Below are 60,948 nucleotides of genomic sequence, written 5' to 3'. Positions count from 1 at the left end.
GAGTCAGGTACATCTTTTACTCTTTATCTCTGAGCATTTAATGGTATTGTATTGATTATCCTTGAACCGATTATGAAACTGGCATGATACATTTACCTGACATAATAAATTGTTACATTTGATTTCATTCTGACTTGCTCTGATATTGTTTTCCCAAGTAGATTAAACGGATTCGTATGTTACTGCAAAGGTTGCGTCAGATTAGTGAAGACTAATATTTGGCACTAATTCAAGTGTGCTTGGTTATGTAAAGACAAGAAGTGAATTTCCGTTTAGGACATCAAAATGCTGCTTGACCAACCTAAATCTGGGTGTGTCTTACCTCTGTTTTAATTTAATGTTACTTTAGAAAAGTGTACGTGGGAAACCACAGCATGACCAATCCAAAGCTATTATAAGACAAGTAATGTTAGTCGATTTATATCTGTTATATCTTTGATTGTGTAAGCATGAATGTGACCGATCTCAGGTATATAGCCAATTACCTCTGTTTAGTGACCGAAGCTGGCGAGTTTGTGATCGTGAGACCCGGATTAAACAGAAGGCGTGAGGACCTCAAAGCGACATAGCTTCATAACATGAATGGGTAAAATTTAAGTAAAGAGTTGAAAAGAATAATCAAATGTGCTGCTAAACTACACTGTAAAAAAAAGTGTAATTTTACAGGTAATTGTCTGTATTTTTTTACAGAATTTTACCGTTTTGTCATTATACAGCAAATATCTGTAAAATAAAAGGCATTTGCTGTAATTTAAAGGTCCATTGTTAAATTTACAGGTAATTGCTTGTATTTTGGTTTTACAGCAATTTTACGTTTTTTAAAAGGAACTTGTCTGTATTTTTACAGAGTTATGTGTAATTTTACAGAAATTATTAAGTAATATTTTACAGATTTTTTCTGTGAAATTAGAAAACAAAGAAAAGAAGGTATAACTGCGGAAATCAGCATCTATTCAATATGTTTTCCTTTCAGATTATTAAGCATGTGGGGCCTAAAGTGAGTTTTTTTTAAGGTTAAATAAAAGTATTTGTACCATAGACTGTGATTTGTACATACAGTACCCTACATAGACTACAGTAGGCCTGAATTATTTTTTATTTCACATTTTATTTTATAGGCCTACTCATTTTGATCATTATCTCATTGTCTTATTCTCCCATAATTTCATGCATATTTTATGAATATTTTTCCAAATCACCGTTGCTTCACATTCAGGGCTTTGTGTGTTTGTTTGTGTGTGTGTGTGTGTGTGTGTGTGTGTGTGTGTGTGTGTGTGTGTGTGTGTGTGTGTTTGAGTGCGCGCGCGCGATGATGACGCAGGTTCAAATTCATTTCCGCTGTTTACTCCCGCCCACAACGGTTAACGTTAGCTGTAGCTGATCAGTCGAGTTTGGGCAAGCGGGAGATTTGAATTCAGTCTACTCTCGTGAAGTGGATTGTGAGATCAACAGTGGTTCAAAGCAATCGTATTCGTCAAGAGGCGAGCATGAGCAGGAGTTCTGTTTTTAGTCCGTCCGTTTGGATTCTTCGGAAATAAACGCCCTTTTCAGTGAGCCTTGTTCGTCACAGCGGACATCATGCCAACCGATCACCGGCTGAGGTAAGAGTCTCATTATACTAAGTTACATGTGAACGATATTTTATATTACATTTGTGTTAAGTTTACAGTTTTCAAGCTAACGTTAGCATTCTTAAATGATGTTCAGTTAACTGGCGAGAGCTGGAGGGCAAAACACTAAAAATGTAGCATGCGTCTTTACATTTTCCATCTGTTGAACCCACACCTCAAAAGACCTAAAACGAGCTTTCGTAGACTTGTTATACATATCATAGTCCGTTTAATTGCATATAAAATCTTCGTTAATACGCGATAGTATCTGTCAGTAAATCACTCTTAAATGGCGGGACATTTTGAAACACTGTCTGGAAGCTGAAAACTCTTCTCTTAAAAATATCCTTGGTTTTAATTATAGTAAAATTATAGTAACCACGTTTTTGGCGGATTTTTATTACTATTTTAAATAACCACAGTTATACTACAAATAGGCCTACCATGTTTGTTTGTTTTTTTGTTTCTTTGTGGTTAAACCATAGTTAATTTTCGTAAGGGTTGACGTGGCTATCAAGACTGTTAAGAAAACGAATTCAGTAAATACTGTAACTTACTTGATACAGGAAAGCACATGAGACTAGAATATGAACAACACAACATGATAAATTGCATATTCTGTCTGCATCTGCTTGCCAACACGTAACGTTAGCTATAGAATGCATACATGTGCATATATTAGGCTTATAAAATAAAAGTTGATAGAATGTTTGTGTTCTGATGAAGAAATGAACTTATCTACATTTGGGATGAACTGGGTTCATCATAGTAGCCTTTTTCATAGGATACTTTTGATCATTGGTTATGAAAATTGCATTGATCCAGATGAACAGACAGTTACACCCCTAACGTTAGGTGTCTCAGCTCAAAACTTCACTGTTAGCCTTTCCTGCTCAGCTTCCAGATCATAGTCAGTTGAGGTTTTGCATTGTCCCAGTGGAACATATTCTGACATGTGTAAATGTAATACTGAGTTGTTAATTTTTATTTTTTATTTTTTTTGTGATGTCAGGTCAAGTGGAAAGCAGAATGATCATGGCAAACAAGGTATGGGAAGAAGTAATTTAAAATATTGTTATGGCTGAGTCATCTGATTCCATATGATTGCACTAAAAGTGGCAGAACATTTAATTTGTTTTATACTGTATTTTCCCATATGAATATTCATTTGATCCTTGTGAGGCCACTGGAGCTGTACAATGTTTGGTTTTACTACAGTAAAACCACGATTGTGTTAGATTCCACCCATCTATTTATTTATTAGTATTATTTTTTTTATTTTTTTTGTAGTGTAACTAGGCTCTGTCATTTAGAAACATGACTTTTCCTATCACTTAATGACACATATCTCTACCTTTAATTCCAGCCAGAGGATCTGACGGTTGCTACAGCATCTCAGCCTACCTGATGGAAAATTCTTGCTGGATGAATGACCTTCACCTTCAACTCAACCTTGCCAAGACAGAACTGCTTATGGTTTCAGCCAAACCATCCTTGCTGTGTGATCCTGCTGATTTGCCTTATACAACACCAGAAAGATCCGGCCCTTCCTATCGGAGCCACACAACTCCTTGTCTAAGCTCTTGTTCTATCCAGACTGGACTATTGTAATGCTCTCCTGGCGGCTCTTCCAGCATCAGTCAAACCTCTGCAACTGATCCAGATGCTTCAGCAAGACCTAAACTCACTGCTTCAGATCTATGTGTCTCCAGAAGCTTGTGTTCTGCAAGTGAACGGCGCCTTGTGGTGCCATCATCCCAAAGAGACACAAAATCACTTTCACTGACCTTTCCCTGGACTGTTCCCTGCTGGTGGGATGACCTGACCAACTCAACACATTTTCAAGAAAATGCTAAAGATCCATCTTTTCATAAACACTTGACCCAATAATACTAAATCTTTGTTTTAATAATAAATAAATAAACTTGTGTACTGTGCTACACTAACTGGGACTTGTCACTGCACTTGTTGCTTCTATTGTTCTCTTAATATAAATATAAAGTCTTTTAATGTGGATATTTTTACATGTTCTAAATGATATACTAAGCCTGTATTTCCTATCATTCACGTATATGGATGTGCAGTGTTTGTTTAATGAGTAATACTGTAAATGTGCAGGTATTCCGTACTTGTACGTTTAGTTAATTTAACAGAAATTGACTGTACATTTGCTATTATTAAGTACTTAATTAGAGATTGGTCAAAGTTGTGAAACTGGATCTGCAAAAAAATAAAAACTGTAAATATACAAACTTTGTATTTGAATTTATGGACTTATTACATTTTTATACATAACTTCATAGTTATTTTACACAGAAAAACTATATATTAAAAGATAATTACTGTAGATAGACAGAGCATTATTATAAAATAACTTTATAAAACCCTAAATTTACAGTTTAACCTTAAAGTTAAATGTTCTTTTTATGTAATTTGACATAATTTATCTGTTTTTCCACGGTTTAATAAGCCATTATTAACAGTAATGTACTGTAATTTAATTAATTTTGACCGTAAGGTCAATTCTGTATTTTTACAGTTTTTGCCTGTAATTTTGTGAAATGGTAATTTGCTGTAATTTAACAGAACCCGTCTGGAAACTTTGCTGCCAGAGATTTACCGTTTTTTTACGGGATTTTTTTTTACAGTGTATTATAAATTACCATTAAAGGCACACTGTGGAGAAATTGTGCTTTTGTCAAACAGCGACCCCTAGAGTCGCTGTGGAATACTTGCACTGTCGTAAATACCCCCCCCCCCCCAACCTCTACTTTAGACTTATTTATGTCTTGATATTTATGTTAGATATTGAAAACTGTTCTCATGATAATCGCAAGAATCAACGTCAACAGCGTCGTCTGATATCCCTCAGGACTACGTGATAAATACACCTCACAACAACTGAGTTCAGCTAGCAAACTAGTTCGTGAGGCAAGCTAGGCAATAAAACATAACGCAAAAAACACGTAAGAGAAACAAGTGTTTGTTAGCAAGTCTGTTAACAGCTCTGATATTCGAAAGCTAGCTAGACATATGTGGAAATTATTGGACTGGTCTAATTATCAGCAATGGATGAATGGAAAGCATGTAAAAAAATGACATACTACAGTACAAGCAAGCGCAACAACATACAACATAGAAGGCAAACAAGTTTACAAATAAGAGATTTATTTACTGGCCACTTCATGCGTTTTCTCAGATCGGATTTCTGATTTATCAAAACGATTCCATTTACACCTGGTCACATAAATGTGTTTTTGCGAAACGGATTTAAATCCGATCTTCAATTCTCGCGCTATATGCAGATTTAATGGAGTGCACGTCACTGAAAGCAACAGATATGTGCTGCATTTTATTGATCATCAGCTAAAATGTCTAAATCAAAGACAGCAATAAGAGAGAGCAGTAACAGCCCTGGTAAGATCATTTCATTTCTTTACTTTTTATGATGATGATTGTGTGATAAGCGTCTGCGACTTACTTTCACTTTGATTTGCGATAGTTTGCACGTTGGCTTGATGAATCGATGCTCAGCTGCGGTGATGCGTGTTCCACTGGCGTTGTCATATCTGGCAATAACATATAGACTATAACACGCTCTCACACGTTTTTTTATTTATTTTTTTAACATTTTTGAGAGGAGTACAATTTACATATGTGGTTCAACAACCAGATGCACACTTGTCCAGTTTCGTCTGGAATGCGGCACAGACCTCCTCCTGAAGTGGTTTGAGCGGTCGGATTCAAATCCATCTCGAATGCGTTTTGGAGGACATTTACACCTGGTCTCTTCACGATCGGATAGCTATCTGATCTGAGAAAACGCATGAAGTGACCAGGTGTAAACAGCCCCCATGACAAAAACATACGCACGAAAGCCGAAAACAAACGCTGGTTGGCCTCTCACGTCCATAGACAGTATATAAATGCTCACGTCCAAATTTGAGGAAGTGGTGGGGGAAGTGACGTATGCCGTAAAGCAGTCGAATTTTGTAGTTCTTTTTGTGCTCGGGTTACTAGCCGAACCCCGAAGTTACGTAGTGCCAGTAAAAGCGATACAGACCCCATCAGGCTATGGCAGACGTGTCATTCAACCTATTGTAAGTCGATGTACCATCACAAGGGTCTTGGAAATATATTATGAAGGTTGAAAAGCTACATAGTGTTCCTTTAACCAATTGGCTTTCTAACCAAATTTGAGGTTGTGATAAAATGGAGTCATATAGGTTTAATTGGAACTAAATTACTTTGCCACGCGGCACAGTGTAGCAGCCCTCGGCTCCTTAATAATGGCAGAGAGTCTCTAACGGGTGCAATCGTTTTATACTTTTAGATTTAGCATGAGCACCATGAAAACTAGAAGTAAACACAAAAAAAATGTTTGTTACTGAACTTTTGGCATGACACAAATTTACAATAAATCTTCATCTTTTTACAGTACATCATCATGAATTTGTATAAATGTGCAATGCACATTAAAAATAATAACACAAATGATAATTTGCTCCCTTAACACATGCAGCTTTCCTGATACAAGATACACAACAAAACAATTTCCAGTAGCAGTCAATAGACATTTTACATCCTTAAAGTCTTATACATGGAGTTAAATAGTACACACCTCGCTCCGCTCACCAAGGGTGCAAAATTTAGATTTGTTGCTTTCAGAAATTAGTCTTGACGGTCTCAGAACTAAAACAGCACATAAAAGTGGACATAAGAAATAAACTTCACAAAATAGCATGAAAACGGAATTACATTAATATTGCAAACTGAACAGGATTCCACAATTAGTGATGTGACATTTGAACCGAGGGGTCGGAGCTTGTGTCGAGAAAAAACGGGCGTGCCAGATGAAGCCACGATTCGAGGCTTGTGTCGTTAACGTGAAAATCACGTGACTAATGACAAACGAGGCCTTGGTTTGTGTGGATACATCATCGGTTCGGTCCGAGTGTCGCTTCTGGATAAAAGGGGGTTCGAAACTCACGCCACCTTGTGGGTGTTGTCAGGAGTAGTAGAAGCAGTTGTAGTAGTGTCAGAGAGTCAGAGCGTTAGATAACTATCATTGTCATTGTCGTTATTGTGTCATATATGTGTTAGGGCTGTATATTATTACATTATCACGTTAGAATAGTTATTGTTATTATTAATTATAGTAGCTATATATTATAGTCTTGTTATATTAATTAGATAAGATTATTTGGATTGCTCTGGAGTTTTGGATCTGGACTGGACTGCTTTTTGATTTGGATTGCCCTTTTGGATTTGTTCCTTTTTCCTGGTAATGGAGTCAGCAAGAAAGAGGAGATCCTCCCCTGTCTGGGCTCAACAGAAGCATCAGTATCCTCATTTATACCAGCTAGCACTGGCATTTTTATGTTCCCCTTTATCATCTGTTCCTGTGAAAGGATCTTTTCCAAGGCTGGAGAGATTTTGTCCGAGAAGAGAAATCGTCTAAACCCAACACACTTGAAATAATTCTGTTTCTCAATAAAAATCTATTTTAATCCTTCCTTCCAGACTATTTCTTTTGCACTTTATTACACTCCCTCCAACATAAGCACTGCACTCAACACAGTGTCACTTTTGTTGTTCATACTGTCACTATCCAAACAATTTATGAATAATTAACTGTGTGTGTGACTCTGCGCAAGTAAATTCAGACAGAGAAAGATACATATTTTATATTATACACAGGTAATGGACAAATGTTTGCTCATTTCTTTTTATTATTGCAAATGAAAGGTTACAAACATTAACAGTGAGTACAAAATAAACAAATATTTTTATTTATAAAAACATTTTATAAAATATATTTTTATATATTATTTCACTGGTTCAGAATGAATTAATTTGTCTGCTATTTCTTTGCACAGTAGCTAGGTGTCACTAGTGAGCAATGCTGAATGAAGCTTCGAGTAATGAACCTTTGGCTGAAGCAAGGGGCTGCGAGGTCTCAGTGGTTCAGGAAGCCTCATTTTGCCATCACTAATCTGAGTTAACTTACATCTGTCCATCAGCTAGTTCGGAGATCAGAGAAAACAGAAGAGAGCAAAAACGTCGATCAGATACATATGTAAACAGTCTCAAACCCCATCACATGAATGACCCGACTCAATGCATCACCTCTAGCGGCCTCCAGTGGCCACTTACACACAGAGACCTTCACTCGGATACCATTCGACCGATTTAGACGGACTTACACGTTCAATAAGCACATTGTCACGCTTGTTCTGTGTTGTTCTTCTGTTGTCACTAGTCACATGTCTGTCTAGTTAAGTTTTCCCACCTGTTGTTATCAGTTCAGTTAAATCACCTGTGTCCTGTTAATTATCATCATCTGTCTCACCTGTTTCTGTTCATCAGTGTTAGTATTTAGTTCCCTTCAGTTCAATCAGTCTTTGTCTGTTCTTGTCTGTGTTAAGTGGTTTTGTGTGTGAATGTAATCCTGCATGTACCTGGGGAATTATCTTTTGTGAGTAAAATTTTATATTGGAATCTTCTGCCTTCATCTTTTTCATCATCTTACACCAAACCATGACACACATATAGGTGTGGTGTTTAGGTGCAATCTGATCCAGAAATGTGAAGTGAAAAGTATCTGAGAGGGAGAAACAAAAGCCTAATCATAAGCAGAGGCGACTTTAATTAAATAGAATTCACTCTGAAAGGTTTGAAATGATACAAAATATTAGAGGGAAAAATCACTGTGACAAGGTGATTGATTACCTGTAAGTCTACCTGACACAGGAATAAATGTTTTTTAATGACGGGCTGTGAAATTCAAATGTTCCTCCAGAGTGTCTGTGAGTCGTCACACATCCTGTGAGGCTGAACGGCTCCAGAACAGGCACTCGTCTCGGTCACAGAACAGTGCACTGATCCCATCCCACCTCGCTCAGGTTTCTGCATCAAACATCAGAGAGTTATACTACTGCTCATGACGTTCCAGAGCTGTTACACCCAAAGCTTAGAACTAGTCCAGTTGCTGGATCGAGAAGTTTGGAGCAGTTTTTTGAGAAAAAGCATCTGTGGGTTTATTATGGGAATTTGCTCAGTTGTTTTGAAGGATAATTCTGGTATTTAACACCTTGAGTCTATTTTTTTAGTTTGTTTTGGATGAACTAGAGTGGTGGACACAGAAATTTTGTCGATGGGTCCTGTCTCGACTTTTTGACTCGTTTAGAATCGCCTTTGAGCGCTTCAGAGTGGCTGACTATAGGCATGCACAGACATGTCCTTAAAACAACCCTTAACGTTCGCTTTCAAAACTGTGCAACTCACTGAGTGGTTAGCGGTGTTCGTTGATGATTAAAAACAAATATATCGGCGCAATGTATGATTTCAATCCATGTTATTTGCCATAGTGGAACTATTTTTTTCAGATACCTCAACTGCTTATAAACTTCCGACCACTTGATGGCGACAACCACTTTGCCGTACAAGGACGCCGTACAGAACTCGGTGTCTAGCGCATAGAGCACAGTTGCTCTCGTTGCTCTGCTCACGCTAGCCTTCTGATGGTGCATTCACACCAGGCGCGAGTGATTTAATGTTAAGTCAATGCAAAGACGCGTTACGCACGTAAAAAATTCCTGCGACGTGAATGAGGCATAGAGCGCGGCGCGGTAGACGCGAATATGCCTCATTCGCGCGTCAAGTGCGTTACACACGAATTATTGTATTAGTGCTTTTTGTGCATTCACGCGTTTGACGCGAATTCGCGTCTGCCGCCCGAGTTGAAAAATCTGAACTTCTGCGTCAATTCGCGCCGCGTTAACCAATCAGGAGTCTGCTTGCTGCTGAGAGACAGAGAACTGAGAAAAAAAGACTTCAACCAAATGTAAACAGCACCCTTTTCCGTTTCCGGTAGCGCACTAATATCAACGAGCAATGAGTCCTCCAACAGAAATCAATGGGATTTTACAAAATGACAAATAAAACACGACAGAAACTGTATTTCGCTACGCTATACTTGTTTTGGAACATCAACGGACACCACTAACCACTCGGTGAGTTGCACAGTTTTGAAAGCGAACGTTAAGGGTTGTTTTAAGGACATGTCTGTGCATGCCTATAGTCAGCCACTCTGAAGCGCTCAAAGGCGATTCTAAACGAGTCAAAAAGTCGAGACAGGACCCATCGTCAACATTTCTGTGTCCACCACTCTAGTTCATCCAAAACAAACTACAAAATAGACTCAAGGTGTTAAATACCGGAATTATCCTTTAAGAAATTTGAGACGGGTCAGTAAAAAAAAAAAAAAAATCATAGTAAAATGGTTAACACTTTAAAATCATTCTCATTTGTTAACTTTGGTTAATGAATTAGTTTATATGAACTAGTTACATTACTACATTTTACAGCATTTATTAACAAATGGAACTTTATTTGAAAGATTTACCATCAAATTTGGTTCTTCTAATAGACAATGTAGTTAGAGCTGATATTTTATGTGCAGTTTTTCAGTTTGACACTAGAGGGCGCTTTGACTTTGAATTTTCCAACAATGCAGTTTAGAATATTTTCTGGATTTAGTGCATAACATTATGTACACATCATCTCATAACATTATACTGTAGGCAGTATTTCAGTAAATTCTCAAACCTTTACTGGAAAATTAAAGATTCAGAACAGAACTGTGACCCATTTTTCAACCCATCCGTTGAGACCATTATATGTATGAGAAATTTCAGTTCAGAGTTTCTACATCACTAAACGCAGATAAAATAATGCTGCCTTCTTCTGTATAGTTTTGTCTACCTTTCTCTCACTTCTCACCTTGTATACACATGTGAATTTATGTGTCATGGTTTTTATGGTCTTTTTGTTGCCAGTGCAGTGTTATCTGTATGCATTCTGTGTTTTAAAAGAAGTTTAATGCTTGGGTTGTGAAAAAATCCAGTGTAGAAATCATTATCTTATAAAAACCTATAGTATACAATGAAGAAAAAACAAAAAAAAAACTTGGTGTAAACCATTTTCACTCAGAATTTGCTAGTAAATTTCACAGAAGCAGTAGGTTTCAATGATTGAATTGAATTACACATTACATTTTGAAGTGGAAAGAAAGTACATTTCTTGTGAAATACTGTTTTATATATAACTTAAAAAAAACATTTGTTATGTGACACTCACAAAAATAGGTTTTGTTGAGATTATTATCTTTTGTTTCCTTTCCTTTTATTACAAATTAAATACTACTGAGAGAATACACAGAAGTGCGCTATGACATGCTGTTTCACATAACGGACACAAGGTGGCGGTACCTTTCAGCCGCGTCACTCTGGGTCTGGGAGGCGCACAGCAAGACAAGCTCATAATCGCTCATAATCCGGTTGAATGGAAAAAGAGCACCTGTTGCCTATTGTCCCGCGTCACCAATAACTCTGTGATATTTCCAATACTTGCAGGTTAGTTTTACATCTTTTATGTGACTACTAAGGGTTATAAGTTAATATGAATCCCATGGTGATGTGTGTTTTATTATGGAAGTAAAATTTTTGAAACAAAAAAGCCAGTTGAATTGCACTACTTGGAAAGAAATATGCATTGCATTAACCATGCTTGCATTTTAATGCATTGTATTTTTAGGGCTTGCATTTTTATGGGCTTAAATTCAGCATGGTTTCAAACACATTTTCATTATTAAAAATGCAATAATCCATATTCCCCTTTCATATTTCACTACCAAAATAGTCAAACTGATTAAAAATACAACCTAAAATATTGAACAGGCAATTTTGGTCCATTTTATTTCGCTTTGAAAATTCGCTTCCACAAATTCAGTGGTTCAAATTCGACAGAAAATTCTACGTTGACGTCCAGGAACTGCAGGAAAAGCAGTAGATTATCAAATCAAATCAAATCAAAGTATTCTGATTAATTACTATATATAAACAAATAATTTTTGTTCTCATTTAATTTCAAATTATGTACAAGAGTGCAGAGTCATAATTATAGAAACCATGACAAATGTCCAAATAGATATGGATAACTGTAGGTGTGTACTACTCTCACTTCTGTAATCTCAACCTTTTTTTTAGGAAATAGCTTTCAATGTGTATGGGCCTATGAAACACTCTGCTTCTGGCACTGTGTTACACTCACCCAAAAATCCAAGTAACTATAGCATTACTTATAGTGTGGAGTTTGAATGCTTTTGCTTTTGTTATCAATGTATGGCTAAGCATTTGACTGATTCTCGATTCACCACCAGGTCTCCAGATCATCCTACAGCTTCGGTGGCAGAATGTAATGGCTATTGTGAACACTTGTATTCCTCTTCTGGGCTGCTTTCTGCCATCTTTCTCTGTCGAACGAGTTTCTTTGAGGACAGAACATTCAAGGAAAACTTACCTACCCTCTCCCTCTCCCTCTCCCTAGATATAATATATAATTAAATGTTTTGTTGAATACAATGCAATTGGTTGCCTTGTATATTTTTTACTGTTGACCAAACTTCTTTCTTGACTAAAACTGAGCAGCTTTAATTGATATTCACTTGTTGTGCAGGTTTATGTGAATGTATTTGAACAGAACATAACATTAGGGGCGGCAGTGGCTCAGTGGTTCATGTAGATTGTCTACAAACCGGAAGGTTGGTGGTTCAATCCCCGGTTCCACCTGACCAAGTGTCGAGGTGTCCTTGAGCAAGACACCTAACCCCAGCTGCATTTATATAGGCTAGGTATATAGACACCTAACCCCGGACTGCATTTATATAGGCTAGCGCTTTCACAGACCTATGGCCACCAAAGCGCTTTACATATAGCCTCACATTCACCCATTCACTCACTCATTCATACACTGACGGCGGTGTCAGCCATGCAAGGCGCCATCCAGCTCGTCAGGAGTCTTGCTACATGGGTGTCTTGCTACATGGACACCTCGACACTTGGTCAGGTGGAACCGGGGATTGAACCACCAACCTACATGAACCACTTGAGCCGCCCCAGTATATACACTACCAGTCAAAAGTTTTGGATCGGTAAGATTTTTAATGTGTCTTCTGCTCACCAAAGTTGCATTTATTTGATTTGACAATATTACTGTTTTTGTTTTTGTATAAAAAAAAACAAAAAAAAAAACAGTAGGCCCCACTATTGTGAAATATTATTATAATGTAGGCTAAATCATCTGTTGTCTATGTGAATATATATTAAAGTGTAATTTATTCCTGTGATCAAAGCTGAATTTTCAGCATCATTACTCCAGTCTTCAGTGTCACATGATCCTTCAGAAATCATTCTAATATGATGATTTGATGATCAATAAACATTTCTCATTATTATTAATGTTGAGAAAAGTTATTAACATTTTTTATTTCAGGATTATTTGATGAATAGAAAGTTCAAAAGAACAGCATTTATCTGAAATGGAAAGCTTTTGTAACATTAAACACTATACCGTTCAAAAGTTTGGGTCAGTAGGAATTTCTATTTTATTTTGGGGGTAATATAGCTAATTAATGTTATGAGTAATATAACATTAATTAGCCTAATGAAATAAATGTGATATTGATATTTGTAATACTATCTGTGCAATTGTTTTACTTTCCATAGTGATGATACATACTGATACTTATTTGCATCAAATTTGTGTGGCAATGCAACTTGATTTATAAAATAAATCAATACTTTTATTCATCAAGGATGAATTAAATTGATCAAAAGTTACAGTAAATACATTTAGCCTATAATGTTACAAAATATCATTTTTCAAATAAACACTGTTCTTTTGAACTTTCTATTCATCAAAGAATCCTGAAAAAAAAAAAAAATACACAACTGTTTTCAACATTGAATCATCATATTATAATAATATAATGATTTCTGAAGGATCATGACACTGAAGACTGGAGTAATGATGCTGAAAATTCAGCTTTGATCACAGGAATAAATTACACTTTATATATATTATATTATATAAAAAAAAAAAAAGAAAAAAAAAAGGTATTTTAAACTGTCATTTATATATATCAAATAAATGCAGCCTTGGTGAGCAGAAGAGATGACTTATTTTAAAACCATTACAAATCTTACTGATACAAAACTTTTGGCTGGTAGAGTATGCATGCATGTATGCATGCATGTATGTATCTATGTATGTATGTGTACACACACACACACACACACACACACACACGTATATGTGTGTGTGTGTGTAACTGGAGAGATGGTTACTGAATGAAATAACTAGCCTATGTTCCTAAATACGATTCATAACATTAACGTTACTGTTAAAAGATTCGTTTTAGTATGGCTAATGTACCCCTGGATCCTTTCAAACCATTCATCAGAACACACACAAATACATGCATACGATGTAGCCTACTGTGTACAGTATGTTTACATGTAAATGTATACTGAAATGAATCCCGTTAACAGTAACGTTAATGTTATGAACATAGTTATTCCACACATTAACCATTTCTACAGTTTCATTTCAACTGACCGCTTGGAGGCGAGATCAAAGCGTGTCGCAACTCTCATATTTAACGGATCTGTAAGTGTGTATAAACTGTAAAAAAAAAAATTCTTCATAATCTGTCTATTTTCCCTTTTGTTTTTGAGTAATATAACATAGCCTAATGAAATAAATGTGATATTGATATTTGTAATACTGTGCAATTGTTTTACTTTCCATAGTGATGATACATACTGATACTTATTTGCGTCAAATTTGTGTGGCAATGCAACCTGATTTCTAAAGGATCTGAAGAATGTTGCAGCACCGGTTGCAGTTCTCTTTCAGAAGGTGCAGTTAGGGTGAGGTTCAGTTATTGCTCAGAGCACCAGATCATGCTTAATGTTCACACAGGTGTGTCTGCATACGGGCTGCGCATGCAGGCTTTGATCCGCCCTGACTGACGGCTGCTTCTCCCAGTCAAAGCTGACAAAATTCTTAGAATAGCTTGGGAGTAAAAAGAGGCAGCATTTTGCCCCACACAAAAATACCATAATGCACATGCATGCACGTCATAATGTTGCTGCTGTTTATATCACGGGCGAGGCCACAAAAGAGAAACAGGACACTGATCCACCCATGATTCATAATTCCATATTCATTTTTGATAGTATAATAATTGAAATTGACAACAATATCACAATGGATCTTTAATTCATGGAACATTTTTCAGACCTTTGTTCATCAAACACAATGATTACAGGGAAATTGAATCTGGGAATTTGATTGTTCTCACAAACCACTATGACCCTAACACTGATCAGCATGATTTAAATTCTAAGCAATTTGTCATTATGGTTTTATAACGTCATAAAAAGTTGTTTCTCAACTGATTTTACACAAATTCTCCAAACTAAGTTTAATGATCTCAAAAACAATGAATACAGAAACATACAGCAAAAAAGTTCAGGTTCACTGCATAATTAAAGGGATACTCCACTTTTTTTTGTCATTTTTTGGTCATTTTTTTGAGAAAGATGCTAATGGTCTCGTCCGATTCAATGATCTATGCTAAGCTATGCTAAAAGTGGTACTGCCAGACCCGGAGATCGGCTGAATGGATTCGAAAACGGTAAAACTCAACTGTTTAACTCTGGGGGAGTTGTAAAATGAGCCTATTTCCAAAAAAAGTGGAGTATCCCTTTAAGTAAATAAGCATAGAATTTCATATCAATAACACAAAAGAGGATGAGTCGTTTACTGTATAAAGTCAGGTCTTGCGTACGATGACCTCAAGACCACCCGTGACAGACTGTGATTTGGGATCCTCTGATTGCTGATTCATAAGTTAGATGAACTCGTTTATACCCTCTCTATCTCTTCTCTCCAATTCTTACAACACATCATCTTTCTCTTCCAATGCCCTCCACTCTTATTCTCTCTTCTTCTTCTCCTATTTTTCTTCCATCATCCCTTTCTTCCTTATCAACTCTTTCTTCTCCTCTTGTTCTGCCAACTGCACTTCTTCCTCTTCTTTTTCTTCTTATTCTTCTGGTAACTTATACATATAAAGGGAACTCATAATTGTTGTGTAGTTTAATAAAATGTACTTTGTGGAGATATGGCTTAATTGAAACTTGGATAGGATAAATTTGTGTAAAATTAGTATGTTTTAAAATGTTGTGTGTGATTTGTATTAAACCATCAAATATTTGCAATAATGTTTAGGGAAAATACAAACTTTTGAGGTGGCTCTGTTAACTGTTTTGGGAAGATTAACCTTAGTTTGACTAAATGTGTAAAAGAAAACTGTAAAACAGGCTGACTGTAATGATTTTGGGAACGAGTATCCTCATAATTCAGATTCATCTGAGAGTCTTAGTTGTTTTATCTACGTTCATCTATTCAAGACTAAAAAAATGTGTTTCTGAATAGCAGGTGTACAAAGAAACACTGGCGTCATGCAACATGGGGAAATGTTGTTGTTGTTGGAGGTGGGGTGTTGTTAGAGCTGTCAACCCATCTAGAAAAGGTCCACCCACACTTAATACAGTCATAAGATTGTGAGGCCTGCAGTTCATTCTTGATTGTATTCTGCAACTGGATTAACTAAGCATTGCTGTGTTTTGGAGTTTGTGAAGCAACATTTTTGTATCAGGTAATGTCACTTAGTTAATTTTATCACTTTGAGCTCTAATTACTCTTTCAGTAATCTGCTTTTGGTACATCTGAATTATAATTTTCTTTTAAATATATGTTTTGGTAACACTTTACAATAATTTGTTAAAATTAGTCAATGCGTTAACTAACACAAAGTAACAATGAACAATATAATTTGACACCATAATAATATTTAAAAAAAAAAGTTTTTTTTATTAAAAATGTGTTGACAACACTACATGTAATACAATAAATATAGAAACACATATTTCACATGTTTATGTTCATGTGTGCAGGTGCAGGAGGTGTCGTTTATTACAATGAGTTTTCTATTCTCATTGTGTGTTTCAATATTGCTGTTTGGTGAGTGTTTTTTACTTTGAAGTTTTATTACATGAGGCTGGAATGATGCTACAGTATATTCAAATAAGTGAACTGACTGTATCATCTTTCAAAATGAAACTATTGTTCTTACATTTTTTTATTTGTTTGTTTTAAAGGTAAAATAATTGATGGACAATCAGGTAATTCTTTCCATTCATCTTCTTATAATAACACTACACTTATAGTTCATCTTCACCAGTTTTAAGACTGCTTCCCCTTTCTAATAGCTTTCTATTAGACAAACAAAGCATGTGAAAAAAAAAAGAAAAAGAAAAAAAAAGATCTTCATTGTGGAACTTTATGATAAACATATTATTTCAATAGTACAGAAATACTTTTAATAACTTATAGCTGAATATGTACATTTTGCATAAAAAAAAAGTTGGCTATAGTAAGAGTCTGATTGGATCACTGTATTAATAGTTTTAAAGAGCAAGGACCTTACGTCCGTTTCACACATACTCCGTGTTGCGGTGCATATGCGGTGCAGGAGCAGCACCTGCTATAGTGCTTTCACATATGATGCGTTTGCAGCGCATAACTGATCCACGGCTGTACCACAAACACATACTCACTATTTGTATTTAAAATCCAGAAGTTATCAGCAACTTTTATTTAAAAAAAGTTTTTTGTCAGCATTGCGATTCTCTTTGTACATACACTCTTTAATAGACGTATATACATTTAAAAACAATTTAAACAACGTATTATTCAATGCATTACTTCTATATAATTATATATTAAGTTGCTCAAGCAAGTGGTAAAATAGGCTATTTAACCATGTAGGCCTACTTATATTAAAATCGCATGTATTTTAAATGAAAACAAAATTGACAAAAACAGCAGGCTCATATACCTTTAAATCTTTATACAATAAATCTTGCATGTCACAAAGAACTTGTTTTTCCACCTCTACGAATGAGACGAGTGTTGTTCATTATGTTGCCTTGCTGAAGTAAATTGTAGTTTTCCTTGATTTACCCCTGTCTTAAAGTAAAAAGATGACTGTGAAAAATAGTAGTATTTAATTAAATGCATTTATGATGAAATTACTACATTTTCATGACAATCTGTGTTCATTTTGACCTCGAAACAAACTGTCAGCAGAAATAGACTCGGTGCGGAAACGGAGTATGTGTGAAATGGGCTTTAGTCTGGAGAAATGTAAAAACGATTGAGAAAAAACTATAAATGGAATCAGAAGTTCCCCACTACTTAGTTTATTGAAAAGTGCAACCATTTAAGTCTCAGATAAATGCACGGATCGTGAAAAAAATTGTGCTGTGTTGCAATTTGCCCTAAAACTATGGCCTAAAAGTATGTACTGTTTGTCATAATAAAGAACATATTTTTTGAGCATGTCACAACTCGGTGTACGCATCTAAAGGGATGTACACTGCGTCATGGAATTTCATCTTGAAAAGCACATAGTGTAGGCGTGTGCATCATGTCACCACAAACCGGCCTGTCAATCATTCTGTCACAGATGACATCATGAGATACACATTCCACATTTCAATACTTTAAAACATTAGGCAACCAACACGTTAAAATACTTATCAATACTTAAATGTTAGGCTATTTATATCCCCTTTGTCACAGCTAAAAGAAAAGAGATGCTCATTCTTAATCTAATTTTAAATAGTACATGTGATGGTATGTAGCATTGAAATATGAATTTTCATATATTTACAAACATTATTTTAATGTTTCCATGACAGCGGACCCCTGCGACAACTACAAAGTTCTGGATGATTCATGGAGAGCCACCAACAATCACTATCCCTCTCAAATAATGTGTGACTGTGAGGTCAGCTGGAACGGCTGGTACCGACTCTTTTTTGATGGTCAGAGCGTTCAGATGCCAGACACATGTGTTGATCAGGACAGCTGTGGCACTCATGCTCCACTGTGGCTGAACAGAGGACATCCAAGAGTTGAGGATGGAGTGGTCACTCGAGATGTCTGTGGACACTATGACAATGACTGCTGCGCTTTTCAGTCCAATCCCATTAAAGTCAAAGCCTGTCCAGGAGATTATTATGTCTATGAGTTTGTGAAACCATCTTTCTGCAATTTGGCATACTGTGCAGGTACATTACATTTTTTTTTTTTTTTTTACATAATTAAGTCATAATTGCATTTTTGTTGATTTAATTTTGATCTTATTTTACTTTTCTCAGATGTAAGGAACATCAACATCACCTATACCTTCTCAACCTCAGCTATAGAAATGACATCCGTGGCTATTACGACTGGTAATGTGATGTTTTTGAAATGTTTCTGAAGTAATTTTGTTCAGATTAGCAAACCTATGCAGTCAGACCAGATCCAAGTTTTTGACTGCATGTAAAGTATGTGTGTGTAATGTGCAGCTGTGATTTTGATTCAAGTCTGCATAATTACTGTTAGAGAGTTGTTTGCAGAATATAAGTGCAGATGCATTGTTTTCAATCACAAAAGTAAAAAAGGGTCTGGGGAAATGAATTGGAGCAATGTAGAAATATTCCAAAAATGTGCTTGAGTACATTTAAAATCCTAAAATCACAAATTCAAACTAATTGATTTCTTAAGTATTCACCCCCTTTAATGTGAGAAATAATAAATAGTACGGATTAAAGAACACTTGTGCGTAGCCGGGAATTTCAATTGATTGTCGCTGGTGAGTCAGTAATTTGGCATAATTTACATGAAGAAAAAATCAACTTTTAGTAGCTTTCCAAGGCATGGATACAAGAATGTTTCCAAATCACTGGAATCCTTTAGTATACAGTTTAATCAATAATTAAAAAACAATAATTAATTTAGTTTTCCATTAAGACAATGACCCTAAATTTCAAGCCAATGGCTGAAAAACAACAATAATAATGTCATTGAGTGACCAAGTCAGAGTTCAGATCTCAATCAATTTACAGTATGGGTGGCCTTGGAAAAAGTCTGTCAAATCCCAATCTCCATGCATGCAATCTGACAGACCTTGAATGGTTCTGCAAAGGGGGGAAATTACAGTTGCCAGATGTGAAAAGCTGATAGAGACTCAAGACGGTAATGTTGTACTGTAAGCTGCATCTACTAAATACTGACGTAAATGGAATGAGAGCAGTCAATTATTTGTGTTTAATACTTGCCATACATTTTTGAAATGTATACAATTATACTAGTAAAAAAATAAAATAAATAAAATAAATATGTAGTTCAGTTTTGGAAAATCATTTAAAAAGTAACATTTCGAAGAGGATGAAGAGTTTTGATTCTAGGATTTCATTATTAGGGGGAATTTACAAAGTATTTACAAACATTATTTTAATGTTTCAATAACAGCGGACCCCTGCAACAACTACAATAATCTGAATGATTCATGGAGAGCCACCAACAATCAATATCCCTCTGAAATAATGTGTGACTGTGAGGTCAGCTGGAACGGCTGGTACCGACTCTATTTTGATGGTCAGAGTGTTCAGATGCCAGACACATGTGTTGATCAGGACAGTTGTGGCACTCATGCTCCACTGTGGCTGAAAGGAGGACATCCAACAGTTGAGGATGGAGTGGTCACTCGAGGTGTCTGCGGTCACTGGAGCAATAACTGCTGCTATTTCCAATCCAATCCCATTAAAGTCAAAGCCTGCCCTGGCAATTATTATGTTTATGAGTTTGTGAAACCAGATTTCTGCTCTTTGGCATACTGTGCAGGTAAATACATTTACATCTTCCCTTATTTACATAAGTTATAATTGTAGCTTTGTTGATTTACAGTGCATCAATATTTTTCAGATGTAAGGAACACAAACACTACCTATACTACTGTCACTCCGAAGACAATGTTAACCACAGAAACCACGATGGACATTACAACTGGTAATGAAATGTGCTAATTTTCCATCTGCAGGATTTATTACATGACTAGATCCATCTTAAGCATTTGTGTCTGCATATAAAGAATTTAAAAAATAAAAAAGTAAAATGTGCAGTTAGAGGTCTCTTCTGTTTATGACTTCTGTTTATGATTTGCTATTAGTAAGCAAATAATACGTGTGTGTGTGTGTGTGTGTGTGTGTGTGTGTGTGTGTGTGTGTGTGTGTGTGTGTGTGTTTGTCTTAGTGTCTGAGTAATTGTATGTTGTTTTATTATTATCAATTGTATAAAATTTGTATTTTATCCCCCAGATATTGGGCACAATACCACTTTCTATACTACTATCATAATGGAGACGATTTCAACCATAACAACTACATTTATAGATACTACAACAATGGACACTGGTAATTTAATGTACTATGTGAAAATTATGTTTTTTGTTTTTAATGACCAGATCAGATCTGTAATGAGTTGCATGTATATAAGTTGGACACTTTGTGAAGCACGGAATTCCCAAATATGATATACATTTTTTTTTGTGAAATAACAGATGAAATTATGAATAAATTAAAATGTATTTAAAACATTTTTCAGTTTAAATGTATACATATATTTACTACCCCTTATAGAAAAAGTGGATACAACACTGACAATGGAAACCAGACAAACAGAAAGTAAGGCTATGGAGACTACAACTCCAGAAAGTACCACGTCAACAGAGGGTACCACAAGCGAGACAAAAACAACAGAAAGTATCACAACTGAGACTACAACAGTCGAAACCACAATAGCAGAAAGCACCACAACTGTCGGTATCACGGGAACAGAAAGTTCCACAAGCCAGACCACAACAGCAGAAAGTATGACCACAGGCACAACAACTCCTGAAAATATCAAAACTGAGACCACAGCAACAGAAAGCACCACAGAAATTACAACCACAGGCACAACATTTCCGGAAAGTACAACTGCCGAGACCACAACAGCAGAGAGCACCACAACTGTGGGTACCACAACAGCAGAAAGTACCACAAGTGAGAGCACAACAGCACAAAGCACCACCCGTGAGACCACAACTGTAGGTACTACTACAACAGAAAGTACCACAGCAACAGAAAGTACCACAAGCGAGACCACAACAGCAGAAAGTACAACCACAGCCATAACAAATCCTGAAAGTAACACAACTGAGACCACAACAGTAGAAAGCACCACACCTGAGACTACAACTGTGGTGGCTACTACAACAACAGAAAGCACTACAACAGAAAGTACGACTACATTCACAACAACTCCTGAAAGTACCACAACTGAGACCACAACACCGGACACCACAACAACAGAAAGTACAACCACAGTCACAACAACTCCTGAAAGTACCACAACTGAGACCACAACAGTAGAAAGCACCACACCTGAGACCAAAACTGTAGTGGATACTACAACAACAGAAAGCACTACAACAGAAAGTACAACCACAGCCACAACAACTCCTGAAATTACCACAACCAAGACCACAACAGCAGAGAGCACCACAACTGTGGGTACCACAACAGCGGAAAGTACCACAAGTGAGATCACAACAGGAGAAATCATCACCCCTGGGACCAAAACTGTAGGTACTACTACAACAGAAAATACAGCAACAACAGAAAGTACCACAAGCGAGACCACAACAGCAGAAAGTACAACCATAGCCATAACAACTCCTGAAAGTACCACAACTGAGACCACAACGGTAGAAAGCACCACACCTGAGACCACAACTGTGGTGGCTACTACAACAACAGAAAGCACTACAAAAGAAAGTACGACTACAGGGACAACAACTCCTGAAATTACCACAACTGGTACCACAACACCGGACATCACAACAACAGAAAATATAATCACAGCCACAACAACTCCTGAAAGTACCACAACTGAGACCACAACAGTAGAAAGCACCACATCTGAGACCACAACTGTGGTGGCTACTACAACGACAGAAAGCACTACAACAGAAAGTACGACTACAGGCACAACAACTCCTGAGAGTACCACAACTGAGACCACAACAGTAGAAAGCACCACACCTGAGACCACAACTGTGGTGGCTACTACAACAACAGAAAGCACCACAGCAACAGAAAGTACGACTACAGGTACAACAACTCCTGAAAGTACCACAACTGGGACCACAACACCGGACATCACAACAACAGAAAGTACAACCACAGCCACAACAACTCCTGAAAGTACCACAACTGAGACCACAACAGTAGAAAGCACCACACCTGAGACCACAACTGTAGTGGCTACTACAACAACAGAAAGTACGACTACAGGCACAACAACTCCTGAAAGTACCAAAACTGAGACCACAACACCGGGCATCACAACAACAGAAAGTACAACCACGGCCACAACAACTCCTGAAAGTACCACAACTGAGACCACAACAGTAGAAAGCACCACACCTGAGACCACAACTGTGGTGGCTACTACAACAACAGAAAGTACAACAACAGAAAGTATGACTACTGGCACAACAACTCCTGAAAGTACCACACCTGAGACCACAACTGTGGTGGCTACTACAACAACAGAAAGCACTACAACAGAAAGAACGACTACAGGCACAACAACTCCTGAAAGTACCACAACTGAGAGCACAACACCGGACATCACAACAACAGAAAGTACAGCCATAGCCACAACAACTCCTGAAAGTACCACAACTGAGACCACAACAGTAGAAAGCACCACACCCGAGACCACAACTGTAGTGGCTACTACAACAACAGAAAGCACTACAACAGAAAGTGTGACTACAGGCACAACAACTCCTGAAAGTACCACAACTGGGACCACAACACCGGACATTACAACAACAGAGAGTACAACCACAGCCACAACAACTCCTGAAAGTACCACAACTGAGACCACAACAGTAGAAAGTACCACACCTGAGACCACAACTGTAGTGGCTACTACAACAACAGAGAGTACTACAACAGAAAGTACGACTAAAGGCACAACAACTCCTGAAAGTACCACAACTGAGACCACAACACCGGGCATCACAACAACAGAAAGTACAACCACAGCCACAACGAATCCTGAAAGTACAACAACTGAGACCACAATGGTAGAAAGCACCACACCTGAGACCACAACTGTGGTGGCTACTACAACAGAAAGCACTACAACAGAAAGTACGACTACAGGAACAACAACTTCTGAAAGTACCACAACTGAGACCACAACAGTAGAAAGCACCACACCTGAGACCACAACTGTGGTGGCTACTACAACAACAGAAAGCACCACAGCAACAGAAAGTACAACAACAGAAAGTAAGACTACAGACACAACAACTCCTGAAAGTACCACAACTGGGACCACAATACCGGACATCACAACAACAGAAAGTACAACCACAGCTACAACAACTCCTGAAAGTACCACAACTGAGACCACAACAGTAGAGGCTACTACAACAACAGAAAGTACTACAACAGAAAGTACGACTACAGGCACAACAACTCCTGAAAGTACCACAACTGAGACCACAACAGTAGAAAGCACCACACCTGAGACCACAACTGTAGTGGCTACTACAACAACAGAAAGTACTACAACAGAAAGTTTGACTACAGGCACAACAACTCCTGAAAGTACCACAACTGAGACCACAACAGTAGAAAGCACCACACCTGAGACCACAGCTGTGGTGGCTACTACAACAACAGAAAGTACTACAACAGAAAGTACAACTACAGGCACAACAACTCCTGAAAGCACCACACCTGAGACCACAACTGTTTTGGCAACTACAACAACAGAAAGCACTACAACAGAAAGTACGACTACAGGCACAACAACTCCTGAAAGTACCACAACTGAGACCACAACAGTAGAAAGCACCACACCTGAGACCAAAACTGTGGTGGCTACTACAACAACAGAAAGTACTACAACAGAAAGTACGACTACAGGCACAACAACTCCAGAAAGTACCACAACTGAGACCACAACAGTAGAAAGCACCACACCTGAGACCACAACTGTAGTGGCTACTACAACAACAGAAAGTACTACAACAGAAAGTACAACCACAGCCACAACAACTCCTGAAAGTACCACAACTGAGACCACAACAGTAGAAAGCACCACACCTGAGACCACAACTGTAGTGGCTACTACAATAACAGAAAGCACCACAGCAACAGAAAGTACTACAACAGAAAGTACAACCACAGCCACAACAACTCCTGAAAGTACCACAACTGAGACCACAACAGTAGAAAGCACCACACCTGAGACCACAACTGTAGTGGCTACTACAACAACAGAAAGCACCACAGCAACAGAAAGTACTACAACAGAAAGTACAACCACAGCCACAACAACTCCTGAAAGTACCACAACTGAGACCACAACACCGGGCATCACAACAACAGAAAGTACGACTACAGGCACAACAACTCCTGAAAGCACCACAACTGAGACCACAACAGTAGAAAGCACCACACCTGAGACCACAACTGTGGTGGCTACTACAACAACAACAGAAAGCACTACAACAGAAAGTACGACTACAGGCACAACAACTCCTGAAAGTACCACAACTGAGACCACAACTGTAGTGGCTACTACAACAACAGAAAGCACCACAGCAACAGAAAGTACAACAACAGAAAGCACAACTACAGGCACAACAACTCCTGAAAGTACCACAACTGAGACCACAACAGTAGAAAGCACCACACCTGAGACCACAGCTGTAGTGGCTACTACAACAACAGAAAGTACAACAACAGAAAGTTTGACTACAGGCACAACAACTCCTGAAAGTACCACAACTGAGACCACAACAGTAGAAAGCACCACACCTGAGACCACAGCTGTAGTGGCTACTACAACAACAGAAAGTACTACAACAGAAAGTTTGACTACAGGCACAACAACTCCTGAAAGTACCACAACTGAGACCACAACAGTAGAAAGCACCACACCTGAGACCACAACTCTAGTGGCTACTACAACAACAGAAAGCACTACAACAGAAAGTACAACCACAGCCACAACAACTCCTGAAAGTACCACAACTGAGACCACAACAGTAGAAAGCACCACACCTCAGAACACAACTGTGGTGGCTACTACAACAACAGAAAGTACTACAACAGAAAGTACGACTACAGGCACAACAGCTCCTGAAAGTACTACAACTGAGACCACAACAGTAAAAAGCACCACACCTGAGACCACAACTGTAGTGGCTACTACAACAACAGAAAATACTACAACAGAAAGTACGACTACAGGCACAACAACTCCTGAAAGTACCACAACTAAGACCACAACACCAGGCATCACAACAACAGAAAGTACAACCACAGCCACAACAACTTCTGAAAGTACCACAACTGAGACCACAATAGTAGAAAGCACCACGCCTGAGACCACAACTGTGGTGGCTACTACAACAACAGAAAGTACGACTACAGGCACAACAACTCCTGAAAGTACCACAACTGAGACCACAACACCGGACATCACAACAACAGAAAGTACAACCACAGCCACAACAACTCCTGAAAGTACCACAACTGAGACCACAACAGTAGAAAGCACCACACCTGAGACCACAACTGTGGTGGCTACTACAACAACAGAAAGCACTACAACAGAAAATACGACTACAGGCACAACAACTCCTGAAATTACCACAACTGAGACCACAACTGTAGTGGCTACTACAACAACAGAAAGCACCAAAGCAACAGAAAGTACAACAACAGAAAGCACAACTACAGGCACAACAACTCCTGAAAGTACCACAACTGAGACCACAACAGTAGAAAGCACCACACCTGAGACCACAGCTGTAGTGGCTACTACAACAACAGAAAGTACAACAACAGAAAGTACGACTACAGGCACAACAACTCCTGAAAGTACCACAACTGAGACCACAACAGTAGAAAGCACCACACCTGAGACCACAACTGTAGTGGCTACTACAACAACAGAAAGTACTACAACAGAAAGTTTGACTACAGGCACAACAACTCCTGAAAGTACCACAACTGAGACCACAACAGTAGAAAGCACCACACCTGAGACCACAACTCTAGTGGCTACTACAACAACAGAAAGCACTACAACAGAAAGTACAACCACAGCCACAACAACTCCTGAAAGTACCACAACTGAGACCACAACAGTAGAAAGCACCACACCTCAGACCACAACTGTGGTTGCTACTACAACAAAAGAAAGTACGACTACAGGCACAATAACTCCTGAAAGTACTACAACTGAGACCACAACAGTAGAAAGCACCACACCTGAGACCACAACTGTAGTGGCTACTACAACAACAGAAAGTACTACAACAGAAAGTACAACTACAGGCACAACAACTCCTGAAATTACCACAACTGAGACCACAACACCGGACATCACAACAACCGAAAGTACAACCACATTCTCAACAACTCCCGAAAGTACCACAACTGAGACCACAACAGTAGAAAGCACCACACCTGAGACCACAACTGTAGTGGCTACTACAACAACAGAAATTACTACAACAGAAAGTACGACTACAGGCACAACAACTCCTGAAATTATCACAACTGAGACCACAACACCAGGCATCACAACAACAGAAAGTACAACCACAGCCACAACAACTCCTGAAAGTACCACAACTGAGACCACAACAGTAGAAAGCACCACACCTGAGACCACAACTCTAGTGGCTACTACAACAACAGAAAGCACTACAGCAGAAAGTACGACTACAGGCACAACAACTCCTGAAAGTACCACAACTGAGACCAAAACAGTAGAAAGCACCACACCTGAGACCACAACTGTGGTGGCTACTACAACAACAGAAAGTACTACAACAGAAAGTACGACTACAGGCACAACAACTCCTGAAAGTACCACAACTGAGACCACAACAGTAGAAAGCACCACACCTGAGACCACAACTGTAGTGGCTACTACAACAACAGAAAGTACTACAACAGAAAGTACGACTACAGACACAACAACTCCTGAAAGTACCACAACTGAGACCACAACACCAGGCATCACAACAACAGAAAGTACAAATACAGCCACAACAACTCCTGAAAGTACCACAACTGAGACCACAATAGTAGAAAGCACCACACCTGAGACCACAACTGTAGTGGCTACTACAACAACAGAAAGTACTACAACAGAAAGTACGACTACAGGCACAACAACTCCTGAAAGTACCACAACTGAGACCACAACACCAGGCATCACAACAACAGAAAGTACAACCACAGCCACAACAACTCTTGAAAGTACCACAACTCAGACCACAATAGTAGAAAGCACCACACCTGAGACCACAACTTTGGTGGCTACTACAACAACAGAAAGCACTACAACAGAAAGTATGACTACAGACACAACAACTCCTGAAAGTACCACAACTGAGACCACAACACCAGGCATCACAACAACAGAAAGTACAACCACAGCCACAACAACTCCTGAAAGTACCACAACTGAGACCACAACTGTAGTGGCTACTACAACAACAGAAAGCACCACAGCAACAGAAAGTACAACAACAGAAAGCACAACTACAGGCACAACAACTCCTGAAAGTACCACATCTGAGACCACAACAGTAGAAAGCACCACACCTGAGACCACAACTGTGATGGCTACTACAACAACAGAAAGCACTACAACAGAAAGTACGACTACAGGCACAACAACTCCTGAAAGTACCACAACTGGGACCACAACAGTAGAAAGCACAACACCTGAGATCACAACTGTGGTGGCTACTACAACAACAGAAAGCACTACAACAGAAAGTACGACTACAGGCACAACAACTCCTGAAAGTACCACAACTGAGACCACAACAGTAGAAAGCACCACACCTGAGACCACAACTGTAGTGGCTACTACAACAACAGAAAGTACTACAACAGAAAGTTTGACTACAGCCACAACAACTCCTGAAAGTACCACAACTGAGACCACAACAGTAGAAAGCATCACACCTGAGACCACAGCTGTGGTGGCTACTACAACAACAGAAAGTACTACAACAGAAAGTATGACTACAAGCACAACAACTCCTGAAAGCACCACACCTGAGACCACAACTGTAGTGGCAACTACAACAACAGAAAGCACTACGACAGAAAGTACGACTACAGGCACAACAACTCCTGAAAGTACCACAACTGAGACCACAACAGTAGAAAGCACCACACCTGAGACCACAACTGTGGTGGCTACTACAACAACAGAGAGTACTACAACAGAAAGTACGACTACAGGCACAACAACTCCTGAAAGTACCACAACTGAGACCACAACAGTAGAAAGCACCACACCTGAGACCACAACTGTGGTGGCTACTACAACAACAGAAAGTACTACAACAGAAAGTACAACTACAGGCACAACAACTCCTGAAAGTACCACAACTGAGACCACAACACCAGGCATCACAACAACAGAAAGTACAACCACAGCCACAACAACTCCTGAAAGTACCACAACTGAGACCACAACAGTAGAAAGCACCACACCCGAGATCACAACTGTGGTGGCTACTACAACAACAGAAAGCACTACAACAGAAAGTACGACTACAGGCACAACAACTCCTGAAAGTACCACAACTGAGACCACAACACCGGACATCACTACAACAGAAAGTACAACCACAGCCACAACAACTCCTGAAAGTACCACAACTGAGACCACAACAGTAGAAAGCACCACACCTGAGACCACAACTGTAGTGGCTACTACAACAACAGAAAGCACCACAGCAACAGAAAGTACTACAACAGAAAGCACAACCACAGCCACAACAATTCCTGAAAGTACCACAACTGAGACCACAACACCGGGCATCACAACAACAGAAAGTACAACCACAGCCACAACAACTCCTGAAAGCACCACAACTGAGACCACAACAGTAGAAAGCACCACACCTGAGACCACAACTTTGGTGGCTACTACAACAACAGAAAGCACTACAACAGAAAGTATGACTACAGGCACAACAACTCCTGAAAGTACCACAACTGGGACCACAACAGTAGAAAGCACAACACCTGAGATCACAACTGTGGTGGCTACTACAACAACAGAAAGCACTACAACAGAAAGTACGACTACAGGCACAACAACTCCTGAAAGTACCACAACTGAGACCACAACACCGGACATCACAACAACAGAAAGTACAACCACAGCCACAACAACTCCTGAAAGTACCACAACTGAGACCACAACAGTAGAAAGCACCACTCCTGAGACCACAACTGTAGTGGCTACTACAAAAACAGAAAGCACCACAGCAACAGAAAGTACTACAACAGAAAGCACAACCACAGCCACAACAACTCCTGAAAGTACCACAACTGAGACCACAACACCAGGCATCACAACAACAGAAAGTACAACCACAGCCACAACAACTCCTGAAAGTACCACAACTGAGACCACAATAGTAGAAAGCACCACACCTGAGACCACAACTGTAGTGGCTACTACAACAACAGAAAGTACTACAACAGAAAGTACGACTACAGGCACAACAACTCCTGAAAGTACCACAACTGAGACCACAACACCAGGCATCACAACAACAGAAAGTACAACCACAGCCACAACAACTCCTGAAAGTACCACAACTGAGACCACAACAGTAGAAAGCACCACACCTGAGACCACAACTGTGATGGCTACTACAACAACAGAAAGCACTACAACAGAAAGTACGACTACAGGCACAACAACTCCTGAAAGTACCACAACTGGGACCACAACAGTAGAAAGCACAACACCTGAGATCACAACTGTGGTGGCTACTACAACAACAGAAAGTACTACAACAGAAAGTATGACTACAGGCACAACAACTCCTGAAAGCACCACACCTGAGACCACAACTGTAGTGGCAACTACAACAACAGAAAGCACTACGACAGAAAGTACGACTACTGGCACAACAACTCCTGAAAGTACCACAACTGAGACCACAACAGTAGAAAGCACCACACCTGAGACCACAACTGTGGTGGCTACTACAACAACAGAAAGTACTACAACAGAAAGTACGACTACAGGCACAACAACTCCTGAAAGTACCACAACTGAGACCACAACAGTAGAAAGCACCACACCTGAGACCACAACTGTGGTGGCTACTAAAACAACAGAAAGTACTACAACAGAAAGTACAACTACAGGCACAACAACTCCTGAAAGTACCACAACTGAGACCACAACACCAGGCATCACAACAACAGAAAGTACAACCACAGCCACAACAACTCCTGAAAGTACCACAACTGAGACCACAACAGTAGAAAGCACCACACCTGAGACCACAACTGTAGTGGCTACTACAACAACAGAAAGCACCACAGCAACAGAAAGTACTACAACAGAAAGCACAACCACAGCCACAACAACTCCTGAAAGTACCACAACTGAGACCACAACACCGGGCATCACAACAACAGAAAGCACAACCACAGCCACAACAACTCCTGAAAGTACCACAACTGAGTCCACAACACCAGGCATCACAACAACAGAAAGTACAACCACAGCCACAACAACTCCTGAAAGTACCACAACTGAGACCACAATAGTAGAAAGCACCACACCTGAGACCACAACTGTAGTGGCTACTACAACAACAGAAAGTACTACAACAGAAAGTACGACTACAGGCACAACAACTCCTGAAAGTACCACAACTGAGACCACAACACCAGGCATCACAACAACAGAAAGTACAACCACAGCCACAACAACTCCTGAAAGTACCACAACTGAGACCACAACAGTAGAAAGCACCACACCTGAGACCACAACTGTGATGGCTACTACAACAACAGAAAGCACTACAACAGAAAGTACGACTACAGGCACAACAACTCCTGAAAGTACCACAACTGGGACCACAACAGTAGAAAGCACAACACCTGAGATCACAACTGTGGTGGCTACTACAACAACAGAAAGTACTACAACAGAAAGTATGACTACAGGCACAACAACTCCTGAAAGCACCACACCTGAGACCACAACTGTAGTGGCAACTACAACAACAGAAAGCACTACGACAGAAAGTACGACTACTGGCAGAACAACTCCTGAAAGTACCACAACTGAGACCACAACAGTAGAAAGCACCACACCTGAGACCACAACTGTGGTGGCTACTACAACAACAGAAAGTACTACAACAGAAAGTACGACTACAGGCACAACAACTCCTGAAAGTACCACAACTGAGACCACAACAGTAGAAAGCACCACACCTGAGACCACAACTGTGGTGGCTACTACAACAACAGAAAGTACTACAACAGAAAGTACAACTACAGGCACAACAACTCCTGAAAGTACCACAACTGAGACCACAACACCAGGCATCACAACAACAGAAAGTACAACCACAGCCACAACAACTCCTGAAAGTACCACAACTGAGACCACAACAGTAGAAAGCACCACACCTGAGACCACAACTGTAGTGGCTACTACAACAACAGAAAGCACCACAGCAACAGAAAGTACTACAACAGAAAGCACAACCACAGCCACAACAACTCCTGAAAGTACCACAACTGAGACCACAACACCGGGCATCACAACAACAGAAAGTACAACCACAGCCACAACAACTCCTGAAAGCACCACAACTGAGACCACAACAGTAGAAAGCACCACACCTGAGACCACAACTGTGGTGGCTACTACAACAACAGAAAGCACTACAACAGAAAGTACGACTACAGGCACAACAACTCCTGAAAGTACCACAACTGGGACCACAACAGTAGAAAGCACAACACCTGAGATCACAACTGTGGTGGCTACTACAACAACAGAAAGCACTACAACAGAAAGTACGACTACAGGCACAACAACTCCTGAAAGTACCACAACTGAGACCACAACACCGGACATCACAACAACAGAAAGTACAACCACAGCCACAACAACTCCTGAAAGTACCACAACTGAGACCACAACTGTAGTGGCTACTACAACAACAGAAAGCACCACAGCAACAGAAAGTACAACAACAGAAAGCACAACTACAGGCACAACAACTCCTGAAAGTACCACATCTGAGACCACAACAGTAGAAAGCACCACACCTGAGACCACAACTGTGGTGGCTACTACAACAGAAAGCACTACAACAGAAAGTACGACTACAGGCACAACAACTCCTGAAAGTACCACAACTGGGACCACAACAGTAGAAAGCACAACACCTGAGATCACAACTGTGGTGGCTACTACAACAACAACAGAAAGCACTACAACAGAAAGTACGACTACAGGCACAACAACTCCTGAAAGTACCACAACTGAGACCACAACAGTAGAAAGCACCACACCTGAGACCACAACTGTGGTGGCTACTACAACAACAGAAAGTACTACAACAGAAAGTACAACTACAGGCACAACAACTCCTGAAAGTACCACAACTGAGACCACAACACCAGGCATCACAACAACAGAAAGTACAACCACAGCCACAACAACTCCTGAAAGTACCACAACTGAGACCACAACAGTAGAAAGCACCACACCCGAGACCACAACTGTGGTGGCTACTACAACAACAGAAAGCACTACAACAGAAAGTACGACTACAGGCACAACAACTCCTGAAAGTACCACAACTGAGACCACAACACTGGACATCACTACAACAGAAAGTACAACCACAGCCACAACAACTCCTGAAAGTACCACAACTGAGACCACAACAGTAGAAAGCACCACTCCTGAGACCACAACTGTAGTGGCTACTACAACAACAGAAAGCACCACAGCAACAGAAAGTACTACAACAGAAAGCACAACCACAGCCACAACAACTCCTGAAAGTACCACAACTGAGACCACAACACCAGGCATCACAACAACAGAAAGTACAACCACAGCCACAACAACTCCTGAAAGTACCACAACTGAGACCACAATAGTAGAAAGCACCACACCTGAGACCACAACTGTAGTGGCTACTACAACAACAGAAAGTACTACAACAGAAAGTACGACTACAGGCACAACAACTCCTGAAAGTACCACCACTGAGACCACAACACCAGGCATCACAACAACAGAAAGTACAACCACAGCCACAACAACTCCTGAAAGTACCACAACTGAGACCACAATAGTAGAAAGCACCACACCTGAGACCACAACTGTGGTGGCTACTACAACAACAGAAAGCACTACAACAGAAAGTACGACTACAGGCACAACAACTCCTGAAAGTACCACAACTGAGACCACAACACCAGGCATCACAACAACAGAAAGTACAACCACAGCCACAACAACTCCTGAAAGTACCACAACTGAGACCACAACTGTAGTGGCTACTACAACAACAACAGAAAGCACCACAGCAACAGAAAGTACAACAACAGAAAGCACAACTACAGGCACAACAACTCCTGAAAGTACCACATCTGAGACCACAACAGTAGAAAGCACCACACCTGAGACCACAACTGTGATGGCTACTACAACAACAGAAAGCACTACAACAGAAAGTACGACTACAGGCACAACAACTCCTGAAAGTACCACAACTGGGACCACAACAGTAGAAAGCACAACACCTGAGATCACAACTGTGGTGGCTACTACAACAACAGAAAGCACTACAACAGAAAGTACGACTACAGGCACAACAACTCCTGAAAGTACCACAACTGAGACCACAACACCGGACATCACAACAACAGAAAGTACAACCACAGCCACAACAACTCCTGAAAGTACCACAACTGAGACCACAACTGTAGTGGCTACTACAACAACAGAAAGCACCACAGCAACAGAAAGTACAACAACAGAAAGCACAACTACAGGCACAACAACTCCTGAAAGTACCACATCTGAGACCACAACAGTAGAAAGCACCACACCTGAGACCACAACTGTGGTGGCTACTACAACAGAAAGCACTACAACAGAAAGTACGACTACAGGCACAACAACTCCTGAAAGTACCACAACTGGGACCACAACAGTAGAAAGCACAACACCTGAGATCACAACTGTGGTGGCTACTACAACAACAACAGAAAGCACTACAACAGAAAGTACGACTACAGGCACAACAACTCCTGAAAGTACCACAACTGAGACCACAACACTGGACATCACTACAACAGAAAGTACAACCACAGCCACAACAACTCCTGAAAGTACCACAACTGAGACCACAACAGTAGAAAGCACCACTCCTGAGACCACAACTGTAGTGGCTACTACAACAACAGAAAGCACCACAGCAACAGAAAGTACTACAACAGAAAGCACAACCACAGCCACAACAACTCCTGAAAGTACCACAACTGAGACCACAACACCAGGCATCACAACAACAGAAAGTACAACCACAGCCACAACAACTCCTGAAAGTACCACAACTGAGACCACAATAGTAGAAAGCACCACACCTGAGACCACAACTGTAGTGGCTACTACAACAACAGAAAGTACTACAACAGAAAGTACGACTAGAGGCACAACAACTCCTGAAAGTACCACAACTGAGACCACAACACCAGGCATCACAACAACAGAAAGTACAACCACAGCCACAACAACTCCTGAAAGTACCACAACTGAGACCACAACAGTAGAAAGCACCACACCTGAGACCACAACTGTGATGGCTACTACAACAACAGAAAGCACTACAACAGAAAGTACGACTACAGGCACAACAACTCCTGAAAGTACCACAACTGGGACCACAACAGTAGAAAGCACAACACCTGAGACCACAACTGTGGTGGCTACTACAACAACAGAAAGTACTACAACAGAAAGTACGACTACAGGCACAACAACTCCTGAAAGTACCACAACTGAGACCACAACAGTAGAAAGCACCACACCTGAGACCACAACTGTGGTGGCTACTACAACAACAGAAAGTACTACAACAGAAAGTACAACTACAGGCACAACAACTCCTGAAAGTACCACAACTGAGACCACAACACCAGGCATCACAACAACAGAAAGTACAACCACAGCCACAACAACTCCTGAAAGTACCACAACTGAGACCACAACAGTAGAAAGCACCACACCCGAGACCACAACTGTGGTGGCTACTACAACAACAGAAAGCACTACAACAGAAAGTACGACTACAGGCACAACAACTCCTGAAAGTACCACAACTGAGACCACAACACCGGACATCACTACAACAGAAAGTACAACCACAGCCACAACAACTCCTGAAAGTACCACAACTGAGACCACAACACCGGGCATCACAACAACAGAAAGTACAACCACAGCCACAACAACTCCTGAAAGCACCACAACTGAGACCACAACAGTAGAAAGCACCACACCTGAGACCACAACTGTGGTGGCTACTACAACAACAGAAAGCACTACAACAGAAAGTATGACTACAGGCACAACAACTCCTGAAAGTACCACAACTGGGACCACAACAGTAGAAAGCACAACACCTGAGATCACAACTGTAGTGGCTACTACAACAACAGAAAGCACTACAACAGAAAGTACGACTACAGGCACAACAACTCCTGAAAGTACCACAACTGAGACCACAACACCGGACATCACAACAACAGAAAGTACAACCACAGCCACAACAACTCCTGAAAGTACCACAACTGAGACCACAACAGTAGAAAGCACCACTCCTGAGACCACAACTGTAGTGGCTACTACAACAACAGAAAGCACCACAGCAACAGAAAGTACTACAACAGAAAGCACAACCACAGCCACAACAACTCCTGAAAGTACCACAACTGAGACCACAACACCAGGCATCACAACAACAGAAAGTACAACCACAGCCACAACAACTCCTGAAAGTACCACAACTGAGACCACAACAGTAGAAAGCACCACACCTGAGACCACAACTGTGATGGCTACTACAACAACAGAAAGCACTACAACAGAAAGTACGACTACAGGCACAACAACTCCTGAAAGTACCACAACTGAGACCACAACAGTAGAAAGCACCACACCTGAGACCACAACTGTGGTGGCTACTACAACAACAGAAAGTACTACAACAGAAAGTACGACTACAGGCACAACAACTCCTGAAAGTACCACAACTGAGACCACAACAGTAGAAAGCACCACACCTGAGACCACAACTGTGGTGGCTACTACAACAACAGAAAGTACTACAACAGAAAGTACAACTACAGGCACAACAACTCCTGAAAGTACCACAACTGAGACCACAACACCAGGCATCACAACAACAGAAAGTACAACCACAGCCACAACAACTCCTGAAAGTACCACAACTGAGACCACAACAGAAGAAAGCACCACACCCGAGATCACAACTGTGGTGGCTACTACAACAACAGAAAGCACTACAACAGAAAGTACGACTACAGGCACAACAACTCCTGAAAGTACCACAACTGAGACCACAACACCGGACATCACTACAACAGAAAGTACAACCACAGCCACAACAACTCCTGAAAGTACCACAACTGAGACCACAACAGTAGAAAGCACCACACCTGAGACCACAACTGTAGTGGCTACTACAACAACAGAAAGCACTACAACAGAAAGTACGACTACAGGCACAACAACTCCTGAAAGTACCACAACTGAGACCACAACACCGGGCATCACAACAACAGAAAGTACAACCACAGCCACAACAACTCCTGAAAGCACCACAACTGAGACCACAACAGTAGAAAGCACCACACCTGAGACCACAACTGTGGTGGCTACTACAACAACAGAAAGCACTACAACAGAAAGTACGACTACAGGCACAACAACTCCTGAAAGTACCACAACTGGGACCACAACAGTAGAAAGCACAACACCTGAGATCACAACTGTGGTGGCTACTACAACAACAGAAAGCACTACAACAGAAAGTACGACTACAGGCACAACAACTCCTGAAAGTACCACAACTGAGACCACAACACCGGACATCACAACAACAGAAAGTACAACCACAGCCACAACAACTCCTGAAAGTACCACAACTGAGACCACAACTGTAGTGGCTACTACAACAACAGAAAGCACCACAGCAACAGAAAGTACAACAACAGAAAGCACAACTACAGGCACAACAACTCCTGAAAGTACCACATCTGAGACCACAACAGTAGAAAGCACCACACCTGAGACCACAACTGTGGTGGCTACTACAACAGAAAGCACTACAACAGAAAGTACGACTACAGGCACAACAACTCCTGAAAGTACCACAACTGGGACCACAACAGTAGAAAGCACAACACCTGAGATCACAACTGTGGTGGCTACTACAACAACAGAAAGCACTACAACAGAAAGTACGACTACAGGCACAACAACTCCGGAAAGTACCACAACTGGGACCACAACAGTAGAAAGCACAACACCTGAGATCACAACTGATGGTACTACAGCAACAGAAAGCACCACAGCAACAGAAAGTACCACAACTGAGACCACAACAACAGGCACCACAAAACAATAAAGTACGACAACTGGCAAAACAATCCCAGGTAACACTACCACAATCTAAAAGTACATTTCAAAGCTATAGTGACAAAGGCAACAGTAGCAAGGGAAATTTTCAAATTAGGAAAAAGCTGATATTTTACATATAATTTATGTAATTCAGCCAAATTGTGTTAAGCATAATACTGACAAACTGTTTTATGTAAAACGCTGTAATGCAGGTTTATTTTTTTTAAGCTAACAAATTGTTAATAGTGTTTGATTGTCTAAACCCTTGATTAACTGACATCTAAATAAGAGAAGACTTATCAATAAATATGTGTTGTATAAGTACCATTGCATGATTCAGTTGAATCATTTCATGATTCATTCATTAATCAATTTGATTATCCTTTTTTTTTTCAAGAATAATAACAGTGCTTCCATATCCATGGGTCCACAGCCCAGTTAAACAAACATTTAAAAACTTGTATGCTTATTTCTTTTTCACTTATGGCAGATTATGTACATTTTGAACATATTAATTTTATGCTTTGCATCATTATATTATGCACTGAGCCATATTCTTTCTTCTACTTGCAGAAAATGTAAAGATCCAAGTCCAGGGCCTTGATCATTTTGATTATTTCACTCCCGAGAGCCTACCATCTCCTATTTCCACAAACCATAACCTGTAGTTTAAATTATTATTATTATTTATTTTTTTTGGTAATATTTATTGACCACATTACACTCAAAAAAAAAAAAAAAAAAGGATTTTAACTTATAAATTATTTTTATGTGTGAAGGAATTTATTTGCTGTATCTAGTAATAATGGGTTTTTTTTCTCTTGACTTGATTATTGTTTCAGAGTAATTTTAAAAATGTATTGTACAAATTTGCTTTATTTGTGTAAAATTACTGCTTTTGCTGAGTAATAAATTATTTTTCACAGAGATGTTATAATTCCTTGCACTGATCACAGATTTTGAGATTTTGCCTGCACAAGGTCTGAAAATTATTTAATAAAAGTAATATCCAATACCAAGTAAAAGTAATTATTGCCAGAGAAAGTATAAAAAGTATAAAAGTTACATGGTTAAATAAATAAATACAGTGATGAAGAAATGAAAGCTTCTTTGATATAGAATGATAGTGGTCCATATAATCTGCTCAACTTTAAAGGTTAAAGAAGTATTGAAAATGTGGCCATATTCTCGCTGACAATATAATTCATGAAAACAATCTGCATTTTCGTTCATCAGTGAACTTTGAACTTCAATGTTTACATTTTTCCAATCGTGCAACACAACCATATTTCTCTTTAGTTTACTTATTCATAAGTGTTTGTGGACAGATGTGGACAATAACATACCTTCATTTATAATACAAGAATTGATTAAATGGAGGTACTGTGAAGTCAACAAGAGCCAGGTTAGCTTTGAGCTGTCAATCATTCCAGACTGGGGGAACCTGGCCTTCCCTGTGCCATTTCTGCTCCAATGATCTTCCAATTCCAGTATCCATAGACTCATCAATAGATCATTACACTGAGTTCCAATAAAATAAAATGAAAATCCCACCTATGCTCTCACATGACTAGTTGCATGAATAATGCTGTGCGTATCCCATTGATAATTGCATGATTTTAGGGGTTGCAATTACAGCCTTGAGTTGATAAAATATTTTGGAACTAATAAGAGATTTTAAGTGTTTAAAATGTATAGGTAGTGTTTGTGTTTTCTTGTCTACAGAATTGTATCAAAAACAATTCAGAAACCATCAAAAAAATATTTTCACTTACTATTAATTGAAAAGCTAGTCTTTTAAATTGTAACTCTGTACTTGCCCTATAGGAACAGTCCATCCAAGACAGAGGAGTGACAGAGCAGGTTTATTATACAACACCATTTCCAGAATAGTTGGGACATTTTGTAAAATGCGATAAAATCCAGAATCTGTGATTTATTAAATCTCTTGAACCTTTATTTAACTGACAAATGTACAAAGAAAATGTTTCCAATGTTTTCACTGACCAACTTAATTTTATTTTGTAAATATAAAGTTTGGATTTTGATGGCTGCTACACACTCCAAAAAAAGTTAGGACAGAGGCATGTTTACCACTGTGTCACATCACCTTTCCTTTTAATTACACTTTTTAATCATTTGGGAATTGAGGATACTAATTGTTGAAATGTTGCAAGTGGAATATTTGCCTATCTTGTCTGATATAAGACAACTGTCCATGGCCATCGCTGTCTGATTCTCCTTTTCATGATGGGTGATTATACAGTTTCAATAAGGGACAGATCTGGACTGCAATCAGGCACATCTCTTCTATGGTGCAGTGTCTAGAGAGAGAATGAGGCCTGGCATTGTTTTTCTTCCCAGGAAATATGTCATCTTGATGGCAGTTTATGTCTGTATAATCTAAATATACGCCTCCATGTCAGTGCTACCTTCACACAAATGCAAGTTACCCATGCCGTTTGCACTGATGCCTCCCAATACCATGACAGATGTTTGCTATTGCATCTGTCACTGATGAAAGTCTGATTGGTCCCTTTCGTCTTTGGGACTGAGAACTCGATGTCTGTTTTTCCCCAAAACAAGCTGAAACATAGCCTGGGTGCCAGCCCGAACCCCGCCCACAACATTTTTTGGTCGGGAAGTTCGGTCTGGACTCGATCCGTTGAGGAGTAATTATGCCCGGCTCCCAGAAGGCCGGGCCAATCAAATTGCCAGGGCGGGCTTTAATCGATGATGGACAGATGATCTGCGGTTACGTAATCACCCACGTCACCAAAGAGCGCTTGGGTTGAACTGGTTTTCAACAAAGACGACTGCAGCAGGAGAATTGAGATGTTTAGATTCCTCTATCGCGTCTGTTATAAAAGAAATCGACAGCGCATTCATTTTAAAAGACGAACAGAGAAGGCATTTGTCGATCGGAAAGATGTGTTTGCCGTCCTTCCTACGGGATTCGGCAAAAGTTTAATTTATCAGCTGACTCCGATGGTCGCTAAGAAGATGGGACGCAATGAAAACGCTGTGGTCATTGTGGTTTCTCCTTTGGTCGCCCTCATGGAGTGCTTTATTATTACTTTACTCATTACTTTACTACTTTTTCCTGCGTGTGTGCAGTTGAGCTCTGTTGACAACTATGCGTGGCTCACTGCGTTGCTCTGATTGGTTGTAGGTCTATCCAATTGAGTTCAGAGTTTTTTTTTTTCCTGGTTCGGTTGAGACACGCCTCATAATGAAATCCCCATGGAGCAGTATCAGACTCACATTCTGCCTAGAATATGAGTATGACGAAGTCAGGCTAGCTGAAACATGGACTCATCTGACCACAGCACACACTGTCTTCTAGACCATCTGAGATGACCTTGGGCCCAGAGAACTCGCCGGAATCTCTGTTAGAACTCATGTATAGCTTTCTCCTTGCGTAACAGAGATTCAAGTGGCATTTCTTGATGCAGTGTCAGACTGTGTTAAGTGAAAACGGTTTTCCAAAGTACTCTTGAGCACATGTGGCTGTATTTATCAGAGTAGCATGACGGTTTCTCATGCAGTGCCATCTGAGGGCTCGAAGGTCACGCACATTCAACAGAGGTCTCCTGCCTTGCCATACACAGACCAAGATTCCTCTGGATTCCCTGAATCTTTTCACAGTATTATGAATGGAAGATGTTGAAAGACAAAAATTCTTTGCAATCTTGCATTGAGAAATATAATTTTTGAATTGTTGGACAATTCTCTCATGATATTTGGCACAAAGTGGTGAGCCATGACCCATCTTTGCTTACAAAGACTGAGAAGCTCTTTCACGCCCAATCACGATTCCCTCACCTAATGCAAATTCACCTGCTCATTTTGGACTGTTTCAAAAGAGTTTGATAATCTAACTTGGATAATCTTTTCACTTTTTTTTTTTTTTTTTTTGCCTCTGTCCTAACTTTTTTGTTGTGTGTTTCAGCCATCAATATCAAAATTTGCTTATCGTTTTAACTCACAAACTCATTCATTCAACGGCAGCATTTTAATTGCACAGCTGTTAAACATATAAATTAATTCAAGAACATGAAGCTCTAATTATTTTATCCTTTTAGCCCACGGTTTCACAGACAAGGCTTAAGTTTAGTATCAGACTAAAATGCGCTCGATGGTGTTTTATGCCCCCAATGGCTCCTTAGAGGCAGCTAACCCTACCCTCAACCTTAAACCTACCCATCCCCTCGCTGCCTGGAAGGCGACGTTGGGGGCATAAAACACCAAAGACCCTAAAATGCATGTATGAGCTTTTTTAATTGAAAGCAACTTGCACTAAATCTTAAAATATGTCAGTGCCATTGTTTGGTCTCAGGATGTACACCAGTTAAACATTTGTTTTTTCTAGGGTTTGTTTATAAAAGCTACTTAAAGGCCTAATCCTGGCTTAATCTAAACCCTGTCTGTGAAACCAGGCCTAAATGTTTTAATCTCCATGCATCCACACTTAGGAATTTAAGGTTTTGGTGTTACATTGTGTTTGGTGAAATTCATTACCCATAAAATGTCATGCATCCTCCACATTTTAATTCCCAGAGTTCTCATAATTCATGAGTGTGAGATAAGCACACTCACAAACAACAAAAACACTGGGTTAAAAACAACCCAAGGGCTGGGTAAATATAAAGGGCTGAGCAAACACATGTTGGGTTAATTTTACCCAGAAAATTGGGTTGTTTATTTAACCCAGCATAATGGTTTGATTTAAAACACAGAACAGTTGATTAATTTTTACTATAATACTAGCTTCTTTTTTTTTTCTTTTTTTTATTCCATACATGAATTCATGTTTACGTATTAATTTAAATCCTCTAAACTTTTTTAAAATAGGCTACTCGATACAACCACTGGCTTGCATGATAATTCCTTTATTTTCAATCATATTTTACAATATATTTTATATAATTTTAAATACACATTTCCAACGTTTATGCTCGTTTAACAACTATTAGAGAAGTAAAAAATAAACATTTATAAGTAATTCAAGTGTAATTGACCAGTCTCTGTTGTCCCGTTAACAGCGCTGGATCTCGTGCCTGTACTTGTATCATGTTCAGCGGCGGAACTTCTAACTTCAGACCACCGCCCTGCGTTTTACTCATAGCCGAGATATGCTGTGACTGACTCCATAACCTGTCCATAAACAATCAGTGTACAGTTCTGAGAACATATTTTAACATCATACGTATTTATTCTGTATCTTTTTGAATAAAATCATAACATTTTATGCAAGGAATCAGGCGTTTCCATCACGCGAAAAGATCGAAGCGACACGTTTAGGTGACCCCTATCACACCCATGTATGTTGCTTTGAATAAAATTAAACGATATACAGCACAATAATGAATTTATGGATAAAATAAAAAATAACCCACAATTTTTTAGAGTGCAGGGTTTTATTGGATCTGATACTATTCTGGGCCAGATCTTATAGATCATTAAGCATGGTGCATTGTTATCCTTGTTTCCTTAATAATGCTGTATTACCAAGATAAGTTAAACTAAAATCTAAACTCAACTAATCATACTATGGCCTTTCGTAGAGCTGCTTTACCACAGAATTTAAAACTGTCTCATATGTTTGCAATATTTTTTCCTGTGCAAACAGCCCTAATAGATTAAAAAGCTATGGCACTGCAGTTTTTAAGAAAAGTTGGCAACCTGCATTATTCTGCTCAAATTAGATATTGTTTTGTTATTAATTTAGATACTGTTCCAAGTCAATCATGTTCAGGGTGAAGCATGATGGGTAACTGCACTCTGCTCTGATGAATATGAGACAATGGATGAATTTGAACTAAAGAAAAAGGCTGAATTATCAGAGAAATGTGATGTAGGAAAACCCTTTTGAGTTTTGACTTTTTGACTGATTTTCATAGACCACAACCAGTAATGTGAAAAATGAGGAGAAAGATCACTTCTGTTGAAAAAGGACAGAAAATGATATCTTGTTAATGAAAGAAAAGTTTCCTGTGTGTGTGTGTGTGTGTGTGTGTGTGTGCCAATTTCTCTGTGCTTTAAGTGTAAAACTCTTACAAATTAAAGTTGACGGAGTAAAGTGCCGAAATGTAGCACTAAATGGCTTTTACGCTGAGACTTTTCACCTTTACTGTATACTGAAGTTACTTTGATTTATGTAACAAACAACGAGAGGTGTTTGGAAGTACATTAAAATGTGACAGAAAAGTACTTGTTCGCCATATTTTATGTGGAGTGTGGATATCTTCCCATTATTGAAATGTTTGTAAGACTGGAAAAACTGGAAGAACTGGAAGAGAGGGCAACTCTCGGAGAAAACAAAGGAAATTAACATTTGAACTCTCTCTTGTGAAATTAGTATCACCATTCGAGACGCAAGTCTCGCCTCAGAATCATCCTTATCTACATCTCTTTTCCTTGACCCCCCATTCCCCCATTACTTCTCTCTCTCATGCTGAGATCACCTGAAATTCACCCAAAAACTATATGGTTTAATATGAGTAACTATCATACAGTATTTTACATGTTTGAAATAATTTGAAATGTCTCAGTGCGACTGGTACAAAGGTCTCATTCCTAAAGAAGTAAACCAAAAGGTAAAAAAGTTCTTAACAGTTAAGAGATAACTTGCACACAGAGGAGGGTGTGTCTTCCAGGCAAATGGCATCCTGCCCAAAAGGTGTAAACTCTGAATCCAAATTCCCACTGTTAGCAAATGTTTCCATGTGAAATAAGTTTGTCTATATAAAGAAATGCAACAAGAGGCTCAGGGCGATTTGTAGCTCAAATTAGCCCGTGATGTGGAGTGTCATCATGTATTTCTTGAGTCAGGTACATCTTTTACTCTTTATCTCTGAGCATTTAATGGTAGTGTATTGATTATCTTTGAACCGATAATGAAATTGGCATGATACGTTTACCTGACATAATAAATTGTTACATTTGATTTCATTCTGACTTGCTCTGATATTGTTTTCCCAAGTCGATTAAACGGATTCGTATGTTACCGCAAAGGTTGCGTCATATTAGTGAAGACTAATATTTGGCACTAATTTAAGTGTACTTGGTTTTGTAAAGACAAGAAGTGAATTTCCGTTTAGGACATCAAAATGCTAGCCTGACTTCGTCATACTCATATTCTAGGCAGAATGTGAGTCTGATACTGCTCCATGGGGATTTCATTATGAGGCGTGTCTCAACCGAACCAGGGAAAAAAAAAAAACTCTGAACTCAATTGGATAGACCTACAACCAATCAGAGCAACGCAGTGAGCCACGCATAGTTGTCAACAGAGCTCAACTGCACACACGCAGGAAGAAGTAGTAAAGTAATGAGTAAAGTAATAATAAAGCACTCCATGAGGGCGACCAAAGGAGAAACCACAATGACCACAGCGTTTTCATTGCGTCCCATCTTCTTAGCGACCATCGGAGTCAGCTGATAAATTAAACTTTTGCCGAATCCCGTAGGAAGGACGGCAAACACATCTTTCCGATCGACAAATGCCTTCTCTGTTCATCTTTTAAAATGAATGCGCTGTCAATTTCTTTTATAACAGACGCGATAGAGGAATCTAAACATCTCAATTCTCCTGCTGCAGTCGTCTTTGTTGAAAACCAGTTCAACCCAAGCGCTCTTTGGTGACGTGGGTGATTACGTAACCGCAGATCATCTGTCCATCATCGATTAAAGCCCGCCCTGGCAATTTGATTGGCCCGGCCTTCTGGGAGCCGGGCATAATTACTCCTCAACGGATCGAGTCCAGACCGAACTTCCCGACCAAAAAATGTTGTGGGCGGGGTTCGGGCTGGCACCCAGGCTATCAAAATGCTGCTTGATCAACCTAAATCTGGGTGTGCCTTACCTCTGTTTTAATTTAATGTTACTTTAGAAAAGTGTACATGGGAAACCACAGCATGGCCAATCCAAAGCTATTATAAGACAAGTAATGTTGGTCGATTTATATCTGTTATATCTTTGATTGTGTAAGCATGAATGTGACCGATCTCGGGTATATAGCCAATTACCTCTGTTTAGTGACCGAAGCTGGCGAGTTTGTGATCGTGAGACCCGCATTAAACAGAAGGAGTGAGGACCTCAAAGCGACATAGCTTCATAACATGAATGGGTAAAATATAAGTAAAGAGTTGAAAAGAATAATCAAATGTGCTGCTAAACTATTATATAAATGACCATTAAAGGCACAATATGTAACTTTTTTGCTTTAAAATTAGCAAAAATCACTATATCTATGTTAGATATTTTTTTTAGTTGTGTACTTACATTATCCCGACTGTTTCCAACAACTTTCAAACCAGGAGAAATTTTTATTTAATTTTTAGACACGGGACATTTCTTTATTTTCGGTTTGTCGCAGTCAATGGCGTCATATCCGCGTTGTCCCTGGTTTCCGCCTATGGTTTCCGCTCGTACTGCCATGGTAACCAGAGCTATGAGCAGAGCCCTCTGATTAAACAGGTGAGCACATTTACATAAAACTAATCAATGTTATATAGTTCAACAATGATAAAATGTTAGAATATGATCTGTATGTTATTCTAATGTTGATCTAGCTTACTGCTAGTCTCATATAGACAAACTAACACATACATTTCAACACATTCAAATGCAGTTTAGTGTGATAGTGTAATGTTAGACCAAGTGAAACAGCGCTGTGTTACCTCACAAGTTTAATTTGTCTAATAAACTGACCTGTGAGTTGTAATTCTGCACTTGCGTGTAGTTCGGTAGAATGAAATGTCCATATTCCTTTTATATCCGCGGGACTCGCGTCGCGTGTGGAGCTGATAGCTGTCTCTTAGCAATCCCGAACTGCTTCATATCACAGTCATGATAAAAGCATCGATGTATTCAGTCATCCATAAACATTATTAGATCGGTCGGCTTGACGTTGACGACAACATCCATAATTCTTAGCATGTGTTGCGTCATCAAACTACGCCTTTGTTATTGTAAAGAGGTTAGTGACCCCTAGTGGAGAAAAATTCCATACTGTGGCTTTAACCAAGTGGCTTTCTAACCTAAATTCGAGGCCGTGATAAAATGGAGTCATATAAGTTTAATCAGAACTAAATTACTTTGCCACGTGGAAAAGACAGTAACGCGCAGAGACCTTCACTCGTTCTATCGGATACCACCATTGGATCGATTTAGATGGACTTACACGTTCAATAAGCACATATAGGTGTGGTGTTTAGGTGCAATCTGATCCAGAAATGTGAAGTGAAAAGTAGCTGAGAGAGAGAAACAAAAGCCTAATCATAAGCAGAGGCAACTTTAGATAGAATTCACTCTGAAAGGTTTGAAATGAGACAAAATATTAGAGGGAAAAATCACTGTGACGAGGTAATTGATTACGTGTAAGTCTACCTGACACAGGAATAAGAGTCTTTTAATGACGGGCTGTGAAATTCAAATGTTCCTCCAGAGTGTCTGAGTCGTCACACATCCTGTGAGGCTGAACGGCTCCAGAACAGGCACTCGGTCTCGGTCACAGAATAGTGCACTGATCCCATCTCACCTCTCTCAGGTTTCTGCATCAAACATCAGAGAGTTACACTACTGCTCATGACGTTCCAGAGCTGTTACACCCAAAGCTTAGAACTAGTCCAGTAGCTGGATCGAGAAGTTTGGAGCAGTTTTTGTTAACCTTGTTAACAAATGGAACTTCATTTTAAAGATTTACCGTCAAATTTGGTTCTTCTAATAGTGTCAGTGTAGCTAGAGATGATATTTTATGTGCAGTTTTTCAGTTTGACACTAGAGGGCGCTTTGACTTTTTGAATTTTCCAACAATGCAGTTTTGAACATTTTCTGGATTTAGTGCAATCTCATAACATTATACTGTAGGCAGTATTTCAGTAAATTCTCAAACCTTTATTGGAAAATTAAAGATTCAGAACAGAACTGTGACCCATTTTTCAACCCATCCGTTGAGACCATTACAGTATGAGAAATTTCAGTTCAGAGTTTCTACATCACTAAATGCAGATAAAACAATGCTGCCGCCTTGTGTTCAGTTTTGTAAAATACATGCAAAATGCATACAGTTATATGTCATGGTTTTTATTGTCTTTTTGTTGCCAGCGCAGTGTATTATCTGTATGCATTCTGTATGCATTCTGTGTTTTAAAAGAAGTTTAATGCTTGGGTTGTGAAAAAATCCAGTGTAGAAATCATTATCCTATAAAAACCATAAAAAAAAAATAAAAAAATTGGTGTAAACAATTTTCACTCAGAATTTGCTAGTAAATTTCACAATTTCAAAGAAACAGCAAGTAGCACATTGAATTACACATTACATTTTGAAGTGGAAAGAAAGTACCTTTCTTGTGAAATATACTGTTTTATTTATAATTAAAAAAAAACAAACATTTGTTACAGTGTACGATTCATTTCTCTAATTATTTGATCATTTTGTCATTATAAGATAAAAAAGAAATAACACACACACACACACACACACACACACACACAAAGAAAAAAAAAGTATTTGTGACAACCTGCCCCAGTCACGAATATAAGATATTGTAATAAAGTTACAGAAAGAAGAATTCACTTTCTTTGGTGTTATTATTGTCAGACAGACTGGACAGTATTGCAGTTGGAATTTCCACAGCTAATATACACACATTCTTCCACAGAGAGTCACAGGTGGCTGGAGACAGAAACACACTTCAGTGCATTTAGATTTATGAACCAAAGTGTGTGTGACACTGATGAATGCAAGTCTCCTCACCTCTAATCCTCAAAACTACACACCATACACTACAATAACACAGGCTACAACAGACTGCAGGTGTCAGTAAAACCATGTGTTTGTGAAGTGTAAATTATGGTTGATTATTGCTCTTGAAATTGTAATGATAATTATTAAGTCGACAAAGTTATTTTGGTGGGGGAAAAGCACATCATATTCTGCTGACAGACAAAACAAGCTCCGTTAATTAATTTGTTTAATGCTTTTTACGGATTGGGGGAAAATAGACTTAACATTGGTTATTACAGTAGCATGAAAAACAAAACAGATATACAAACTGGGAAAATAGCTATAAGTCTACATTAAGAAAGTGATCAAAGAAAACCGTATTAGTGCTTCTACAACTACTATACAAATCCATATTATGGCAAGAAACACTCACTTAAGTAAAGAGAAAAGAAAGTCCATCATTACTTTAAGAAATGAAGGTCAGTCAATCCAAAAAATCTCAAGAACTTTGAATGTGTCTCCAAGTTCAGTCGCCAAACCCATCAAACGCTATTATGAAACTGGCTCTCGTGAGGACCGTCCCAGAAAAGGAAATTCTCACCGATTTACAGCACCTCAGATTATCCCCACATAAATGCTTCTCGGAGGTCAAGTGGCAGATATATTTCAACATCCACTGTTCAGAGGAGACTGCATGGCAAAGAAACCATTACTTCTGAATAACAACAAGCAGAAGAGACTTGCTTGGGCCAAAAACACAAGGAATGGACATTAGATCAGTGGAAAACTGTCCCTTGGTCTGATGAGTCCAGATTTGAGATTTTTGGTTGTAAACACTGTCTTTGTTAGTTGTAGAGGGTGAACGGATGGTTCCTGAATGTGTGGTTCCCATGGAAAGCATAAGGTGTGATGGTGTGGGGGGGCTTTTCTGGTGACACTGTTGAGCCCCTTTCACACAGAGATTCCGGAAAATACACGGATAAAGTGACCCGGGATTTGACCCGGGTTCATTTGATTTTGGTTCATTCACACTGCCAGTGCGTTCACACACAACCCGTAAAAATCCAGTAAACACACGTGACATCGATGTGACTTGTAATGTCTCAGTAGTGTCTTAAGTTTGCTTATGAGCTGCGATTTCTCCACGCTTGTGCATTTTTTTTTTCTCTGATTCGATCATAAACTTGCGCATTACGTATCGTTTCACAGCTGGCGAACGATCTCGGCTTCAGCGTCATCATTACGACACGGCATTATTACGGCTTTTGTTCACACAGCGCGCTTTCCGGGACTGAACACCGCAATGTTACAAGGTCCCCAACCCGGCATCGATGCCGGCATCAATCCCGGGTCGTGTTTACGTTCACACAGAAGTCGCTCTGGCAATTTCCCGTCAATTTCCTGGGATCATCACGTTATGTGAAAGGGGCTATGGTGACTTAGTCAAAATTTAGGCCACACTTATCCAGCATGGCTACTACAGCATTTTGCAGCAACATGCTATCCCATCTGCTTTGCACCAGTAGTGGGGCCATCATTTGTTTTCCAATAGGAAAATGATCCCAAACACACCTCTAGGTTATGTGAGAGCAATTTGTCCAAGAAGGACAGTGATGGAGTGTTGCATCAGATGTCCTGGCCTCCACAATCACCTGATCAAAATCCAATTGAGATGGTTTGGGATGAGTTGGACCGAAGAGTGAAGGAAAAGCAGCCAACACCTCTGGGAACTCCTTCAAGATTGCTGGAAAACCATTCAACCAGGTGACTACCTCATGAGGCGGACTGGGAGAATGAGTGTGCCAAGCTGTCATCAAAGCTGAACGTACTTTCGACAATCTAAATATATAAAACATATTCTGGGTTGTTTAACACTTTTTTGTTCACTGCATAATTCCATGTGTTCTTTCATAGATTGTATGTCTTCAGTATTAATGTAAAATGTTGAAAATAATAAAGGAGAAGGTGTGACCAAACTTTTTACTGGTACTGTATGTTTTTTGTTAATTAAAAAACATACAGTACTGATGTGTGAGTTGATGAAGTTTCTTTGTGCATAAAAGCCTAAATTCAATCTGTTCATCACATAAAGCGATCGTGTCACTTCAGAAAATATCTTGTTTTCACAAGGAACACATTGCCATTCAAATATGCACACTGACTCATCACATGGGCAAACACCCGTCACACAGTTTTACAATTAGCAATCAGAGCTATAGCATAAAAGGGCAACAGGTGAGCCAACACAAGCACAATATGCCAACATTGGAATTTTTTTTTTTTTTTTTTTTTTTTTCTTCTGTTGTTTTGTATGTAGACCACTGTATGAACAACTTTGTGTTGGTTGAGATGTACACTGTGTACACTGTTTTTGTGGGAAAAATAAAATATATTTGTTACCATGTATTTGTGTGTTCTGAGTATAAAAACAATATTCTCAATTATTTTACAACACACTTACTGTATGTATGTACTGTCTGTAGTAAGTGTAACACTGAACCAAAAAAAGGCCTAAGTCATTATGATGAATGGAGAAGAAGTGTTTTCCATTCATCATAGAGTTTTACATTGAGCACATCAGTGTTCAACTGGTTCTTATAAATGTCTATTCATATGATGGTTTGTGTGTGTCATTTGAAAACAAAATACCATTTTGAGAAGAAATAACATTGTTTTGAATGTAAAGTTTCTTTTTGCAGGAGAATTGATGGGTTTTGCCCATTGTGTGTGTGTTTTTTGATTTGTGTGTAGAGTTCTGAGAATATGAGGCATGCTTTCAGAAAATGTGTACAAACAATTGAGAAAAACTGTATGATAGAAAATGTTTTCGTTCATCAAAAGACAATATATATATATATATATATATATATATATATATATATATATATATATATATATATATATATATATATATATACAGGTGCTGGTCATAAAATTAGAATATCATCAGAAAGTTGATTTATTTCAAGAATTCAACTTAACAGGTGAAACTAATATATTATATAGACTCATTACATGCAAAGTGAGATATCTCAAGCCTTTATTTGTTATAATTTTGATGATTATGGTTTACAGCTTATGCAACCCACAAAATCAAAATCCCAGAAAATTAGAATATTACATGAAATCACACAGTAATTACACAGTGATACCATGGTCATTGAACCAGGTTTTGGTTCTTTTGGTAGTGTGGGCAGGTGCAAATCCTGCTGGAAAATGAAGTCAACATCTCCATAAATCTTGCCTGCTGAAGGAAGCATGAAGTGCTCTGGAAATGTCCTGGTAGACGGGCACGCACCGCACGCGCACGCACCGCACTGTCTTCACTCGACGCGCGCTTCAATCCGTTGCGTTGCGGATACTCTCTATTCGTTCTGTTGAAATCACAAAACATAATGCAAACGTTTGCGTGTCCCTGCTTGATATACAACCACTGATGAACATAATCGTTTTGATGAGAGAAAAAAACTATACGGGAAAAAAAATTCTGTACAAGGGCGGATTCAAACTCAGAACCTCTGACACGACTGGCGAAAGCTCTTCCACTAGACCATTAAGATACATGTTAGTTTGGTTGGCGGATCTATATATTCAGCCCGTTCTCATACCCAAGACGTCACTTTCAACCATGCTTCAATATCTGACGCTCAAAGCACCCTTTAGCGTCCATATGAGACGCATAACCCTACCACAGACCTAAACCTACCCAACCGAAGCGTCTCATATTGACGCTAAGGGTGCTTTGTGCGTCGGATATTGACGCTTTCGAAAGCGTCAGTTACATGACGCCTAAACCTACCCATAACCGAAGCGTCACATATGGACGCTAAAGGGTGCTTTGAGCGTCAGATATTGAAGCATGGTTGAAAGTGACAAAAAGTGACGTCTTGGGTATGAGAATGTGTTGATATATTGGCACTGACAACATGTATTAGGCTACATCTCATTAAACGACAAATTAAACCCCATGTAACCTACTATTTAAATCGATAGCCTATTGTGATGATTTTTCACGACCCAGATTTTTTGGTGCCCCCCCCCCCAAGCACTTGGTGCCCTACGCGCAGTGCGTGATGTGCGTGTGCGGAGCGCCGGCCTTGCTCATGATGTCTGAAAAAAATCATGAAGGGAAATTGACGGCTCATCCAGTCAAACTGACGGATTAGCTTTATTTGTAGGGCAACCTTATGATTTGAAATTATTCGTTTCAGCCTTTCTGGATGGAAGTTCCCCAAACCGGAAGTGCAACCCATAATTCAAACCGCAGTGAGGTCGTCAGGAATAAGGTGGATACAGTAAAGGTTGTGAAATAATTGCCTAATATTAACTATATTATTGGACGGTGCTGCAAGGATATTGCACAACGCCGATGACCGACCTTCTCGTCTGAGCTGCCTCAGTGCTCGTGTCAAACAGTAGGCCTAACTTCTGAGCGCGAATCTTAGCGCGACACTTAACGGTCAAAGTGTGAGATAAGATGTAGCCTAACTAGCTAAACACATTTTAATAGCTTTACAATAGAAACAGAAATAATCAGGGATGCAAACTATTAAACTATTATCTAACTGTGCCATTTTAATATATACATATAATGGACTTCAATGGCAACCAACCATTCAAATGTTCAAAGAAAGTTCAAATGTCCGTCTCAATGCAGCTTCAAAGTCTCGACACGATCCCAGTCGAGAAATAAGGGTCTTATCCAGCGAAACGATCTGAAACGAAACTATTCATCAATGAATTTTGAAAAAAAATTGTACACAACTGTTTTCAACATTGAAAATAATGAATAATGAATGTTTTTTGAGCATAAAATCATCATATTATACTGATTTCTGAAGGATCATGTGACACTGAAGACTGGAGTAATGATGTTGAAAATTCAGCTTTGATCACAGGAATAAATTACATTTTAAAATATATTCAAATAGAAAACAGTCACTTTAAATTGTCATAATATTTCACAATAATACTGTTTTTTTTTCTTATTGTTTTTTATCAAATAAATCAACACTGATCAGAAGAGACTTCTTTTAAAAACATAAAAATCTTACCGATCTAAAACTTTTGACCAGTAGTGTGTACATATATAAATATATATATATATATATATAGAGAGAGAGAGAGAGAGAGAGAGAGAGAGAGAGAGAGAGAGAGAGAGAGAGAGAGAGAGAGAGATCATAATGATGACTGACGGGACTGAACGTATAGGATCCTCACGAACCAACGTTTAGAACTTCATCAATTGCGAGTTTATATCACGCAATTCTGAGAAAAAAAAAAGTCAGAATTGTGAGATAAAAAGTTTACCTTTTTTTTTGGAACAAGCTTCCATAGCATACAGTATCATTGATTTGCTGTGTTTAATTGTTATATCATTCCAGCATCATGGTTTACTGTTATCATATTGTTGTCTCCTTGTTCAACAGATCCATTGAATGGTTGAGAATTATAGGTTATCTTCTGAATACTGTATCTGAACCAAGCTATTTACAGCAGCTGAATATATTCAACACACTCCAGCTCTTCACCAAGTTGAATATACCTGATTCAATCCCGAATATTGATAAAATGAGCATGCAAGCATTGAAAAGATGCATTTGTGCTAGTTTTACACCAAACCACTGCTGGATTCTTGAAAATGGTAAAGCAAGATGGTTTATTATGGAGGTTGATACGGGGGTAGTGCCAGAATTTACCACATTTACCTTGGTGAATTCAAGTGAAGCAAAAGACATTGTGAAGAAAATGTTTGGCTTCCACAAAAGACAGTTGTTAGAGAGATGATCTGACCTCTGTCTTCTTTCTCAACGTTCATTCAAAATGAGAGAGAGTAGATGATCTGACTGGCTTCCTTCTCTCTCTCAACATTCATCCAAAATGAGGCAAAGATGGAAATCCAGGTCAATATTACCTAGAATGGGGCATTTCTCAAACAAATGTCAGATTTTCATTGGCAAGAAAGATCAGGAGATCTGATGTCAAAAATTCCAGAATGAGATTTTCTCATTTCTCAACTCTACAATTATTTTCATTTTAATCAAAGATCAAATGTTTCATATCATTTTTCCGTGTTATTTTTAATAAATGATCCAGAATAAGTTATTCTTTCACTGAACCGTCAAATGTTATTTATGGAAACAATCCGCTTCAGCAATCACTCCATTAGACAGAGATTAATATGCAAATCATTTCCTGTAAATATTTTAACGAAAATGACTCATCAATGCCTGAGGTAAACCATTATTCCTGTGAGCACATACACTGTATACAGTATATGCTTATTATATTTTCACTATAAATAGAAATTCAAGGTGGGAAATAATGTCTTTCTTTTTTTCAAAACTAAGCTAGTTTGTAAGTGCTGTAAGTGTTTTCACACATGAGCACTAGATCATCAGTAAATGCATTTAGGTCACTAAACTCTTCATACAGTGAGCACTACAGCAGTCTGTGGGCAGTTTTGTAGACTTGGTCTGAAGATAGTTTCACTGAGTACCACTTTTATAGAGAGAAATTGTACAAATAAATAAAATACAGAGTTTATCCACTGTAACGACAAAAATGGGAAATAGCGGTGAACCCTGTTGCAGGAGTTTATTCAAGATGCAAATTGAAGCAGGAAAGTAACTTAATGTGAGTTTTATACCGTTTTTCAAACAGTCTTTTCAAAAAAGTTTAAAAGTGTAATTTGACACTCAAAAAAAAAAAAAATGTATCTCAAAAACATCCTGCATTTGGAGGAGCCTTCGAACTGAGACAACAGCCAATAATACAACAAAACGTATGCATACATTTTGTATTCTTTAACTGTATTCACTACAAAAAAAATATATTTAATTCATAATTTTTGCTCATACTAGATGACACACAGGGGAGTGGCTACTTTTCCCACTTCAACTGCTGTCAAAGTAAATATGGGAAATATTGCATAATATTAAACGGACCCTCCCACCAGCATGAACTCTCCATCCGTGTGTCTCAAATGACAGTAATAAACTGCCTATATAAGGACAGTGATCGTCTGACTAAAAGCAGCAGAACACGACTGGACAGAAAAAGAAGAACACCTGACACTCAACACAGGTATGATGACATATATGATCAATGACTACATCAATAATCTAAAACCCTGAACACTTTTAGCATTTGTATTTAATTATGAAGATAATTAGGCTAAATAGAAACTTTGAACATTTCTTGACCAGGTAAATTAGTATTTTTAACATCATGGCGATTGATTGACATTTCAGCACTTGATGAACAGAAAGCAACACTTCTCTAAAAACTTTAGCTCTTGTTATTTTCTCATAAACTTTATAACACATCGCTTACTTGTTTGTGTTCTTCTCTGTGCTCTATATTATAAATGAGTCATCACAAAAGTACATGTTAGCCAATTAAAATAATTAGAACTTTCAATTTAGTTTTAAAATGTTAGTATTATTATTTTTTAGACTGCTTTGAAAAGGCTCAAGAAATGTCTGGAAAAAAATGGGTTCTCCTCGTCGCCGGCTCAAAGGGCTGGGGAAATTACCGACACCAGGTTTGTCCTTTTTTATTTTGTTCTTTTCACTAGCAAAGACATATTGCTCATAGTTCCTCAAGGTGTGCTGAACCACAGTTTGTATATGATGACAGTAAGTGAACATGGAAATCATCTTTTTCATGTGTGTTTCAGGCCAATGTGTGCGCTTTATATCAGAAAATTAAGAGTTATGGAATTCCTGATGAGCAGATTGTGGTGATGATGTATGATGACATCGCTCGCAACCCCAAGTGAGTAATTTCCTGAATCTTTTAAGTATGGTTGATCTCAATCTTCAGTGCTAAACATACTGCTAGTAAATAGTATGCAGGAACAACAGTGTAACGGACCCTTGTCACATTTCCGGGGTTCTCAGAAACAAAAGAGGGGTGAACGGAAGACTATAGGCCTACAGTAAATATCATTTTTTGCATTTCCATTTGCCGCAATTGCAAAAGGAAAAAAAAAAAAACTTTTTTTTTTTTAAATGCATGAAACAGCAGCATTTCCAAATAGAGAGATTGATTATGAAAGTCAGAAGAGAGAAAGATGTCAAATTTACTGTCACTCCCTCAGCCATGTTAGATACACCCTCATAGCATTAACTAGTTTTTTTTTAGTTTTTTTTTTTGTTGTTGTTGTTATTTAATGTCAATATAACACGTGGTATAGTGTTAAAATGTAAATTTTGTGAAATGTAGTAAAGTAGAAGGCCTATAGTGTAATTTTTTTTTTTTTTTATTTTTTTTTATTAAAATATAAAACACTTTCCTTGATTGAATCATTGTGGAAACATCATCACAGAAAGGGATGATAGATTGTTAACACTTTTCTTCTCTGCCGGCAGAAACCCTGGTGGACACATTGCCAGCGTGGTCGACGACACAAACGTGTACTTAGGAGTTCCGAAGGACTACACTGGAGAGGTAACATTTGTAATGTTAAATGTGGTTTTGATGTTTTTTTATTTTATATCTGAGCACAATTACAACTTACGATGATAGTGATCAATTATGACAATTGTGATCTTACAGGATGTGACCCCAAAGAACTTCCTGGCTGCTCTTCAAGGGGAGGACAGGACAGGGAAAAAAGTCATAAAAAGGTTTGTTTGTTTGTTTGTTAAGAAGAAATCATTCAATGCTATAAATATGTTTATAAATACAATGTTTATTATTATTATACCTAAAGTAATATTTAACTTTTGTGCAGTTAATTAAAGGCCAAGCACTGAATGTGAGGAAGCAGCACAGGTGTTTACGTTGCAACTTTTAGCAACATTTGTCAATGTGTTAGTCAAATTGCCACAATTTTCTTTGAATTAGATGAAAGCTCCACCTACTGGCCAAAAAGAAATTGTATCACATTTTTAGAAACCGCTTTGCAATTATCACCTGGGATGCTCTGTACAATTTAAATCATTGTAACGGATGTGCCGCTTCCGTGCTTGGCCCTGTAATATGAATTTGCAACTAAAATGATGACAAATTTATTATTTTATTTAATGCAGTGAAGCAAATGACAACATATACGTCTACATGACCGGTCTGGGAACTAAAGGCACTTTTGAATTTCCTGAGCAGTCAGTAAGTATAAAAAGCAAAGATAAAATATACATATATATATATATATATATATATATATATATATATATATATATATATATATATATATACAATATTACAATATTATACACAATCATTTATCCCAACAATTATCTACAGTAAAAAGTCTATTTAGTTTTTTGTTCTGTTTTTTAAGTAATCATCTTAACAATAATCTTAAAAATTACACTATTTATTTATTACTGTTATGGATTTTAGAATTTAGCATGACATTTCAGGGAATATAATAATAAATCCAAGATTTTGTATGTAAATCCATGGATTAACCTGTTTCTGACTTCTTACAATGACAGCTTGGTGCCGCTGATCTCATAAGCGCAATCAACAAAATGAGTGAAAATAAAAAATACTCAAAGGTATGTATTCAATTAATTTTTACATAATTATATATATATATATATATACACACACACAAACATGGACTCTGTTTAATAGTAAATTGAACTTAAAGATCACTTCCTGACAAATGTCCAAATGTGACAATCTTTAATCTGAAAGGAAATCCAAACCTTGTGTTTCTTCTAGCTTCTCTTCTGCTTCTAGCAGGTCCATCTTACTCAACAGTCACAACAGAACTGCTTTTACAACTGCTATGTAAAGCTATCGAAAGGGGCAAAAACATCCTAGTGATATAAAACACCTGAAGTAAAGAGAATGAGTTGACTGTATCTCTTACTGTTTCCTCAACATGTATACAGATGGTGATATTGATGGCCAGCAGTTTCTCTGCATCAATGTTCCAAGACCTTTCCGAAACTGTAAATGGTAAGATTTTATGAAAACCACAACTAATGGCCCTGCCTTTAAAGTAACACGAGTTGTGCTCACACTAGCTTTTATTGAAAAGTTGAGTGTCCATAATCCATATAAAAAATGAAAGAAATCTGGTCCTCTAGTTTATGCATTGACCTCAAATGTCTCGACTGACGAGAACCAGCCCACTGATCACGACTCAACCAGGAACGTCCACCTCTCGGATAAATTCTCCTCTGCTCTGTTGAAGTTCATTCATACGGTAAGTGTTTCCTGTCAATGAACTCAATATGGCTTTTATAGGTAAATATTCTGATCTAATTACATTCATGACAAATGTGTGTATTTGTCTTTATATTCACAGGCTGACATTAAGAAAGAAACGTTCCATGGGCTGGTACAGCATAAACAATCTGACTATCTTAAACACAATGACATCTGCCTCCTCCAGTTTGGGAACATGGTAATAAAAATCCAAAGCTTTACACTCATTATTTAATTATTTTAATATAACAGGAAATGAACACATATTTGAACTCTATTCAAATGATACATGAATGTTGTACTTTTTTTCTAAATTGGTTTGTTCATTTTTTTCTTCTTCTTCAGGAAATCAGTCACTGTCCTCTCAGTGAGTTCCTGTAAAACTGAACTCCTACAAGCTGATCGAACCTTGTTCAAGAAAACATCTTTCTGAGGACGCATGGAAATGATGAGATTAATCTGATGAACTTTTGTTCTACTTTCTTGTTTCAGACTTCTGGCTTTATGATTAGAATTAAATTGATTGCACGTTTTGCAACATAACATACACGCTCTTTCGAAGCTTCTGGAATTCTTATGTTCATCAAGGATTTGTTTGATCAAAAAGCATAAAACAGTAATATTGTGAAATAGTATTACAAGTTGAATATCAAAAATAAAAAAAAATGAAATTTAGCGTGTGTGTGTGTGTGTGTGTGTGTGTGTGTGTGTGTGTGTGTGTGTGTGTGTGTGAACTACTAACAACAACAACAACAACAACAACAACAAAAATAATAATAAAACTGGTAATGGGGTTAAAAGTCCAATGATTGTATGTGTTATTGATTATGCATGGATTTGACAGATTCTTTTGATTCATCCCCTATTCATTATCCAGATCCCTTATAAAGTCCTTTAATAATAATAGTGATTATTGTTATGAGTTTACAATTATTAATATTATTGACCCGACTTTAAGCACACAGCAAGCAAGATAAGAAAGTTGATCTGGGACCCATTCATCTTCCTCCAATATATATTGTGTATAGATTCACTGATAGAGCATGACCAAGTTACACTAACCAATGGAGTGAAAGAAAACAAATAAAAATCTGGTTGCATAAGTAATGTTATTCTTAAAGTCATGCTGCCAATTGAGTGATGCATATCGAAGCAATGCAAATCAGAGAAATAGATGATCGATTTTTAGCAATTGTTAACTATAAGTTTACTAATTTTTTTTCAGAAACTTTGGTCTGATTTTCTAAAATGGTCAAACAATATATATATATATATATATAATGTAGTTATGGAAGAAGGCCAAATGTTATATCAATCCTGAGTGAACCTTTAACATTATAAAGAATGTATTATTTTATTAAATTCATCCATAATTAATAATAAAATAATAATAAAAATTATATATATATATATATATATATATATATATATATATATATATAGCTTCTGTGATTGACTACTTTAAGGAAAATTCACCTGTGTAGCAAAGATAAACCATCTACACGAGTTCTGTTTTATAAATGTATGTATGTGCAGTTTTCAGTTTGACACTAGAGGGTGCTGTGACTCTTTGCATTTTCCAACAAACTTCACTCATGTTTGGGAGATTTGCTGTAGATATTTGGACATTACTGTATCTGCTGAAGCCAGTGTATCAGTCAACTCTCAAACCTAAAGGCAAGATCAGAACAGAACAGAACTGTGACCCAGTTTTGGGTCTTGAATCACCAGTTGAAAACAAACAGCTGTAATTATTTCAGAGTTTCTACTTCACTAAACAGATAAAACAATGCTGGCTACTTGTGTTCGGTTCTGTTGTTGACTCGCACACTGAATCTCAGTGTTATGTTAACTAAAACTACTAAAAATAAAGCTGAAAAACTAACTGAAAAAAATATAGAAATAATGCCTTGGCAACTTAAAGTAGAATTACTATGAAGTACTAAAACATAAAAAAATAATAGCCTAATAAATAAGGCTAAAGAGAAATATATAAAAAAAAAACATATTAAACCTAAAATGAAAACTAAA

General features: G+C 38.5%; 1 protein-coding gene and 1 long non-coding RNA gene across 2 annotated transcripts; both read left to right on the top strand.

Annotated features, from left to right (window-relative positions):
* The first annotated feature begins 1,348 nt into the window (after nucleotides 1-1,348).
* LOC307146850 lies at nucleotides 1,349-3,834 on the top strand. The gene is made up of 3 exons (XR_013819169.1): nucleotides 1,349-1,601; nucleotides 2,623-2,657; nucleotides 2,977-3,834. It is a non-coding gene; the product is annotated as an uncharacterized lncRNA (long non-coding RNA).
* A 12,238-nt stretch (nucleotides 3,835-16,072) lies between these two features.
* LOC307146691 (uncharacterized protein) lies at nucleotides 16,073-38,941 on the top strand. The gene is made up of 11 exons (XM_079850901.1): nucleotides 16,073-16,179; nucleotides 16,478-16,544; nucleotides 16,682-16,705; nucleotides 18,287-18,658; nucleotides 18,749-18,823; nucleotides 19,887-20,258; nucleotides 20,340-20,423; nucleotides 20,732-20,827; nucleotides 21,053-22,336; nucleotides 31,760-38,050; nucleotides 38,589-38,941. Exons 2-10 carry the CDS (start codon nucleotides 16,502-16,504, stop codon nucleotides 38,020-38,022), a joined length of 8,613 nt encoding a protein of 2,870 aa, XP_079707027.1. The 5' UTR covers nucleotides 16,073-16,179; nucleotides 16,478-16,501; the 3' UTR covers nucleotides 38,023-38,050; nucleotides 38,589-38,941.
* Nucleotides 38,942-60,948: the final 22,007 nt, after the last annotated feature.

The sequence above is a fragment of the Squalius cephalus genome (assembly GCF_949319135.1).
Source record: "Squalius cephalus genome assembly, chromosome: 19".
NCBI lineage: Eukaryota > Metazoa > Chordata > Actinopteri > Cypriniformes > Leuciscidae > Squalius > Squalius cephalus.
This window is presented reverse-complemented; position numbering and strand designations above follow the sequence as displayed.

Bases quoted from the DNA above. Each gene is read 5' to 3' on its own strand.
- LOC307146691 (XM_079850901.1), top strand. From the start codon at position 16,502: ATGAGTTTTCTATTCTCATTGTGTGTTTCAATATTGCTGTTTG. The intron at 16,545-16,681 runs GTGAGTGTTTTT...TTTGTTTTAAAG, and splicing joins TGTTTCAATATTGCTGTTTG to GTAAAATAATTGATGGACAA. The intron at 16,706-18,286 runs GTAATTCTTTCC...TTTCCATGACAG, and splicing joins AATAATTGATGGACAATCAG to CGGACCCCTGCGACAACTAC.